General features: G+C 41.8%; 2 protein-coding genes and 2 non-coding genes across 4 annotated transcripts; 1 reads left to right on the plus strand and 3 right to left on the minus strand.

Annotated features, from left to right (window-relative positions):
* The first annotated feature begins 1,856 nt into the window (after nt 1-1,856).
* Nucleotides 1,857-1,928, plus strand: trnaa-cgc (transfer RNA alanine (anticodon CGC)). Its single transcript has one exon. It is a non-coding gene; the product is annotated as a tRNA-Ala (tRNA).
* Nucleotides 1,929-7,877: 5,949 nt separating this feature from the next.
* On the minus strand, nt 7,878-7,949 carry trnaa-cgc (transfer RNA alanine (anticodon CGC)). The gene has a single exon. It is a non-coding gene; the product is annotated as a tRNA-Ala (tRNA).
* Nucleotides 7,950-36,332: 28,383 nt separating this feature from the next.
* On the minus strand, nt 36,333-42,083 carry LOC117962779 (GTPase IMAP family member 4-like). Its single transcript, XM_034916525.2, has 2 exons — nt 41,998-42,083; nt 36,333-38,574 (listed from the first exon to the last, which is right to left on the minus strand). Exons 1-2 carry the CDS (start codon nt 42,035-42,037, stop codon nt 37,589-37,591), a joined length of 1,026 nt encoding a protein of 341 aa, XP_034772416.1. The 5' UTR covers nt 42,038-42,083; the 3' UTR covers nt 36,333-37,588.
* An 11,467-nt stretch (nt 42,084-53,550) lies between these two features.
* LOC117412818 (GTPase IMAP family member 4-like) lies at nt 53,551-58,534 on the minus strand. Its single transcript, XM_034916528.2, has 2 exons — nt 58,225-58,534; nt 53,551-54,628 (listed from the first exon to the last, which is right to left on the minus strand). Exons 1-2 carry the CDS (start codon nt 58,226-58,228, stop codon nt 53,943-53,945), a joined length of 690 nt encoding a protein of 229 aa, XP_034772419.1. The 5' UTR covers nt 58,229-58,534; the 3' UTR covers nt 53,551-53,942.
* Between the last annotated feature and the right edge of the window lie 13,555 nt (nt 58,535-72,089).

Raw genomic sequence — 72,089 nt, forward strand, 5'->3', positions numbered from 1 at the left:
GAGTCATGAATGCTTATACATGATTTTTTATTACTTAGTTGTGTTTTTTTTAGAAGAAGGTATGCATTTACCTTTGAAAGAAGAAATTAAAGAGGCACTGCGGGGATTCGAACCCAGTGTCACAGAGTGACCCTGAAACCCATCTTCCCTTGTACGAGGTGTGAGCACCTTTTTTGAGTGAAAGGGGTAAGCGGCAGAGATGTCTGGCTCTTTGACAGAAACAGTTTAATTAATTTGTGATTTTCCCAGCTAACAAGATTGAAGTTTTTGCAGGTATGAAGTAAAGGCCCTGCTTGCCGCACAGGGGAGCAGAGTGCAGCACAGGAGAGCAGGGTACAGCACAGGGGAGCTGGGTACAGCACAGGGGAGCAGGGTACAGCACATGGGAGCAGGGTACAGCACAGGGGAGCTGGGTACAGCACAGGGGAGCAGGGTACAGCACAGGAGAGCAGAGTGCAGCAGAGGAGAGCAGGGTACAGCGCTGAGTACAGCACAGGGGAGCAGGGTACCGCACTGGGGAGCAGAGTGCAGCACAGGAGAGCAGGGTACAGCACAGGGTACAGCACAGGGGACCAGGATACAACACAGGGGAGCAGGGTACAGCACAGGAAAGCAGGGTGCAGCGCAGAACCAAACTCCCTGCTGCCCTAGACCTCTACCGCTCTCTCCTCTCCTCCTTCTCCTTTACTCTTTCCTCTGCTAAATGTTCTTATTTCCAATCTATAATCCAAGCCTCCACTAACAACCCATGTAAACTATTCTCTACCTTCTCCTCCCTCCTAAACCCTCCCCCCTCCTCCTCCCTCTATCTCCTCTGATGACTTTGCCTCTTTCTTCTCTTTTAAAATCTCAGATATCCACCCAACTCTTTAACACATCTCCCTCCCCCGCATCCCCTCCCGCTCCAACCCCTACATCCACTGCATCCCCTACTAACTCACCCTCCTTCTCCACCTTCTCTCCCCTCTCAGACTGACCTCTCCTCCCTGCTCCAGGGTCACAAACCCACCACACGTGCCCTGGACCTCCTCCCGACTCACCTCTTTCAAGCTGCTGCTCCTGCTCTACTTCCCTTCATCTCCTCCCTTCTCAACACCTCTCTCCTTTCTGGACTCTTTCCCTCTGCCTTCAAACAGGCCTCTATCACTCCCCTTCTCAAAAAACCTACCCTCAACCCCACCTCCCTCCAGAGCTACCATCCTCCCTCCAGAGTCTCCCTCCTACCCTTCCTCTCCAAAACCCTCGAGTGGGCTGTACACCGCCAGCTCTCTGCTTTCCTGTCCAACCACTCTCAACAATCTGGCTTCTGCTCTGCTGACTCCACTGAAACCGCCCTTCTGTCTGTCACTGACTCACTAAACTGCCCGAGCTGCCTCTATCTCCTCTGTCCTAATTCTCCTCGACCTCTCTGCTGCCTTTGATTCTGTCGATCATTCTATTCTACTATCCTCTCTCGCTGACCTGGGAATCTCTGGCACTGCTCTGGCCTGGTTCTCCACCTACCTCTCCAACCGCACTTACCAGGTAACCTGGCGTGGAGTAACCTCCTCACCTCGCCTTCTCTCAACAGGAGTCCCCCAAGGGTCAGTCTTCGGTCCTCTTCTGTTCTCTCTCTACACCCGATCCCTGGGCCTCCTCCTCTCTAATTCCCAGCACATCTCCACTCTGGCACACACTTGCCGATTCTTCCTGAGCAACATACGAAGAATCTGACACCTTCCTCACCAACTACACCACCCAGCTCCTGGTCCAGACCCTGGTACTCTCCCGTCTAGACTACCGCTCACTCCACCGGCTCCCGATCGCTGCTCGCATCCAGTTCAAGACTTCAAGAGTTCATGTGCTCAATGACAACAGGGGATGTAGCTCAGTGGTAGAGCGCATGCTTCGCATGTATGAGGCCCCGGGTTCAATCCCCGGCATCTCCAGGTGGTATTTCTTTACCCCGCCCTTCCATGAAATCACACTTTGTTGTTTATTAAAAACACTCTTATAAAACCCAGCCCTTTCTGGTTTCATTCATTCAATCAATCTATCTATCTTTTGATTTATAAATGTAATTATTTATTTTATTAATCTCTATCTAACTTTTGATTCAGAATTTTAAATATATTTATATATGTTTTCTCTATCTATATTTTGATTTCAAAAAATAAATATAATTTTTTTTTACTCTCTCCTTCTCTCTATCCATCTAACTATTAGGCATACCATTACAAAAAAAGTCTTCTTATCTTCAACATTTCACACGATTAATGTTGTCATTGAAGCTAAATCAATCAGAATAACAGGACAAGAGGGAGACGCAAAAGAGATATGCTCCAGGAGCCGGTTTTTTAAAACTTGTAATCTGGATCGTTTTGATCCGTTTGTTCAGAAAATATCACTGCTGAAATATCCATATTACGAATTGCGATTAAAATGTCCAGCATTTTAAAAAGTAATCTCGGTCACAAAATATAGGATTACAAATCCAGATAATTTGTATCCAGATTACAAGTTTTGAAAAAGCAGCTCCTGGTGAGCCTCCAAATCACAACCGCAGTGTCCTGCCGTACAAGTACCACACAAAAGACAAGTGCACCACTTGGAGCACTGGGAGACGATGTCAGAAAAATTGAGGAAAGCTGTCAAAACAAAATAATCTTGCTGGCCACCAAGTCCTGGGACAGTTTTGTAGCCCTTCAGTTTAGCACACCGAGCAGCTGGCAAGTGTGAGGCATTGTGGCTTAGTTGGTTAAAGCACCTGCCTTGTAAACAGGAAATCCTTGGTTTGAATCCCAGCAGTGCCTCTTTTACTTCTTCTCCCAAAGTTAAATGCATACCTTCTTCTAAAAAGATTAATTCCTAAAATTAACGTAGTAGGGATTCACAGAAATACATGCACATGGATTAGGGAGCTTTTAACATGTAGAAAACAGAAAGTATTAATTAGACGAGAAACCTCAAAATGGAGCGAGGTAACCAGTGGTGTACCACAGGGATCAGTATTAGGTCCTCTGCTATTTGTAATCTACATTCATGATTTAGATTCTGGTATAGTAAGCAAACTTGTTAAATTTGCAGACGATACAAAAATAGGAGTAGCAAACACTGCTGCAGGAGCAAAGTTCATTCAAAATGATCTAGACAGCATTCAGACACATGGCAAATGACATTTAATAGAGAAAAGTGTAAAGTACTGCATGCAGGCAATAAAAATGTGCATTATAAATATCATGTAGAAGATACTGAAATTGAAGAAGGAATCTATGAAAAAGATCTAGGAGTTTATGTTGACTAAGAAATGTCTTCATCTAGACAATGTGGGGAAGCCAACAAGATGCTCGGATATATTATGAAAAATGTTGATTTTAAATCAAGGGAAGTAATGTTAAAACTTAAGAATGCATTAGTAAGACCTCAACTAGAATATTGTGTTCAGTTCTGGTCTCCTCGTTACAAAAAGGATATTGCTGCTCTAGAAAGAGTGCAAAGAAGAGCAACCAGAATTATCCCAGGTTTAAAAGGCATGTCGTATGCAGACAGGCTCAAAGAATTGAATCTGTTCAGTCTTGAACAAAGAAGACTACGCGGCGATCTGATTCAAGCATTCAAAATCCTAAAAGGTATTGACAATGTCGACCCAGGGGACTTTTTAGACCTGAAAAAAGAAACAAGGATCAGAGGTCACAAATGGAGATTAGATAAAGGGGCATTCAGAACAGAAAATAGGAGGCACTTTTTTTACACAGAGGATTCTAGAACCAATTCCCCAGTAATGTTGTTGAAGCTGACACCCTGGGATCCTTCAAGAAGCTGCTTGATGAGGTTCTAGGATCAATAAGCTACTAACAGCCAAACGCGCAATATGGGCCGAATGGCCTCCTCTCATTTGCAAACTTTGTTTTGTTCTTACATTGTGCTCATTCTGCTTTTAACCTCGTGTTAAGCCCTACACCGAGGGGAAAGGCCATCCAAAAATTGGAATGAACTTGTAAATGCTCCTCTCCATGGAACTCTCTAGTCACCCCTTTGCGGTCCTATGTCGGACCCTGTCCCACCTCATCAGAAAGACATGAAGCACATGAAGCAGAAAAAGCAGAGAAAACCTTTCAATGGCATAGTGAGACTGATAGGAGCTAAGAGAAGCCGAAAAAAAGGGGTGTATCTGAGCAATACACAAAGCTCCGGCACCACAGAGAGAACACGGACATAAACAAACAAGACAGCTGCTTCTGCATCCAGCGCTCAAAGAATATCACAGACATTATTTGCAGAGCTTTTTGTGATGTTATAGTAATAAAATAATGACTTGGATCGCATTATTGAAGAATTTGGTGATAAAACGAGTGATCAGGAGAGGATTTATCGGTATGCACGACTATGAAGAGGTATGTGAAAAATACAGCAAACAAGGGGTGGGGCGGGGCTGGAGGTGCAGTATTGAGTGTCCTGTTGATATGCAGTGCCTTTTAAACCTGTTTTACTGTGAAAAAAATACTTTTAAACAGCGTGTGTGAAAATAAATTGGACCTGACGCACCTGAGACGTGCTGAATAAATGGACTGCTAAGGTGTGACAGGACAGCAGATATATAATGTCCAAACTGTTTCTCCCAAAGAAATACTCTTTTATTTTTACAAACAAAAATACCCCAAATAATCCAAATGAAAAACAATAATCCACCCCGCTATCAACAATGATATCGGGGTAAAAACAGAAACAGGTTCAGTCTCAAAAAGTAAATAATAAGTCACTCCTCAACCACAATCCTCGGCAAAGTTGAGGTAGACGGAACCAAGGCCAGAAAACGACGGGGATGGGATTCAAACCTGCGCGTGCAGAGTACAGTGCAATACATCGCCTTTACCGCTCGGTCACCTCGTCCTCCATGCAGCAATCACATAAAAAAAACACACATTTCAGCTTTCACCCAGCCCTATATTAACTGATGACCCCCCCAAGCTTGTCCAAACCAATCACTGTACAGACAGTTGGTCACTGCAGAAACAAGACACGTCATCCATATATAAGGAGCATTTCACCTGTGTACCCTTGCTCCCTGGGATTACAATTCCTCGGATGGATCCTCGCTTATAAAATTGCCAGGCATCTCTAAATAACTGACAAAAAGTAACAGGGACAAAGGGCATCCCTGTCGGGCACCAGACTTGACTGAAAGACTGGGAGATTTCCACTTATTTACCAATACAGTAGATAGATAGATAGATTGAATGAAAGAAACCAGAAAGGGCCAGGTGGTGGGTTAGGGTTAAGAGTTTTTTAATAAACAACAAAGTGTGATTTCATTGTAATATTAAGTAAAGGAATTCCACCTGGAGAGTGAACCCAGGGCCTCATACATGTGAAGCATGCACTCTACCACTGAGCTACAGTGCCTATAGAAAGTATTCACCCCCCTTGGAAGTTTACAACCTGAAATCTTGATGTATTTAAATGGGATTTCTTCCTTTGATTTACACAACCTACTCAACACTTTGAAGAGGCAAGAGAATTTTTATTGTGAAACAACAGTTAATGAAAAATAAAAAAACTGAAATGTCTTGGTTAGATAAGTATTCACCCCTGAGTCAATACTTGGTAGAACTACCTTTGGCACCTGTAAGTCTTTTGGGGTAAGTTTCTACCAGGTTTGCACATCTGGATCGTGCAATATTCTTCTTGGCAAAATGATTCAAGCTCTATCAAGTTGGATGGGGATCGTTGGTGGACAGCAATCTTCAAGTCTTGCCACTGATTCTCAATCTGATTCAAGTCCGGGCTTTGACTGGGCCACACTAGGATGTTCGCTTTCTTGTTTTTAAGCCAATCCAGTGTCGCTTTGGCTGTGTGCTTGGGGTCATTGTCCATTCATTTTGCCCTCTACCCTGACAAGCTTCCCAGTCCCTGCCGATGAAAAGCATCCCCATAGCATGATCCTTTTTTGCAAATTCCAAGCGGGATTTTACATGGGCCTTTTTCAGAAATGGCTTCCTTCTTGCCACTTTTCCATACAGGCCAGATTTGTGGAGTACCTGAGCTATTGTTGACACATGGACAGTTTCTTTCGTCTCAGCCATGGAACGCTGTAGGTCTTCAGAGTTGTCACTGGCCTCTTGGTGACTTCTCTGACCAATGCCCTTCTTACCCGGCTGCTCAGTTTGGGAGGACGGCCTGCTCTAAGCAGATTCGGGGTGGTGCCGTATACCTTCCACTTCTTAATGGTAGACTTGACAGTGCTCCAAGGGATATTCAATGCCTTTGAAATCATTTTATACCCCTCCCCTGATCTGTGCCTTTCCACAACTTTATTCCAGAGTTGTCTTGGTCTTCATGGTAGTATCTTTGCTTTGAATGCACTATCTAACTGTGGGACAGGTGTATTTAATCCAAAATCATGTGAACCATTTTTATTGCACACAGATGGACTCCATTGAACTTATTGTGTGAATTCTGAAGGCAATTGGTTGCACCAGAGCTTATTTAGGAGTGTCATAGCAAAGGGGGTGAGTACTTATCTAATGAAGACTTCTCAGGTTTTTAATTTTCCCACATCGAAAGTGTTGAGTAGGTTGTGTAAATCCTATTTAAATGCATCAAGATTTCAGGTTGTAACACAACAAACTGTGAAAACGTCCAAGGGGGATGAATAGTGAATACTTACTATAGGCACTGTAAATCCCCTGTTGTCATCTTAGTCTCATTCTGTGCAACAAAACATAGATAGATTGAATGAATGAATGATTGAATGAATGAATGAATGAAAGGGCTGGCTGATGGAAGAACAGTGGTTCTCAACCCTGGACCTGGGGACTCAGTGTCCTGCTGGTTTTTGTTCCAACTGAGCTCTCAATTACTTAATTGAACCCTTAATGGAACTAATCAGAGCTTTTTACTTATTTTAAAGAGTTGGAGATTTCAAGTTAAATATAAAATGATATAAGGAACTTGTAAGCTAATCAATTTAAAAAGTCAAATTAAGCAAATTCTTAGTTCAATTAAGTAATTGAGAGTTCAGTTGGAACAAAAACCAAAACTGAAATGTGTTTTTTTTTTATGTGATTGCTGCGTGGAGGACGAGGTGACCGAGCTGTAAAGGCGATGTATTGCACTGTGCTCTGCACGCGCAGGTTTGAATCCCATCCCCGTCGTTTTTTGGCTCATTTTCCTCCGTGGCCTTGGCTCTGTCTACCTCACTTTTGCCGTGTAGCTTAAAACAGTGCAGGGCTCTGTGGCACAATGGACTTCTAGTCCATCTGTGTAGTATGATTCAAAGGGTATAGTTTTGAGTCATGAATGCTTATACATGATTTTTTATTACTTAGTTGTGTTTTTTTTAGAAGGTGGTATGCATTTACCTTTGGAAGAAGAAATTAAAGAGGCACTGCGGGGATTCGAACCCAGTGTCACAGAGTGACCCTGAAACCCATCTTCCCTTGTACGAGGTGTGAGCACCTTTTTTGAGTGAAAGGGGTATGCGGCAGAGATGTCTGGCTCTTTGACAGAAACAGTTTAATTAATTTGTGGTTTTCCCAGCTAACAAGATTGAAGTTTGTGCAGGTATGAAGTAAAGGCCCTGCTTGCCCACACCTCTGATGTAAAACGCTGGATCCGCAGGCCTGTCGTGCTGTTCACAGAGCCACTTCAAGCTGAGAGAAGGAGAGAGTTAAAAAAAATATTTATTTTTAGAAATCAAAATATAGAGATAGAAAAAAAATAATTAATATATATATATATAATTATGAAGAGATAGAAATAAATAAAATAAATAATGTTGACATTTATAAATCAAAAGATAGATCGAATGAAACCAGAAAGGGCTGGGTTTTGGAAGAGTGTTTTTAATAAACAACAAAGTGTGATTTCATGGAAGGGCGGGGTAAAGAAATACCACCTGGAGATGCCGGGGATTGAACCCGGGGCCTCATACATGCGAAGCATGCGCTCTACCACTGAGCTACATCCCCTGTTGCCGTTGAGGTGTGCTAAACTGAAGGGCTACAAAACTGTCCCAGGACACGGTGGCCAGCAAGATTATTTTGTTTTGACAGCTTTCCTCAATTTTTCTGACATCGTCTCCCAGTGCTCCCAGTGCTCCAAGTGGTGCACTTGTCTTTTGTGTGGTACTTGTAGGCAGGACACTGTGGTTGTGATTTGGAGGCTCACCAGGAGCTGCTTTTTCAAAACTTGTAATCTGGATACAAATTATCTGGATTTGTAATCCTATATTTTGTGACCGAGATTACTTTTTAAAATGCTGGACATTTTAATCGCAATTCGTAATATGGATAATTCAGCAGTGACATTTTCTGAACAAACGGATCAAAACGATCCAGATTACAAGTTTTAAAAAACGGCTCCTGGAGCATATCTCTTTTGCGTCTCCCTCTTGTCCTGTTATTCTGATTGATTTAGCTTCAATGACAACATTAATCGTGTGAAATGTTGAAGATAAGAAGACTTTTTTTGTAATGGTGTGCCTAATAGTTAGATGGATAGAGAGAAGGAGAGAGTTAAAAAAAATTATATTTATTTTTTGAAATCAAAATATAGATAGAGAGAGAAAACATATATAAATATATTTATAATTCTGAATCAAAAGTTAGATAGAGATTAATAAAATAAATAATTACATTTATAAATCAAAAGATAGCTAGATTGATTGAATGAATGAAACCAGAAAGGGCTGGGTTTTGGAAGAGTGTTTTTAATAAACAACAAAGTGTGATTTCATGGAAGGGCGGGGTAAAGAAATACCACCTGGAGATGCCGGGGATTGAACCCGGGGCCTCATACATGCGAAGCATGCGCTCTACCACTAGGCAACGGGCCCCTTTGATTTCCAGGGCAAGCTGTGGTGTGTGCCATCCTGAAATGTGCCGCCTATCCAGCCTTGTTAAGTTTCTGAGATCACAAAAGATCAGGCTTACTTAAGGTGATGTCTGTAGGCGATTGCTTCCTCTGCTTTTAGGCCCTTCATATTATGTGGACTGTGGTAAAATGTAATTTTAAAATTGTAAGGCCTACTGCACATAGAATTCCCAGATGGCCTCTCATCCAAGTACTAACCAAACCCAGCCTTAATAAAAGTGATTTGACCATAGTCAATTGCTAGTTCTGCTCTTAGGTCCTTTATGTTTCTTACACTGGGTGTGCTTTCTCTTTAAACTCTATTTTTTATATACTTTTTACAGTTTTCAATGGTAAAACTTTACCAAATTTTAATTTTGTAATGCCTACAGCACTTGGCATTCCCAGGTGGCCTCTCCTCTAAGTACTAAACAAACCCAGCCTTGCTTCGCTTCTCAGATCAGGCTTACTCAAGGTGGTGTGGCAGTAGTCAGTGGCGACGCGTGGTGGGGGCACGCTTGGTCACGTGCCCCCCCCCCCCCCCCCAGATTTCTGCCAGGCAGTGGCTTAGCCACTGCGTTAGGATCGTTCACACTGAAACCTGTGTAAGAAATAAAGAAATTGCAATATTGTTATGTTTTTCGCTTCCCGTTATAGTCTACCTGTGTGAACACAGGACGCGGGGCGGACGCAGCACGGGCGGCGCTGATTTTTCTTTTCGCTCACGGAGCGAACTTTTTATTTACCGCGTTGCTATCAACCAATGAGAATACATAAGCAAGCTGCACTCGCTCAACCCCAAACACAGATGCATGAAACATATAGGCTATGATTACTGTATATGCTATGTAGCCTAGCTACTACACACATAGATGTGGTAGAGGACATCTACTATGTAATGAGTAGCCTATGTATTTACATAGAATGCACTCGCCTCATGACATATCTTATTGCCAGCTGACCTCTCCAGCAGCCAGCCTACTAATAAGATTATCATTTTTCACGGATTGTGCAGCCAGCTTCATCAAGGGACGGTAACCAAGTCCATCCAGGTCTTGGAGATGGAGTGGTAAATGCACAACCTATTATTAATTGAATAACTAAAGAAATAAATTAGAATGAAAACAGTTCTGGACGCTGCTGAGAGAAAACCGGCAAAACTGTTTCAATTCCTGAGTTCGGTTACCTATTCGTTTTCATTCTGATTATTTGTTTAGGCTACAGCGTGTCCGTCAGCTCAACAAAGCCCGATAGGCTAGCGAATGTCAATGCAGTGTGATACCATAAAAACGAGTGGCTGGATTTGCTGTCAATCAACCAAAGTTTTTTGTTGGATCAGCTGTTCGTACATTTTATTTATTTATTTATTTTTTTAACTTTTTTGTTTTAAAGGCGCTGTAGTTATACAATGTATGCAACTGTGTGCACAAGTCCCTCCTCCCCCGAACCTCCAGAAAATTAGGTACGACGGCAGTCCTGCGTCAGTCAAACGGTAATTAAATTAGTCAGGATTTGTGAAATTAAATAAAATGGTTTGCTTTGCTTTGCTTTGAACACCAACTGTTAGTTAACAAAAATGAACAACCATAATTACAAATTAAGTTATATCTAGTTATTTGTATTTATTATCATAATGTGAAATTGAATTATGATGCGCATGTTAAAAGCTCAAGTCCTTTGCTTTGTATTTCCATTCTTGTTTTTAATCGGAAGTGTTCTAAACTGAATCTTTTTTTTTCTTCTTCTGTTAAAAAAAAAATTGTTCTTTATTTTTCGAAAATAAAATGTCAATGCACTAATAAATAAGAAATCAGGTTGCCAATTGCACCACTGTGACTCTGTTGCCAGAGTTTATTATTTAAAAATACGTAAGTGCGCAGTTTATTTCAAACTTTCAAAACTTAATAACATAACCAAAGCGTGTCTAAGACCCTTCACCGTTATATTTGTTCTCGTGTGAGACGTTCACTTTTTCAGTCAGCGAAAATATGTGCTAAAAACAGAGTGAATTTGAGCCCTGTTAAAATGGCAAAAAGACAGCTACGTTTGGAGTTTTTCTACAACAAAAAAGCTAAACCACCAACGCCAGAGACATCAACAGAAACCAAACCTGACTTCTGTATGTTATTAACAGCACGAGATTGTGACGATTCTTCCATTTCAAACGCTCAGGTTGCAGTGCAGGTGCAGCTGTCTGTCGATAAGAGACCCTTGCCTGTAAAGTGTTGTTTACAGATTGTGACAATCGTGTGTAAAACTGTTTGTGATGAAAGATCTGGTAATGTTAGAAAGCTATCTTAATGTTTACATAAAAATGGTTAAAATCGGGCATCGGGGTTTGAGCACAGTTTTTTTTGGGGGGGGGGGGGGGGCTGGGCTGTGCCCCACCAGTTTTTCAAGCCATGAATAGCCACTGGCAGTAGTCAATTGCTGGCTTTGCTTTTAGGACCTTTATGTTACGTAAAATGGAGGTGCTTTCCCTTCCAGCCATTACTTTTTTTTGCCTGGATTGCCTGGGACCAGGATACAACACAGGGGAGCAGCGTACAGCACAGGGGAGCAGGGTACAGCACAGGGGAGCAGGGTACAGCACAGGGGAGCAGGGTACAGCACAGGGGAGCAGGGTACATCATAGAGAAGCAGTGTACAGCACAGGGGAGCAGGGTACAGCACAGGGGAGCAGGGTACAGCACAGGGGAGCAGGGTACAGCACAGGGGAGCAGAGTACAGCACAGGGGAGCAGCGTACAGCACAGGGAAGCAGGGTACATCATAGAGAAGCAGTGTACAGCACAGGGGAGCAGGGTACAGCACAGGGGAGCAGGGTACAGCACAGGGGAGCAGGGTACAGCACAGGGGAGCAGAGTACAGCACAGGGGAGCAGGGTACAGCACAGGAGAGCAGGGTACAGCACAGGGGAGCAGGGTACAGCACAGGGGAGCTGGGTACAGCACATGCGAGCAGGATACAGCACAGGGGAGCAGGGTACAGCACAGGAGAGCAGTGTACAGCACAAGAGAGGTGGGTACAGCACAGGGGAGCAGGGTACAGCACAGGGGAGCAGGGTATTTATTGCATTTATATAGCGCTTTTTATACAAAAGCAAAGCACTGCACAGTCCATAGCAGAAAAAAGACCCAACCACAATATATTTGTATAGCATGTCACACATACAACTGCCACAATCAGACCATTTAAATAACAGATGTAAATAACAGTATACATACAATACAAAAGCAGAAATTTAAAAGTTACATTAAAACCCACTAAGATAAGAAAGCCATTTTATAAAAGTGTGTTTAAAACTGTAACGGTCCCAGCTTCCCTGCCAAACGAAGGCAGAGCATTCCATCATTTAGGAGCTCTACAATAAAAAGCCCTCCCTCCTCCTGCGTTGCTTTTGTTGACCCTCGGAATAACCAGCAGCTCTGCATCCTGTGATCTCAGAGTGCGGTTTGGAAGATGCAGGGTCTCTAACTCCTGCAAATAACTAGGTGCTAATCCATTCAGGGCCTTGTAAGTAAACAGCAAAATATAAAATCTATACTGCACAGGGAGCCAGTGTAAAGAGGCCAAAACAGGGGTAATATGTTCACTTTTCCTGGTTTTAGTCAGAATTCTAGCTGCGTTATTCTAAACAAGCTGCAAGCGGGACACCAGAAAAAAAGTGCATTACAATAACCAATTCTAGATGAAACAAAGGCATGAGATATGGAAATAATAGGTTTAAGTTTGGCTATATTTCTCAAATGGTATAAAGATACTTTAGTAACTTCCCTAATATGAGTCTCAGATTTCTAGTTTAAGTTTTGATGAGGGACTGCAAGGGTCAAGTTTATGTAACCCCACATTTCCTTTTAGTTAGTTCTGTGAGCCAACTAGCATAATTTATTTCTTAGCAGACGCCCTTATCCAGGGCGACTTACATTTGTTCCAAAATATCATATTATTTGTACATACAATTGCCCATTTACAATGTTGGGTTTTTACTGGAGCAATTGAGGTAAAGTACCTTGCTCAAGTGTACAGCAGCAGTGTCCCCTCCCACCTGGGATTGAACCCACGACCCTCCGGTCACTAGTCCAGAGCCCTAACCACTATGCCACACTGTGTTTAAGCATAACCCCTATTTTATCTGAATTCAAAATTTGAAAATTCTGTGACATGCAATGCTTGATGTCTGTAAGGCAAATAGCTAATAACACCCAGGCAGAAGAAATTCCTGGCTTTAGGGACAAATCTAGCTGGGTATCATCAGCATAGCAATGGAAGTTCAGTCCATGTCTGCAGATAATGTCACTTAGCGGTAGCATATATAATGAAAACAGCAAGGGACCTGGAATGGAGCCCTGTGGAACACCAGACTTTAATTCCTATGTCTATACCTAACTGTCTACATTACAAATCATTCAATAATTGTTCTTGACTCAAGTAAATCATCTAAGCTTTTTGAGAAAAGAAAGGGGGTTGACACATTTGCCTGTGAGGCAATGTTATTATTACAGTTTGTGGTCTAAGGCGTGTCTGGTTTGGGGTTTTGTATAAAATGGTCGCGAGGAGAAACAGTTTCTGTGACAGTTTCTCAAGACAAAAACAGGAAGAAAAGCTTACTTTAAGGTTTGGTATGTATCATTAATCATACACTCGTTATTACGTTGTTAGTTCTGGTGATTTATTTTTTTGTCAGAAAAGTTATTTCTGGTTCGGTATCTTTACTGTGTATTACACAAATGATTTGGAGTAAACATCTTTGAGAATCTAGCCCACAGTGAATATATATACAATGGCAAAAGGAGCAGGGTCTGGTTTTTCTGTACCTTATGTAGCTTTGGTAACAGCATTTATTTTAATACATTGTTACTTGATAGACATGTTATTACATTTTGCATTAACCAGTGTTATTACAGAATGAGATATTCTATAGTTATGTGTCTTTCGACAGATTATCTTGGCAATAGGGTAGCACTGCAGCCAAACAAGGGCATACACGTGTAAATAAATAAGCTGTATTTTCATCAGCATGCAGTTTAAGTGACTTGTGTGTCAGACGGTTGGTTCTGGTCACAGTTGTGTGCTGTAAAACATTTACTGTAGAGGGGAGCGTTGAGGTGTGTGTCTTACCATTACACAATCCCAGCATCTGAAAGCAAATACAGTTCTAGATATTCTAGATAATTCAATTCAAACCTTTATTTAACCAGGTAAAGACATTGAGAACAAGTTCTCATTTAAAATGCCGACCTGACCAAGAGGCAACATAAATACAACAAACAAAATTACACAGACAGTTAGAGACATTACAGCAACACGAAAAAAAAAAAAAAAAACTAATAAAATCAGTGTCTGCTCTGACAAGTATATGAAACAAGGCAAAGAGCTTCGAGCCTTGATTGTAACTCATTCCACTCGTGAGCAGCTGCATATTGGAATTGGAGTTATACCCAACAGCGGTAAAAACACTCAATCAAATTGCTGAATCGAAGGTTGTAATAGGAGACCGATATAGTCAACAATTCTCTTAAATCGAGGGGTGATTTCCCCATTAGGGTTTTATAAATTTGTCTGTACCAATGACATAGCTGCCGTGTTTGAAGTACTAATGAATGTACTAATGAAAGGTAGCACCCCTAAGGGATTTTTAGTGACTGTATAATAATGTAAAGCAACAAAGTATATATATATATATAATATGCCTTGCGAAAGTATTCGGCCCCCTTGAACTTTGCGACCTTTTGCCACATTTCAGGCTTCAAACATAAAGATATGAAACTGTAATTTTTTGTGAAGAATCAACAACAAGTGGGACACAATCATGAAGTGGAACGAAATTTATTGGATATTTCAAACTTTTTTAACAAATAAAAAACTGAAAAATTGGGCGTGCAAAATTATTCAGCCCCTTTACTTTCAGTGCAGCAAACTCTCTCCAGAAGTTCAGTGAGGATCTCTGAATGATCCAATGTTGACCTAAATGACTAATGATGATAAATAGAATCCACCTGTGTGTAATCAAGTCTCCGTATAAATGCACCTGCACTGTGATAGTCTCAGAGGTCCGTTTAAAGCGCAGAGAGCATCATGAAGAACAAGGAACACACCAGGCAGGTCCGAGATACTGTTGTGGAGAAGTTTAAAGCCGGATTTGGATACAAAAAGATTTCCCAAGCTTTAAACATCCCAAGGAGCACTGTGCAAGCGATAATATTGAAATGGAAGGAGTATCAGACCATTGCAAATCTACCAAGACCTGGCCGTCCCTCTAAACTTTCAGCTCATACAAGGAGAAGACTGATCAGAGATGCAGCCAAGAGGCCCATGATCACTCTGGATGAACTGCAGAGATCTACAGCTGAGGTGGGAGACTCTGTCCATAGGACAACAATCAGTCGTATACTGCACAAATCTGGCCTTTATGGAAGAGTGGCAAGAAGAAAGCCATTTCTTAAAGATATCCATAAAAAGTGTCGTTTACAGTTTGCCACAAGCCACCTGGGAGACACACCAAACATGTGGAAGAAGGTGCTCTGGTCAGATGAAACCAAAATCGAACTTTTTGGCAACAATGCAAAACGTTATGTTTGGCGTAAAAGCAACACAGCTCATCACCCTGAACACACCATCCCCACTGTCAAACATGGTGGTGGCAGCATCATGGTTTGTGCCTGCTTTTCTTCAGCAGGGACAGGGAAGATGGTTAAAATTGATGGGAAGATGGATGGAGCCAAATACAGGACCATTCTGGAAGAAAACCTGATGGAGTCTGCAAAAGACCTGAGACTGGGACAGAGATTTGTCTTCCAACAAGACAATGATCCAAAACATGAAGCAAAATCTACAATGGAATGGTTCACAAATAAACATATCCAGGTGTTAGAATGGCCAAGTCAAAGTCCAGACCTGAATCCAATCGAGAATCTGTGGAAAGAACTGAAAACTGCTGTTCACAAATGCTCTCCATCCAACCTCACTGAGCTCGAGCTGTTTTGCAAGGAGGAATGGGCAAAAATTTCAGTCTCTCGATGTGCAAAACTGATAGAGACATACCCCAAGCGACTTACAGCTGTAATCGCAGCAAAAGGTGGCGCTACAAAGTATTAACTTAAGGGGGCTGAATAATTTTGCACGCCTAATTTTTCAGTTTTTTATTTGTTAAAAAAGTTTGAAATATCCAATAAATTTCGTTCCACTTCATGATTGTGTCCCACTTGTTGTTGATTCTTCACAAAAAATTACAGTTTCATATCTTTATGTCTGAAGTCTGAAATGTGGCAAAAGGTCGCAAAGTTCAAGGGGGCCGAATACTTTCGCAAGGCACTGTATATATATATATATATATATATATATATATATATATATATATATATATATATATATATATATATATCTTCTAGTTCCCACCAGAAACCTGTAAAGTGAAGTATTTATATTTTGATTGCCAGGACCATGGCAAACACATACAGAGGATCCTCATAATCACAAAATAAAATATGTGTAGAAAATCACATCTGAACGGTCTACAGGATGTATGATTAACATTTGGATAAGACTGGTGCAAAATCAAGGCAGTTATTGTGTTCACCATGTGTGACCATTTCTTTAATGAAAACTCTAAAAAGAAATGAAAGAAAAGATGTTCCAATAATTGTTTTGTGATGGCTCTTCTTCAGGTTAAGCTGATATAGAGGATGGTCAAATTTCTCTTCTTGATGTTCTTGGTTGAGTCCAGCAACCAATTCAAGAGAAGTCAGACTCTCAGGTCCGGAACACCAAAGACCTGTGTTGTTCTTCACACTGAGAATGAGAAGCAGCTGGAGCTGCCATCCTTCAGAGACAAGACCCAGGTGGGATCTAGATGGAATGGAACCTTCGGGTTCTTCACAGTGATGGAGGGCTGCCTGCTCACTCTTTGGCGGGATCACAGAGGACAGGGTGATCCTCAGTCCTTCGTGAGTGGTGCTTACCCCAGTGTCACTGGTTCCTTTTCTGCCTTCCTGTGCAGCTGTGTGGGAGAGGAAAGTGAAATCATGGCCCTTACTTCCACCTTCGCTGATTTCCGAAAGAGGCACCTTGCACCCAGGAACGCAAAAGGCGACAATAATTTCTGCACAGCTCAAATAAGGAACAGAAACCTTACTGATCACGGGTCATGCAAACAACGGAACACATTTGTATTTTCTGACGAGGACGTGGTTATAAATGTATGTAGAACAGGAGGTAGCCACTATCCTGACAAACGGCATAACAATCTGTATAAGAGCAATGACTTGTTCAATCTGACAGAGTGCTCATGGACAAATGAGCCTGAAGAACCACCCAACTGTAGTTACACAGCAGATATGAAAACAAGGTTTATCATTCTAGCTTGTAGGAAGAGACTGCCCGTACATTTTCAAAAAAGCGTACCAAATTAATTTCATCGTTTCAGGATTACATTTAACCTGAACTACCCTACCAAACAGTTTATCTCTGCACTGAATAATTAAACCAAAAATTGTCCTTCTTAAAAGGTACCATATTGTTGTTTAATCGCCCCTGTATCTATTAAGATGGGTGTGTTGCACTTTCCGTTAGAATTGTATTGTGAATTGTATTGTGAACCTAGGTTTAAAGTGTTAGGCACATTCAGTAGTTCAACATTTTTGATAACTGGGGTTTGTGAAAGCCACAAAACGTAAACTCTTGAGACCAATTCCTCAAATGACAATGCTTGGCTGACTCTGTATTAAAGGGGAGGCTACTCATCAGAAAAGGGTGAGAAAGTTACAGAGCAGAAGTAAGCTTGTATATTACAGAGCAGAACTGAAAGCCTGCTGTCAGAAACATCCAGGCCACTGTGAGTAAAAATATTTTTTGTTTCTGAACAATAAAAGTGCCCATCCCTGTGCGGAAATATATTTATTTGAAAAGCCTGTTGTCTCTTTACAACTTAGGGCGTCCTGTAACACTGAGCTATAATTGCTTTGAGTCAGTTAGTGAAAAGAAGTACTAGACGGGTATTATTTTTATTTCCTATATTTACCAATGCCTAATAATAACCTGTGAAACTCTTCAGTTAATTGAAAGAGGAAGTTGCCTTTGCAGTTACACACAGCTAAGACTAAGTGCTCTCTGTGGATTTCAGCTTTCAATTTGCTGTACTGAGAAATTGAAACTGGCAGTTCAAAACCATTCTGGTGCAAGATTCAATGTTTGTGTGTCTTCCCTAAGGATTCACAAACCCCATTCAGCACTAATCCTGGATTACCCAATGTTACTTTACATAAAATAGTCCAAGATTAGTGTCAATTGGGGGTTGTAAAAGCACCCCTAGAATTGGTTTGGCCAGTTTTGTGAAAATCAGTACATTGTATTAAAATTGTTAGATAACTTTTGCTGTATCCTGTGTTGCTTATATTGCAGCAAATATTTTTCTTCATACTACATTGATCTTTTCAATGTGCCATACTCTGTACAATAGAGGCTTTGGTGGTGATTGGCTGCTCATGTAGACAAAAGTTTAGTCAATTAAATGACACCATTTAGATAAAGGGGGGATGGTGGAGCTGTGCTTGGCTGCCTAGGGCCAGTGCTTGTGTTTCCCCTCAGGATATCCAGACACTAGCCATTGCGGAGGGTAGCTTTTGTTTTCAGAATCACACTAATTTGGCTGATAAAACATTTTATAAAATACAAGTTGCTTCCTTGTTTAATTTGCATTCTTAAATATATCCATAAATACAAAGCAATCATAGTAGTTCTTATTTATTACCAAGAGGATCAGTTGCAAATGAAAATGCATGCATGCCTAAAACACACTGCTGCATAACAAACAAACAGAGAAAAAACTCATCATTAGGATGTTCCTCTGTGGACACATTGCCCACTTCATACATGTTCTGTGGAGTGAGTTGAAGATGCAGGTCTTTATTTTAATGTGTCATTTTCCTGGGGTTGTTACATCATACCGGCACCACCTTGTGGTGGATTATTGAATTTATTTTTCTTTGAAAATAGCATTGAAAATAGTGATGAATTAAATAATATATATATATATATATATATATATATATATATATATATATATATATATATATATATATATATATATATATGTTGCAGTTACAAATTACTTGAAAATGTGTTTTAACTAGTTACAGTTACAAATAGTTACTTTTCAGGGACAGTTTACAATTTACAGATGTTTTTTCCGGTTTGCTCAGGCTGCAGCTCGAAATATTATTATTATTATTATTATTATTATTATTATTATTATTATTATTATTATTATTATTAATTTCTTAGCAGATGCCCTTATCCAAGGCGACTTACAGTTCAATTGAGAGCAAGATACAAAATACAATGACTTCAGTCCTAGTAAGGGCAAATACAAAAGCACAGTACAGTTTGATATCAGGGCAGTTCAAGAGCTGATAAGTGTAGATAGTCATATAAAGGGCGAGGGTGGAGAAGGAGTGGGCTCTGTAGGCAGGGGAGTGTAGAGGAGGTACAGCCAGTCTTCTAGTGCAGGCGGAGCGGGGAGGTCGGGTCAGGGTGTAGGGAGAGATGAGGGTCTGGAGGTAGCTGGGTGCAGTCTGGTCAAGGCATCGGTAGGCAAGTACAAGAGTCTCGAACCGGATGCGAGCAGCGATCGGGAGCCAGTGGAGTGAGCGGAGCAGTGGAGTAGCTTTGTATCCTTTGAAGATCCAGCTGTGGAGCCTCCTCGTCCCCTTCTCTGACGTCATATGAAAGCGTGTTCACGTGACAGGGTTGACTTGCACTGTTAAAACACTTTCCACGTTATACATTCGCAGTTGTCCTTTTTTTAATAAAGTAAAAGCATCTATGTAAGTTTTTTTTTTCACATAAAATATAATCTGGTTCCACATTTAGTTACCAGTCTGAAAAAAGAACCATTCCAGTTACTGAAAACATACTCAGGTTACAGTGGAACAGTCACCCTGCACAGCTGATAAGCAACTGCACTGTCCTCCAAGAGGAGCGATTTGAATCTAGGCAATTGAAATGCATTTAGAACTGGGTGGATGCGCTCTTGTGTTTGAGTCTAGGGACGAGCTTTGATTAAGGGGGTGGAAAATGTAATGGATTTCCTCCTAGCAGCTGGTCAGTTAATAACACTGACATCAGCATAAGACCGCTTCTTAACTCTCAGCCACAGAGCTTGCTATTGACAGATTTGAGGCACTTTTTACAGAGTGGAAAGGAGATCAAATTCGTTACTAAGCTTCGTTATTGCCGTTGAGTCACTGGCTGCTAGAATCCAGGTGAGCACAGACGGGCCGAATGGCCTCTCTGCTCGCACATGTTCTAATGTTCTTAAATTCTTACATTGGGATGTTTATAGAAGCAACTAGATCAAGCAGCTACTACGATTCGAATGTGCACTGACTGGCCCAATGTCCTCCTTGTTTGTAATTTTGTAATGTTCTTATTAGTTTGTGTAGCAGCCTCCATGCTCTTCAGCACTCTCAGCTCAATATAAAGTTAACCCAGAGGTCACTTTACCTCTATTCAATGAACCTGTTGAGTTGGTTTTGTTAGTAAATTGAGTATTTTCAAATTGAGTTTAGTAGTGCCACTAGTGGCGGTGTTGGGACCCCTTGGTGGGTGCTCCTGTGTGGCTGCTACATACACAGCATTGTTTTAGATGTTTGAAGCTTTGTGAAAATGATCAGTAGTCAGTCGTATTTTTTTAGTAGTTGCTCAAGATATTGAGTTTAAAGAGGCCAGGTCTAGCATTGAACAAACACACAATAATGATAACGCTGCAAAAATGAAAGCAGTATGGAAGGGAAATGGGCCATTGCTGTCATTCAATGAGGTTTTCTGTCTGATTGCCTGTGTAAAAAGACACCTACAGCAAGAGAAACTCTTCTATCAAACCCTTGAAATGTGCTTTTCAGTGATTCTCCAGTAAAAGTTTTAGAACCGCTAGATTTGTCAAAATAAATCAACTGCCTTAAAACTCACTTGTGGGCGTGGCTTTGAAAGGACGATCATCTGTGAGACGAAACGCATAAAAATACACCCCTTAGACCTGTCCCAATTTAACAAGTTTACTTTCTATACCAGAATCGAAATCATTAATGTAGATTAGGAACAGCAGAGGACCTAATACTGATCCCTGTGGTACACCACTGGTTATCTCGCTCCATTTTGAGGTTTCTCCTCTAATCAGTACTTTCTGTTTTCTACATGTTAACCACTCCCTAATCCATGTGTATCCATTTCCTTGAATCCCTACTGCGTTCAGTTTGAGAATTAATCTTTTATGCGGGACTTTGTCAAAAGCTTTCTGGAAATCGAAATAAACCATGTCGTATGCTTTGCAATTATCCATTGTCAATGTTGCATCCTCAAAAAAGTCAAGCAGGTTAGTTAGACACGATCTCCCTTTCCTAAAACCATGCTGCCTGTCTCCCAGGATATTGTTACCATATAGGTAATTTTCCATTTTGGATCTTATTATAGTTTCCATAAGTTTACATATAATAGAAGTCAGGCTTATTGGTCTCGAGTTACCTGGTTCAGTTTTGTCTCCCTTTTTGTGGATCGGTATTACGTTTGCTATTTTCCAGTCTGTTGGTACAACCCCTGTGTCAAGAGACTGTTGCATGATCTTGGTTAGCGGTTTGTAAATAACTTCTTTCATTTCTTTGAGTACTATTGGGAGGATCTCATCCGGCCCAGGGGATTTGTTTATTTTAAAAGCTCCTAGTCCCTTTAACACTTCTGCCTCTGTTATGCTAAAGTTATTTAAAATGGGGGTCATGTTGTCCATGTCCTCCTTTGTAAAAACCTGTGAAAAGTAATCATTTAATATATTTGCTATTTTTTTTTCTTCATCTATGATTTTGCCATTTGTGTCTCTTAGACATTTAACCTCCTCTTTGAATGTTCTCTTGCTGTTATAATATTGGAAAAACGTTTTGGAATTGGTTTTAGCCCCCTTAGCAATATTGATTTCTATCTCTCTCTTGGCCTTTCTAACTTCCTTTTTGACTTGTGTTTGCAGTTCCAAGTACTCTTTCTGTGTGCTTTGTTTTTGGTCTCTTTTAAATGCTCTGTAAAGTGCCTTTTTTGCTGAATATTTTTTTAATTGATCTATTAAACCATTTTGGCCATTTTGTTTTAGATTTAGATTTGTCTACTTTTGGGATGTAATTGTTTTGCGCCTCTAGTACTACAATTTTAAAAAACAGCCATCCCTTTTCTGTGGATGTTCTCTCTATTTTACTCCAATCTACTTCTGTTAGTCTCTGTTTCATACCTTCATAGTTTGCTTTTCTAAAATTGTAAACCTTAGTTTTAGTCATTACTTTTGGAGTTTTAAAAAATATTTCAAATGAGACCACGTTGTGGTCTGAGTTTGCCAATGGCTCTCTGACCTCTGTTTTAGTTATTCTGTCTTCATTATTTGAAAAGACTAAGTCAAGGCATGCCTCCCCTCTAGTCGGTGCCTTGACAAATTGCGTTAGGAAGCAGTCATTTGTCATTTCCACCATTTCAATTTTGTCCGTCGTGCTCCCCACCGGGTTTTCCCATTTTATGTGGGGGAAGTTGAAATCCCCCATTAGTATGGCTTCTCCTTTTCTACACGCATTTCGAATGTCATTGTATAACAGATTATTTTGCTCAGCGTCTGAATTTGGCGGTCTATAGCATGCTCCTATTATTATGCCCTTTGAATTTTTGTCCATTATTCTGACCCATATTGATTCTGCATTGTTTTGGTTGTCCTGGTTTAACACCTGGGCTTCAAGGCTATTTCTTATGTATAGCGCTACCCCTCCGCCTCTTTTGTCCTGCCTGTCTTTCCTATACAGTGTATACCCACTGATATTATATTCGTCCCGAACGCTCTCAGACCACCATGTTTCTGTAACACCTATCACATCGTAGTTACTTGTTAGTGCAGTAGCTTCAAGTTCTAACATTTTGTTTCTGAGACTTCTAGCATTAAGATAAATACATTTAATAGTTGTCTTACCGGAGTTGTTGCCCTGGTTTTGATGTGGTCTCCCTTCTGTTTTTTTGTTTTCTCCCCCCTTCCTTTCTAGTTCTAAATAAAGACAATGCATCTGAAAATAACTTGTTTTACCACTGACAAGGAAAGTGTCAAACTTTGTATTCGTCCTCATAACATGTTAGAAAATGTAAACAGCAGTTGGAGAATGCCAAAGTCGATCATCCTAGCATGTTAAACGAGGGCATTTCTCCTGTAAGCCACTTCCAGTAATAGATCGTTTATACTGTTCTCAATGGTCCGCATCCCAGCCTGAGATCACGCTCCCCTGCCCCCAGAGCCTGCTCCTTCTCCACCCTCACCCCGCAGTGGTGGAACGACCTTCCTACAGATGTCAGGACTGCCCAGTCCTTGACCACCTTCCGGCGCCTCCTCAAGACTCACCTCTTCAGACAGTACCTGTAGAACTCCTCTTTTCCTTCTGGACACTTTAACAGTCTTCCTTAAATGCTATTTACTTGCTCTTATCTGCCCCCGATTTTACTGCATTTAATCCTGTACCTTAGAGTACTGTACTGTAATCTGTCACAAGTGTTATTCAATCTGTAGTATTTTGTATCTAATCGTATCCTGACGTAACTATCACTGACACTGATCTGCTCCGATATTGAATCGCATTCTGTCATACTTGTACCTACTAGAACCGAAGTGATTGTATTGTATTTTGCTCTTAATTGTATTAATAAGAGCAATTGAGAGCAAGATACAAAATACAATGACTAGGTCCTAGTAAGGGCAAATACAAAAGCACAGTACAGTTTGATATCAGGGCAGATCAAGAGCTGATAAGTGTAGATAGTTATATAAAGGCTAGATACAAGTGCAGGTAAAACAGTACTACAGATTGGGTTAAGTGCAGGGTTGAATACTGTGACATCAGCAGCAAATAGGTACAAGTATAAGGTGCATAAGAGAGCAGAGTGCTGTGCTGTCCAGAAGGGAGGCTTCAGTTTTCCAGGTGTTGTCTGAAGAGGTGTGTCTTGAGGAGGTGCCAGAAGGTGGACAGGGATTGGGCAGTCCTGACATCCGTAGGAAGGTCATTCTACCACTTTGGGGCGAGGGTGGAAAAGGATCAGGCTAGGATGCAGCGTAGAGGAGGTACAGCCATTCTTCCAGAGCAAGCGGAGCGGAGAGGTCGGGTGGGGGTGTAGGGAGAGATGAGGGTCTGGAGGTAGCTGGGTGCAGTCTGGTGAAGGCATGTGAGCGGCGATCGGGAGCCAGTGGAGCGAGCGGAGTAGTGGAGTTGCGTGGGAGAAGCGAGGCAGAGAGAACACCAGGCGAGCAGCGGAGTTCTGGATGAGCTGGAGCGGACGGGTGGCGGACGCAGGGAGGCCAGCTAGGAGGGAGTTGCAGTAGTCTAGGCGGGAGAGTACCAGGGCCTGGACCAGGAGCTGGGTAGCATAGTTGGTGAGGAAGGGTCGGATTCTTTGGATGTTGCTCAGGAAGAATCGGCAAGTGCGTGCCAGAGTGGAGATGTGCTGGGAATAAGAGAGGCAGGGGTCCAGGGTGACTCCAAGGTTCTTAGCGGAGGAAGAGGGAGAGAGTGTGGTAGATTCCAGAGGAACAGAGATAGAGAGATCAGAGGAGGGGGAGGAGGAAGGGGGAAAGAAGAGGAGGTCAGATTTAGAAAGGTTGAGTTTGAGGTGATGCGAGTGCATCTAGGAGGAGATAGCAGACAGACAGGTAGAGATACAGGGGGGGGGATGGTGGAGTCAGAGGTGGGGAAGGAGAGGAAAATCTGAGCATCATCAGCATAGAAATGGTATGAGAAACCAAAGGATGTGATGAGGGGACCCACCTCTATTCCTCCTTTTCCCCCCATCTTTCATCTTCTTCCAAAAAGTGGAAAAAACTGCAGTATCCTCCTCTGCCTGCATCCAGGAGGCGCTGGTGATCCCACGCTGCACACCACGTGTGGCAGGCTGGCTGGTGACGTCACGGCAGAAGCAGGAAGGTAAACACACACCAAGTACTGCAGTTTAAGGCGCTTGCGCCGTTTTATTTTTAAATAACAAAAATAAATCAAAAATTTAAACAAAAAGAAACTTGCTCACAGAGCGAAAATAAACAGAACAAAATCACAAACACAAACAACACGATCAGGCTGGGCAATAGCCTTCGCTCATCCTTTAATGTTTTCGTCTCCATCTCCGTCTCCGCTCGCTCTCTCCTCTACACCCAGCCCGAGTGTCGAGAGCTGCAGGCTTTTATATTAGTGACCGAGGGGTTAATCTATCTAGCAAATATTTAATAATCCCCTGGTCACATTCTACACAGGTTTTTTAAATTACTGTGGATGGGGCTACCCATCCACTCTACTAAACAAATATAATAACAAAACAAACACGGCTACGCCGTCACATTTATAAACAAAACAAGAAAACACGCAGCGCTTTGCCAACAAATATACAGACATGGGGCTACTAAACAAATATAATAACAAACTACACCGTCACATTTATAAAGAAAACAATAACAAAACACGCAGCACTTCACCGTCCGGTAAATATAATACATAAATCAAAACAAATACAAAGTAACACAGGGGCGGAGGGGAAACCTCACCCTGCTACAAAACCCTACCAAATGTGCCTGTTTCCCTCTTGTGGTGAGTGTTAGTAACTGCAGTCTTTGCTGTTCAGGATCAGTTCAATGAAAATGCAATCCCTTGATTTTAAACGTGTGCTCCACTTTCATCAGCCTCTCACAGGAAAAGTCATTGTAGCAGAAAGTGGAGTAACACATGGGACACGGGCATGAAGGGACAGACTGTGTGAGCTGATAAAAACTCAATTAGCTATCTGTATGATGATCTGTCTTTATTATTTTGTTATTTAACAACCGTGATGAGAAGATTTATTTAAAATGAAGTCAAAGCCAGGAACAGTGTTGTGTTAATGTGAGGGTGAGTTTATTCACTGCTAGTGAGAATACAATGTAAAGATACAATTAGCATAGTGTGGTGATGTGGCCCCCTTAGAAAACTTCCCTCCTTTCTGCTCCAATCTACTCTGAATACTCACGCTGTCCCTGTGTGGCCCTCGGCCCAGTTTGCTCTCTTTGCAATGAGGATAATGAGGCTACATTAGAAAACATTCCTCCACATTGCTCGATGTCTTCTCATACAGACTGTTTGACTTCTCAAGCTGTCACTGTGTATCTCTGTTACAAGCTGTCACTGTGTATCTCTGTTCCAAGCTGTCACTGTGTATCTCTGTTCCAAGCTGTCACTGTGTATCTCTGTTACAAGCTGTCACTGTGTATCTCTGTTACAAGCTGTCACTGTGTATCTCTGTTCCAAGCTGTCACTGTGTATCTGTTCCAAGCTGTCACTGTGTATCTCTGTTACAAGCTGTCACTGTGTATCTCTGTTCCAAGCTGTCACTGTGTATCTCTGTTACAAGCTGTCACTGTGTATCTCTGTTACAAGCTGTCACTGTGTATCTCTGTTCCAAGCTGTCACTGTGTATCTGTTCCAAGCTGTCACTGTGTATCTCTGTTCCAAGCTGTCACTGTGTATCTCTGTTCCAAGCTGTCACTGTGTATCTCTGTTCCAAGCTGTCACTGTGTATCTCTGTTACAAGCTGTCACTGTGTATCTCTGTTACAAGCTGTCACTGTGTATCTGTTACAAGCTGTCACTGTGTATCTCTGTTACAAGCTGTCACTGTGTATCTCTGTTACAAGCTGTCACTGTGTATCTGTTACAAGCTGTCACTGTGTATCTCTGTTACAAGCTGTCACTGTGGATCTCTGTTCCAAGCTGTCACTGTGTATCTCTGTTACAAGCTGTCACTGTGTATCTCTGTTCCAAGCTGTCACTGTGTATCTGTTCCAAGCTGTCACTGTGTATCTCTGTTACAAGCTGTCACTGTGTATCTCTGTTCCAAGCTGTCACTGTGTATCTCTGTTACAAGCTGTCACTGTGTATCTCTGTTACAAGCTGTCACTGTGTATCTCTGTTCCAAGCTGTCACTGTGTATCTCTGTTACAAGCTGTCACTGTGTATCTGTTACAAGCTGTCACTGTGTATCTCTGTTACAAGCTGTCACTGTGTATCTCTGTTACAAGCTGTCACTGTGTATCTCTGTTCCAAGCTGTCACTGTGTATCTCTGTTACAAGCTGTCACTGTGTATCTCTGTTCCAAGCTGTCACTGTGTATCTGTTCCAAGCTGTCACTGTGTATCTCTGTTACAAGCTGTCACTGTGTATCTCTGTTCCAAGCTGTCACTGTGTATCTCTGTTACAAGCTGTCACTGTGTATCTCTGTTACAAGCTGTCGCTGTGTATCTCTGTTACAAGCTGTCACTGTGTATCTCTGTTACAAGCTGTCACTGTGTATCTCTGTTACAAGCTGTCACTGTGTATCTCTGTTACAAGCTGTCACTGTGTATCTCTGTTCCAAGCTGTCACTGTGTATCTCTGTTACAAGCTGTCACTGTGGATCTCTGTTCCAAGCTGTCACTGTGTATCTCTGTTACAAGCTGTCACTGTGTATCTCTGTTCCAAGCTGTCACTGTGTATCTCTGTTACAAGCTGTCACTGTGTATCTCTGTTCCAAGCTGTCACTGTGTATCTCTGTTACAAGCTGTCACTGTGTATCTGTTACAAGCTGTCACTGTGTATCTCTGTTACAAGCTGTCACTGTGTATCTCTGTTACAAGCTGTCACTGTGTATCTCTGTTCCAAGCTGTCACTGTGTATCTCTGTTACAAGCTGTCACTGTGTATCTCTGTTCCAAGCTGTCACTGTGTATCTGTTCCAAGCTGTCACTGTGTATCTCTGTTACAAGCTGTCACTGTGTATCTCTGTTCCAAGCTGTCACTGTGTATCTCTGTTACAAGCTGTCACTGTGTATCTCTGTTACAAGCTGTCGCTGTGTATCTCTGTTACAAGCTGTCACTGTGTATCTCTGTTACAAGCTGTCACTGTGTATCTCTGTTACAAGCTGTCACTGTGTATCTCTGTTACAAGCTGTCACTGTGTATCTCTGTTCCAAGCTGTCACTGTGTATCTCTGTTACAAGCTGTCACTGTGGATCTCTGTTCCAAGCTGTCACTGTGTATCTCTGTTACAAGCTGTCACTGTGTATCTCTGTTCCAAGCTGTCACTGTGTATCTCTGTTCCAAGCTGTCACTGTGTATCTCTGTTCCAAGCTGTCACTGTGTATCTCTGTTCCAAGCTGTCACTGTGTATCTCTGTTACAAGCTGTCACTGTGTATCTGTTCCAAGCTGTCACTGTGTATCTCTGTTCCAAGCTGTCACTGTGTATCTCTGTTACAAGCTGTCACTGTGTATCTCTGTTACAAGCTGTCACTGTGTATCTGTTCCAAGCTGTCACTGTGTATCTCTGTTACAAGCTGTCACTGTGTATCTGTTCCAAGCTGTCACTGTGTATCTCTGTTACAAGCTGTCGCTGTGTATCTCTGTTCCAAGCTGTCACTGTGTATCTCTGTTACAAGCTGTCACTGTGTATCTCTGTTACAAGCTGTCACTGTGTATCTCTGTTACAAGCTGTCACTGTGTATCTGTTCCAAGCTGTCACTGTGTATCTCTGTTCCAAGCTGTCACTGTGTATCTCTGTTACAAGCTGTCACTGTGTATCTCTGTTACAAGCTGTCACTGTGTATCTGTTACAAGCTGTCACTGTGTATCTCTGTTACAAGCTGTCACTGTGGATCTCTGTTACAAGCTGTCACTGTGTATCTGTTACAAGCTGTCACTGTGTATCTCTGTTACAAGCTGTCACTGTGTATCTCTGTTCCAAGCTGTCACTGTGTATCTCTGTTCCAAGCTGTCACTGTGTATCTCTGTTACAAGCTGTCACTGTGTATCTCTGTTACAAGCTGTCACTGTGTATCTGTTACAAGCTGTCACTGTGGATCTCTGTTCCAAGCTGTCACTGTGTATCTCTGTTACAAGCTGTCACTGTGTATCTGTTCCAAGCTGTCACTGTGTATCTGTTCCAAGCTGTCACTGTGTATCTCTGTTACAAGCTGTCACTGTGTATCTCTGTTACAAGCTGTCACTGTGTATCTCTGTTACAAGCTGTCACTGTGGATCTCTGTTCCAAGCTGTCACTGTGTATCTCTGTTCCAAGCTGTCACTGTGTATCTGTTACAAGCTGTCACTGTGTATCTCTGTTCCAAGCTGTCACTGTGTATCTCTGTTACAAGCTGTCACTGTGTATCTATGTTACAAGCTGTCGCTGTGTATCTCTGTTACAAGCTGTCACTGTGTATCTCTGTTACAAGCTGTCACTGTGTAGCGTTGTTACAAGCTGTCACTGTGTATCTCTGTTGCAAGCTGTTTCCCAGCATGCATCAGTGTGAGCAGCTCCTTCCTCCAGACACAGACCACACTGTAGTGTTTAGATGACTGGGTGTGAGGAGCCTTGTGTTAACAATGGGAGAACTGGGCTGACTGGGGAGGTAACTGCTGCCTATTTCAATTATTGAAGTAGTTATTACATTATGGACAGCAGTGGTGCTCTGGCTCCCTCGTGTGGTCAGTGTTAATATCTGCACCGTGTCTCTCGCAGGTCACATTAATGAGTGCACTTCATTCACTTGAACACAGAGCAGCTCCATTCTAAATTACACTTTGTCATTAAATTACGCTTTTATCATCAAGCTCTTTGGGCTACACTTCAGAGTGTGAACACACCACTTCCATGTGCAGGTTTTTAAATGATGAAAACAAGACAAAAAGAAGTAAAACACAAACATTGGGGTTTGCTTCCTCCCATTTTTAAGGTAATAACAGCCCTAATGTCCCCACAGTGGCTCTAAGACTAGATCACTGACCTGGTCTGTCTTCAAGTGCCATCACTTTGCTTACTTAAAAAAATAATCTTGTAAAACTCATAAAATCCAGGGGCTCCTGAGAGGCGCATCCAGCCAAGGCACTGCGCCGGAGTGCAGGATGTGCCCTACACCCCGGAGATCGCTGCTTTGAATCCAGGCTGTGCCATCGCCGGCTGTGGCTGGGAGCCTACAGGGGGCAGCGGATGAATTTAAATGGAATATTATAACAGGAAGAAAAAGAAGAACAAGAGGAAACTATCAATGCCTCCAATATGACAATGAGGTGTAATACATACTGACTGACACAGCCCAATCAACACAGCTCTGTTTAGACCAACTGCAGCGGCTCTGCAGCTGTTGTCAGCCTCGGCCCCTGTGGTTACTGTCTATGAGCCAGAGCAGCTCCTGCTGAGCTGAGGGAGGTTTTTGTGCGGATGTGTGAGAGGGGAGCTATAGGACTGCTGACAGTAGTAATCTGCATCTTCAGCCTAGACTCCACTGATGGTCAGTGTAAACTGTGTCCCAGATCCACTGCCACTGAATGGAGCTGGAGTCCCAGAGTGAAGAGTGCTGGCATATCTAACCAGGAGCTGTGGAGCCTGGCCAGGTTTCTGCAGGTACCAGTGGAGGGAGCTGCTAATGGATTGACTGGCTGTACAGCTGATAGAGACAGTGTGTCCTGGGAGAGCAGACTGAGCTGGTGGAGACTGAGTAAGAACAACGTCTGCACTGGACTCTGGTGAAAAAATACAACAAAGAAAAGATAATTAAATAATTCTCTTTAATTCTCACCCTAAGCAAACGCCCCCAGCAGTAGAAGCAATGGCATCATTGTACTGTGTGTTTCAGTGACTCTGAAAGGGCTGAGCAGTGACTCATCAATACTGTGTGTCTTAAAGTGTTTGGAGCAGTGAGGCAGGCACAGGCATGCAAAGCACCTTCCTTTATACAAATCCTGTCCCAGGCAGTTACATGAGATCTGAGCCGTGAGCACCAGTGGGGCTTCATAGGGTTGGGCCACTTTTACTGTTTTCTTCTATTATTATTATTATTATTATTATTATTATTATTATTATTATTTATTGTACTGATTCTTGAAATGTATTTTTGTCTATGACTGTAAGTCACCCTGGATAAGGGCGTCTGCAAAGAAATAAATAATAATAATCATAATGATACTGCTAATAGTACTGCTAATACTAATAAAACTGCTAATAGTAATAATACTGCTAATATTATTATTATTTATTATTATTTATTTCTTAGCAGACGCCCTTATCCAGGACGACTTACAGTTGTGTACAAATAAAATACATCAGGAATTACAGTTCAATTAAGAGCAAGATACAATCACTTCAGTTATAATACAAGATACATCAATTACAGTTCAATTGAGAGCAAGATACAAAATACAATGACTTAGTCCTATTTTTCCCCCAGTCAAAGCTCAGTATATCACTGCTGTCTAATCTGTGTGTCTGTCTAAACTGACAATAATGTTTGTGTTTGTGTCATTATTTCAATCCTATTGAGAATTAAAGGGTATGTAGTGCCCTACCCCTAACCCTAGTGTTATACAAGTAATGGAACCCTAGTGCTGTACAAGTAATGGAACTGTCATGTTTCTTTTCTTTGTTCTCATTTTGACAGCTTCGTACACTTCTAAATTATGGTGGCCCTGAAGTGCAAAACAACGACAAATTGGAAAAGAAAATAGCAAATCAGAAAACAACGACATTAACTCTAAACCGCAAAGGGAGGGGCAATAGACAAAGGTATACTACGTCACTGATTGGAGGAACAAGATGTCAATCACTGCTGCAGAACTCTGGGTGGAAACACTTGGTAGCCACGTGGTGTGAACGTTTTCCTTCCTTATCACAGAAGGGCTTGATTGCAGTCGAGGGGTAAAGACACAGAGCTTCGCACTAGATGTAAATAGGATAATCACTGAGGACAACAGGAATGTCGCAGTCTTGTCGGCGGAGCCTTGAAAGTTTTAGCAGAGAGACAGTTTTTTTTTGTTGTTTTTTTGGAATGAAACACGGATACAGTTGAGAAATTGAGCTGTGTTTGAACACCGTTGTTCAGCCGTATCGTTAATGGAGCAGGAGAGACTGGCGTTGGAGTTCCTGCAGCCAAGGCTGAATGATGAGAAGAATCACTGGAGCAGGTAGGAAAAATAATTGATAATGTTGACAACGCTGAGCAGAGAAGTGGCCTGCAGTGTTTCGATATTTGAAGAGTTTCTGCTGAAGCACGAGTGACGGCATCTGAGCGTTTGCTACAAAGCGAAACACTAGGCAGAGGAAGTGTGTAAGATGGTGCCTTAAATAGGGAATTAGTACTGATAGACATTAATTAAGCAACCTTAACTCCCTCCCCCTGAATCTCGCGCCAATGCTAACATTTATGTTAGCCAACCAGGATATTTTGTGATCACATGAATTATGCTGCACACAATCTGCTCTCAACGTGTACTGGTGCATGCCCAATGAAGCATTGTATACATGCAAAGGAAACATGCACCATGTGAAAAATGCCTGCTACACAAAAGAAGGTAGAAGCACCTTCCTTGCGGAAAATTAGATGGACCATCTGTTTGTCACACAGACTACAGTGCTTCCACACGGACTGATAGAGCGCCAGCACAGGGGAGCTTTTCCTTTGCCTACATGTGGATGGCAACTTGTTTTGGCTCAAAAAGATGCTCCAGAACAGTGATTTTGGACATAGCAGTGTGGCTTGATGCAGACGTGAGCAGGTTATTATACAATGATCCAGTACATTCAGAACAGCAAGGTCAGGTCGTTTTATATTTTGTTTTTCGTGTACTGCTGATGTATTATTATTATTATTTATTTCTTAGCAGACGCCCTTATCCAGGGCAACTTACAGTTGTGTATAAATAAAATACATCAGGAATTACAGTTCAATTAAAAGCAAGATACAATCACTTCAGTTATAATACAAGATACATCAATTACAGTTCAATTAAGAGCAAGATACAAAATACAATGACTTCAGTCCTAGTAAGGGCAAATACAAAAGCACAGTATAGTTTGATATCAGGGCAATTCAAGAGCTGATAAATGTAGATAGTTTAAACAGTTGAAGGAACATGTGGGGACTGAAAAGTCCTTTTTTTAAATCTGAAGAGCACAGACTACATCATCGGGAGCCTAGATAGAAGATTCCTGGCTGTAACAGGGTGTCACAGAATGGCTTTGGTGGATGACGTCAGACCCCGGAAGAAACACAGACTAGAATAAAAGATTAAACAAAACAGAAACACAGACCAAACAAAACGGCACAATAACCAAACTAAAACAGACAGACAAAAACTGTGGACAAACCAAACAGATAAACAAGTATGTATCGTACTGGCTGTTCCAGCACATTTAGCAGTTGTTGCTTTAATTATATTGTTCTCTCCTTTCTCTCCCCCGTTCTCCACTCATGAACCCCCAGCCCCGAATGAGTGAAACTGTGCTCCTTTATGCAGCTCTACCGAGACTCGATTGCTAATCAATCATTCAATTGGAGTCTCGGTACATCGGCATGTGAATTAAGTGCATTCCCCCATGCTCACATATTCTTACATTTTACCTGCACGTGAAGTGATGTGCAATCCTCGCGCCTAAATACAAATATACATTTTATATCACATGTGCTACACAGACCCATTTATATCCAGTGTACCAATGACTATACACCAGCATTAACACACAAGACATAACAAACATCAATATACACACAAGGGCGGGCACATTGCCCCACAGGGCTTACAAGAACTTAAGGAAGAGACAGATCGCTTTTAGATATACAGACACAGAGGTATCCGTGCTGTGCTAATCAAATCAGGTAAGAGTTGTAAGAACGTAACTTCAGTCTCTGCTATGGAAGCTATTTTAGCAAATGGGCTCACACTTGTAGTATTGATAGGTATTTACATTGTTAGAATCCAGTTGTATGTGTTCTGCTCCTATTCTACCTTTAAGTAAATACTCACAGTTTCATTTTGAGTCATATGTTAATGACCTCTTGGGAATAACTCTGCAAACCCACGCTTACTGTAAACACAGATGCCACAACCCTGAGATTAGCTAAACAAAGGAAATGAATTGTGACACTTAGAGAGATGTACTCTATAGCATAAAATACTATACTGCAAGTTAATTACAACAAATCAAATACAAGCCAAAAAACATGTGACAATTGTAAAGCACAGAGGTGTGATAAAGCATAGGGAAGCATTGTAAAACACAGAGGTGTGGTAAAGCATAGGGAAGCATTGTAAAACACAGAGGTGTGGTAAAGCATAGGGAAGCATTGTAAAGCACAGAGAGGTCTGGTAAAGCATAGGGAAGCATTGTAAAGCACAGAGAGGTCTGGTAAAGCATAGGGAAGCATTGTAAAGCACAGAGGGGTGTGGTAAAGCATAGGGAAGCATTGTATTGCACAGAGAGGTGTGATAAAGCATAGGGAAGCATTGTAAAGCACAGAGAGGTGTGGTAAAGCATAGGGAAGCATTGTAAAGCACAGAGAGGTGTGATAAAGCATAGGGAAGCATTGTAAAGCACAGAGAGGTCTGGTAAAGCATAGGGAAGCATTGTAAAACACAGCGAGGTCTGGTAAAGCATAGGGAAGCATTGGAAAGCACAGAGAGATGTGGTAAAGCATAGGGAAGCATTGTAAAACACAGAGGTGTGGTAAAGCATAGAGAAGCATTGTAAAACACAGAGGTATGGTAAAGCACAGGGAAGCATTGTAAAGCACAGAGAGGTGTGGTAAAGCATAGGGCAGCATTGTAAAGCAGAGAGGTCTGGTAAAGCATAGGGAAGCATTGTATTGCACAGAGAGGTGTGATAAAGCATAGGGAAGCATTGTAAAGCACAGAGAGGTGTGGTAAAGCATAGGGAAGCATTGTAAAGCACAGAGAGGTGTGATAAAGCATAGGGAAGCATTGTAAAGCACAGAGAGGTCTGGTAAAGCATAGGGAAGCATTGTAAAACACAGCGAGGTCTGGTAAAGCATAGGGAAGCATTGGAAAGCACAGAGAGATGTGGTAAAGCATAGGGAAGCATTGTAAAACACAGGTGTGGTAAAGCATAGAGAAGCATTGTAAAACACAGAGGTATGGTAAAGCACAGGGAAGCATTGTAAAGCACAGAGAGGTGTGGTAAAGCATAGGGCAGCATTGTAAAGCAGAGAGGTGTGGTAAAGCATAGGGAAGCATTGTAAAGCACAGAGAGGTGTGGTAAAGCATAGGGAAGCATTGTAAAGCACAGAGAGGTGTGGTAAAGCACAGGGAAGCATTGTAAAGCACAGAGAGGTGTGGTAAAGCACAGGGAAGCATTGTAAAGCACAGAGAGGTCTGGTAAAGCATAGGGAAGCATTGTAAAGCAGAGAGGTATGGTAAAGCATAGGGAAGCATTGTAAAGCACAGAGAGGTGTGGTAAAGCATAGGGAAGCATTGTAAAACACAGAGAGGTCTGGTAAAGCATAGGGAAGCATTGTAAAACACAGAGGTCTGGTAAAGCATAGGGAAGCATTGTAAAGCACAGAGAGGTGTGGTAAAGCACAGGGAAGCATTGTAAAGCACAGAGAGGTATGGTAAAGCATAGGGAAGCATTGTAAATCACAGAGAGGTGTGGTAAAGCATAGGGAAGCATTGTAAAACACAGAGAGGTGTGGTAAAGCATAGGGAAGCATTGTAAAGCACAGAGAGGTATGGTAAAGCACAGGGAAGCATTGTAAAGCACAGAGATGTGTGGTAAAGCATAAGGCAGCATTGTAAAGCAGAGAGATGTGGTAAAGCATAGGGAAGCATTGTAAAACACAGAGAGGTGTGGTAAAGCATAGGGAAGCATTGTAAAGCACAGAGAGGTGTGGTAAAGCACAGGGAAGCATTGTAAAGCACAGAGAGGTGTGGTAAAGCACAGGGAAGCATTGTAAAGCACAGAGAGGTGTGGTAAAGCACAGGGAAGCATTGTAAAGCACAGAGAGGTCTGGTAAAGCATAGGGAAGCATTGTAAAGCACAGAGAGGTATGGTAAAGCATAGGGAAGCATTGTAAAGCACAGAGAGGTGTGGTAAAGCATAGGGAAGCATTGTAAAACACAGAGAGGTCTGGCAAAGCATAGGGAAGCATTGTAAAACACAGAGGTCTGGTAAAGCATAGGGAAGCATTGTAAAGCACAGAGAGGTGTGGTAAAGCATAGGGAAGCATTGTAAAGCACAGAGAGGTATGGTAAAGCATAGGGAAGCATTGTAAAGCACAGAGAGGTATGGTAAAGCATAGGGAAGCATTGTAAAACACAGAGAGGTGTGGTAAAGCATAGGGAAGCATTGTAAAGCACAGAGAGGTATGGTAAAGCATAGGGAAGCATTGTAAAGCACAGAGAGGTGTGGTAAAGCATAGGGAAGCATTGTAAAGCACAGAGAGGTATGGTAAAGCATAGGGAAGCATTGTAAAGCACAGAGAGGTGTGGTAAAGCATAGGGAAGCATTGTAAAACACAGAGAGGTCTGGTAAAGCATAGGGAAGCATTGAAAACACAGAGGTCTGGTAAAGCATAGGGAAGCATTGTAAAGCACAGAGATGTGTGGTAAGGGGGGCAGGTGTCTGTCTGTGCAGGGAACACAAGCAGCAAACACACCAATCAGACATGTTTATTTATTACATTTTAATAGAATTGGAAGAAAAGTGAAAACATTAACACTTCAATTGTACTATAAAGCACAATACAAAGTTAATTTAACAAAACTGTGCTAAGAAGAAGAAGAAGAAAAAAAGACACACAACACTTTGAACTCTTAACATGTTTACCCAGACAGCCCCGATGAAAATACATTTGATTCCATTTTATCTGATTAAACAAAATACACAAGCACATTGAAACAAAACAAGGTTACATTTTATCTTGTTGCTGAAAAGCTGAAATTAAAATGTAACCAGAAACAAAAACCAAGAGAGAGATGCAGTTGTATCATTGCTGTTTATAGTTCGGGTGAATTCACTGAATTGTCAAACTATTGAATGTTTTCAGATGAGAAATTAAAACTGAAAAATAACTCGTTACTTGGCTCTTAAAATTGTATTCCACCTATATATTCTAGATATTTTAACTGATTTGAAAATAGAAACACATGTAAATAAAAACATCCATCCAAAGACATGGAAGCCCAGTTTAACAAACCCATCATTACTAATGATCACCTCTCTTTCACTTCATGTCTGCCAGACACACTGATCTCCACCTGAGGAAGCGGTTCAAACTGGAATGTGGAATTCAATGAGAATTCACTGCACTGGTTCTCCATGTTGTACTCTGTCAAGGAAATTACTTAAGCTAGCTGTATCGCCGTGCTGAATTTCTTTGGTCAGCTCAGCCCAGAAACGAACATCTCCACTGATGCAGCTCAGAAACCAACATCTCTGCATCATGCCAACTCAGAAAGAAAACAACGTCTCTGATGCCATGAAAGCTCAGCTCAGAAGTAACTAACATCTCCACTGATGCAGCTCAGAAACCAACATCTCTGCATCATGCCGACTCAGAAAGAAAACAACGTCTCTGATGCCATGAAAGCACAGCTCAGAAGTAACTAACATCTCCACTGATGCAGCTCAGAACACCATCAGCTGACACGTGTGTGTGAGATCACTGGTGTGTCACCTTGGATTCTTTGTTCCTGTTTGCATTTTGATTCCTGAATAAACTATTTTGTTTACCTGAAGAAGATTAATTATTTTTCAGAAGAAATGGAACCTCTTACAATAGTTAACCATAGTAAACATTTCTTATGATGTCTCATTCCCATGGTACAGTATAGTACAGTAGTGAAAGTGTGTTTAAACCATGGGGTAAGCAGCAGTATGATAAATCCGCCATGGTAAGCTTGCATTAGGCTGCACATGTTGCTTCTATTGTTGCTTGCGGTGTTCAGGCACAGCTACTGTTTTCATTGTGTCGACTGCTTCCTGTTTTATGTCTGCTATTGCTTTGATCACTCTCTGTACTGCATCGCCTGGCCCTGATGCTTCTGATCCAATTGACGCTCCAACTACTCCCCCTAATACCCCTAACGTCACTGCCCCTGGTACCACTGCTGCCCCACCTGCAATACATGCTAGCCCCCCTCCCAATAAGATCCCCAGACCAGCTCCCACTGCCGCGCCTGTCAGTACGGTCGTCAATCTCCTAATGAAGCTGTTGGAATTTTCAGCCTCTTCTCTGCTTATTCCTTTACTAACCTGCTCTTGTTTGATCGCTGTTTCTGCCTGCTGGTACATCTCATCAGTGTAGTGGCTGCCTCCGTTCAGAGCCACCATGCTCTCTATTTTCTCCAGCAGCGCAGTGACCTGGGTGCGATCCTCCTTGTTTTTATTGTTGAAGGCGTGATACCCCCCGCACTTTCTAACCAGCTCTCGGAGCTCCTGGCTACCTCTCTGAATGTACTCCTCGATAGTCTTGTCCTTTTTTAGTTCATTCGCTCTAGTGAAGAGAATGATGGTGAACCTCATAACTTCCTCACTAAACATCTTCTGGATTTCCTGCACTGTTTTGCGCTTGTGCTCCGTGTATCGCCCCACCGGCATCACCAGGAGGAACACGTGGGGTCCCGGGGAGCACAGGGAGATGCATCGCGCAATCTCCTCTTTAACCTCGTCTTCAGAGAGATCTGTGTTGAAGATTCCTGGAGTGTCGATCACAGAAACCGTTCTCCCAGCAACGACAGAGGTTTTCTTCTCACACTTCCTTGTTGTTGAGGAGGAGCTGATTTTAGATTCAAACTCCTTACTGCCCAGGATGGTGTTTCCAGAGGCACTCTTCCCATCTCCTGTCTTCCCAAGCAGCACCACCCTCAGCTCAGAGGACCTGCCCTGGTCCTGCCCCTGCTTACTAGACGCTGCAAAACAAAAAAGAGCTGATTACTTCCTGTGGCAAGGATGGCTTTGGGTGGCCTAGGTGGTGACGTCAGCGTCCAGGAAGCAGCACAAAAACAAAGAGAGGTACGGGGCTTAAACTGCAGCAGCAATATATTGATTAAATCTTTAAATAAAACACTTTGACAAAAACACAAAAGAAAAGGGCACATTGGGCAAAACAAAACAAACACAAACACTAACTGTAGGTTACAAAAAATGAGTACATTTGAATCTCACAATCGTGGTAGCATTCTCTCTCGCTCTACCGTCGTTTTCCTAAGCTCTCCTCCTTTATGAGCCCGGGGTAGGTCCTTTTGTATTCTGTGGCTGGAGCCTTAATTACCCATTAATCAAACAATTACCTTTTCAAGGCTCCAGCCACATTCCCACAAGGTTCATAGGGATGGGGATTTACCCCATCCATGCCAACTAAACACTATAAGACCGGCTTTCTCACCGGTCTCAAATAATAAATAAGAATCACTTCCCCACAGAGATGAGAGGCCTGGGTTTGAAATAGTGGCGTAACGATTCACCGGCACAGAATAGGTAGGTCCGGTTCAAACAGTACATCATCAACCATACCAGTACAAAACAATACAAACACTCAGAGGGACTGGGTTGGGACACACCCTGCAGTAAAGAACAACAGCGACAGGGCAAAATCCAGACTTCACAGGTATAACTATTAATACCACCGCCTCTATTTCTTTCAGGTGTGTCTTTGAAAAGAGGAAGCTATTCATATTGCTGTGTGGTGCAGACAGTCAGTGTGGCTGCCTGATTAAACAGAAACAATCCTAATCAGTAGAATCTGTGATCTCGATTAGGATGCCTGATTCAAGGGACATTTCTTTGTTTAATCACACAATGACCTTTCACCTCTACTCTTTCCTTACTATAGACCAGTGGGATGTGACAGCAGGGTTGAATTTTGGATTCAGTTAGGATTCGGCAGGCACAGATAATGCCAGGTGGATTCTGATAGAGAGAAATAACTTATTATTACATTAGTATACTATATCAAAGTATGTTGTTTTTATTTTGTTTAAATAAGTAACACATCAGATTTGTAAACGATATGTGTGAAATGCACTGTACAGTTAAAACACGTTTTAATGTTGTGTAGCAGTAGTAGATGGCCGTTTTTAACTATATACTGTAGGGAAATCATTCAAAGGTATTCTGTTTTTTTTTTTGTTTTTTTTGACGGCAGGAGCACAGTACGTTTCATCCTAACTAAAAATCCACAACACATACTTTTGTTGTAACTGGAATGATTAACAAAAGTCAGCTTTGAAAAGTGAAAACTATTACAGGCGAGTGAGTCATGACAGTGACTTCAGAGATAACAACTGCTACGAAAGCAAACATCACAGCGTATTAACCCCAAGTCTTCACTTTGGCTCCACGCCTCCCACTTAAGTCAATGGTAATTGCGGCAGGTAGCTCATGTGTAGGACTTCATATACGTCACACGCCGATGATAGCCAAGTGTGTCCGAAAAATATGCAGATTTGACGTGCAGGTTTGCCCCATTTTTCGGGCTGTTTGAAACATTTTTTTGACATGATTTTATAATAGACCCTAAACTTTACATTTCTGAAAAAAAAAACGAAAACGTTTCACAAATCCTTTTAATCAACCTGTATTGACAGAATTATTAACTAATAAAACTTTGTTTGTCACAAAACGTATTATTGTTTTTTTTTTTTGTTTTGGTTTTTTTGTAGGTAAAAGTGGGCATTATATTGATTTCAAAAGTGGGTTCAACCCTATCGGCGGGAGATCCTAGTCAAGGGCGCGGGAAGCAGGGGTGCTTGCCGAGGGAGAAGGGCTGTGCCGGTGCGACCCGCCGTTGTCGTTAACTTTTCATTATTGTTATTAACATCACCAGGGAATTTCGTGAACTTTACTTTATGAATGACCATTTCCACAGACATGATTCAACTATCAACCAATTAGTATTGCCGTCTGGGTGCCGGAATTTAGTGTTTCAACCAATTAATGTTAGGCATTGAAATGCAAAGGCGGGCATTCATAGCTTATTCGAGTATCAGCACCATGCGCTGTCATGTAAGACAGCGTTTACTGTGCTAACAGCTGGTTTCGATATGATAACTGTGCTTAACAACGTCGGAGGGCATTCAAAGTAAATCTCAGTAACTTCCAGAAACACATTTAAAACAGTAGAGAATAAAGGATTCACTTTGAACCTATGTCAATACATTTCACAATAAACAAACCATTAAACTACCTGTGCGTTTCCTTTTACTATAGTAAGACCAAACGTTCTGTATGCCACTTTTAATGGAATTAAACCAAAGAAGAAATCTTCAAAGCTCTGTATTTTTAGTGCTTCTCTGTCATGTACTTTTTTTATTAGCTTTGTAACTATTACAGCCGAGGCAACGCGCCTCACTGCCATACAGAAGCGCACAATCATTTCCAGGTGCACTGTTTGGAATTCGTGTTAGTTTTTTTTCTTTTTTTTTAGTAGCTAATGGCTTTCTGTAAGTGATATTTGATGTTTTCGGTAAGAACTCAATAAGGGACATTCAGTCATTAAGGAATTTTAAATGTTTTGTTTATTTTATTTTTAAAATTGTAACCTACAGTATTCGTTGCCTTTTTTAATGGTGGGTGTCGTTGTTTTGAACCAAAAATATGAAGAAAACTTTATTAATTGTTGTTAATAGACCAAAGTTTGAGATACCTTAAAAATTGGTTACTCGGCACAATGAGTCTAAAAAGACTCACACATCGTGTCTATTGTCATATTGTTTCTACAGCTGTTGCAAATATTTAGGTGCTTCTCGTTTTTGAATAGGTTACAATGTACATATTGCAAACAATACAGCGCAATGGTATACAATTGTTCAGTTTGGGAAGTGACATAACGTGTCGAACAGAATTAAAGCGTTATAGTGCCGAAGATTAATATATTGTATTTGTATATCAGTATTTTAATAAGACATCTAAGCAGGTCGTTGCATTGTATTTATGTACATCTTTTTTGCAGAGTAGTTATTAATGCGTTGTCTTGTTGGTTTTTAATGTTAGGCTACAGAAAAATTGCATTTTTTACTCAAAAATTACATTTTTTACTATTTGTGCCACTGTGTTATTCCTTATAAAACTCACTTGTTTGGTCTGTGCATATGATTATGAAATGCACAAAAATGATTATTTTCTATACATTTAAAAATCATTAAAAAATACCCCCCACCCCCTCTTTTCAGTTTGAAATTCGTTCCCGTGCCTCTAATCCTTGTTTGATAAGGCTTTTTTTTTTAGGCAGAACTTATGCATGCAGTTAAGAATATTTATTTACAAGTGTTTTTTTAAAAAAAAATTATTCGTAAGACATGCATAGGAGAAATATATATATAAGATTTTCTTACCAGCGAGTCCAGTTGATGTTCCTTTACCTGTTGAAGCCATTGTCCCTGCTGTACCTTTGCTGGTGATGTCATAAACACTGATCGGGTGTTTGTACTGAGTATGTAGGAATCTGAAGCAAGTGTCCCGCCTACACGGGAATTGTACTTGGGCACTGCTGGCACTCGGTAATTTATTATCAAGTTTTAGTGGTTTCATGATCCTTAACCCTTTAAAAATAGGTTTTGATATCACTACAACGAAAACTTCATTGCATATATGTGAAAATGGACTAATATCAACAGCTCTGTGTCATGGGAAGTTGTTTGTTTGAAATTTTCTGTAGCAGCCGACACAGGAAACACAACGCAGTCCTGAAGGATTCAGAAATAATTTCTTTATTGGGAACAGAAAAAAAAGTTATCATAAAATAAAGTGTTTCATATAACATCAGTTTGAAATGTGATATATTTAATATTTTTTTGGCATATATGGGTGTACATGGATATCATTTTGAATGCATTCTAAGCTTTTTCAGAATGGTCTTATTTGCTTATTTGCCTACACTGATATATAAAAGCAAAAAAAAAATGAACCCTTCTTCATCTCTAAATCCTGACTGCCTACAGTCGTCCATTCTTCACATAAAGAACCCAGATAATCTCAACAATAGAGATGGAAAGATAGACAGGAAAGATATGTGCTCTCTGAAAGCTGTTAAAGAAGCACCTGTAAATGATGCTGTTTTAACAAAGACCAGGGCAATGAGGCAGTTTCTTCAAAGTGTTACCGGTGGAGTTTAATGTGATTGTAGCTTGTTTTTTTTTTTTTTTATCAGTCATGTATTTTCATTTTAAAACATGATCTCTGGTACTGCACTCGGTTAAAGACATCTTGTGCGTGACATACAGAACACAGAGAAAAAATAAATAAATAAATAGGCCCTGTGTGGGGAATTCTGAAGTCATGCGCAGCTCAGAAATGTCACGAGTTTCATAAAATGATACAGTGAAGTACTGTGATGGTACCAGGGACTCCATAAACACTGCGACTCTGAACATCTCACTCAGGTGTTCAGAGGGAGCTCCATGGGAGCCCCATGCAAAACTCAATTCCGAGGCCCCGAGCAGGCCTGCTGAACCAGTGTATTTAAATGTGCGTGATTTCAGATGTTTGAAGCTTTTTGAGTATTCTGACATCCGATCTAAACAATGCTGCTTTAGTGGTTATTTTTTTTCGCATTAACAGTATTGGATGAAAATCAGTTTTGCATTACAGATTCGTGTGTTGCTTGTTTATTTTTCTCTGTTTGTCCTTGTTTACTAAAGAATAAGTAAAAACCAAAACAGGTTTGCATTACAGTGGCGTTATACAATAAGTTTAAAGTGATTGTGACAACTGTTTCCATTATATTTGTTTTGATAACAGCGTTAGATGCTCTTTTGTTTTTGCTATACAAATGATTGCTGTGCTTGTTTATTTTACATTGTTAACTAATGTGCACGTTATAGAAACAAAAGAACCATTTTGTGTGAATATAAAACTGCTACATGCTTGTAACAGGGGAGACCTGGACTGACTCTCTGACACATGCGTATTACTGCCTGTATTGGTAAACACCGTGCTTCTGGTTACTGTTGTCAGTATCCAGTCCACGGACAACAGCGCCGTCTGCTGGACGAACTAAATCAGTGCATCTGAGCGGCATTACAAATAAAGTACTGTCTCCTTGTGTCGGTGAATTTCCCACCACCCTTCCACAATGCTATTTCCCTGCTAACACACAACGTTGCTGGAAGGTTGTTGTTTGATCACCACTGTATGTCGTTGTTACAATGGTGTTAGCTGGCTTGTTAATTATAGCTGCAGTATTTGAGAGTTTACATACGCTGGTCTCCAACAGACGCCGGGTCTGCTGGGAAATATTGCAACTAAACCCAACAGTTTAATATTGCATACATACTGGGTCTGTTTATTTTGAGTAGGTGGACAGACAACTGATTTTAAACTTCAAACTTAAAGCTATATTGCAGGTTTCAACTCGCATTTAAAAACATACCGTGCATGCAAATCTCTGCCTCTCCCCCTCTTGCGACACCTTGAATCGTAGCACTAATATTATTAAGCAAGATAATAACTCAACACTATCTGATAACTGCTAACCACAGGTAGGGCCTACTGTAAAACAAGAACATTTTACAAGCAATAATTTTTTGCACATTTTGCGTTAATTAATGTGCCATGAAATATATCTGAAACAAAAACACATTGGAAAAGTGAAAAAATGCCAAGTTATCAAAAGTGCCCAGCCATTTAAAATAGAGATATCAAAAATACAAGTTTCAAGAAACCATTGGGGCAACCTTACCCAGCACAAAGCAAACAGGCACAACTGTCAAAGCATTGGGGGACAAGGTTGTCCCAATTGTTTCTATTAACTTGGCTTGTGTTTTTTAAGCACAATAAAATAAAAAAACACAAGCCAAGTTAGAAGAAATTCCTCCTGATATTTATCTACCTATATAGTGAGAATACCTAACTACCTGTTTCTATTTCTGTCTCTCTATTTATCATTATTTTTTATTTATTGATTGGTTGATTATAATTAATGGTTTACATTTGGTACATGAACGATGTGAAGGAATTATACAAGGCACTTCAAATGAGACTCTTTTAAAATGAAACACAATAATTATAGTTCTTTTTAAATTGTGGTTCCTTGAAATTCCTCTCAATAAGTATTGACAATATCTGAAAAGACAGCAGGATATGTGTCTGAGAGTCAGAGAAATCCCAGTAACATGAAGCCGGTCAGAGATAGAAGGTAGAGGACTGGTGGGATGGGGGGCAGGTGTCTGTCTGTGCAGGGAACACAAGCAGCACACACATCAATCACAAATGTTTATTTGTTACGTTTTAATATAATTGAAAGAACAGTGAAGATATTAACACTCTTAAATTGTACTGTAAAGCAGAATACAAAGTTCATTTTTAACAAAACCATGCTAATAATAATAATAATAATAATAATCAGAAAAAAGACAGAAAACTGAACTCTGAACATGTTTACCCCAATAGCCCCCCATGAAAATGATGAAATGAAATACACGGCACATTGACACTAGGGATGAAACGATAGTAAATTTCCATGATAGTCGTGAGCCACTCTTTCACCATACACTGATTATCACGATAGTCGTGAGCCACTCTTTCACCATACACTGATTATCACGATAGTCGTGAGCCACTCTTTCACCATGCACTGATTATCACGATAGTCGTGAGACACTCTTTCACCATACACTGATTATCACGATAGTCGTGAGCCACTCTTTCACCATGCACTGATTATCACGATAGTCGTGAGACACTCTTTCACCATGCACTGATTATCACGATAGTCGTGAGCCACTCTTTCACCATACACTGATTATCACGATAGTCGTGAGCCACTCTTTCACCATACACTGATTATCACGATAGTCGTGAGACACTCTTTCACCATGCACTGATTATCACGATAGTCGTGAGACACTCTTTCACCATGCACTGATTATCACGATAGTCGTGAGCCACTCTTTCACCATACACTGATTATCACGATAGTCGTGAGCCACTCTTTCACCATACACTGATTATCACGATAGTCGTGAGACACTCTTTCACCATGCACTGATTATCACGATAGTCGTGAGACACTCTTTCACCATGCACTGATTATCACGATAGTCGTGAGCCACTCTTTCACCATACACTGATTATCACGATAGTCGTGAGACACTCTTTCACCATACACTGATTATCACGATAGTCGTGAGACACTCTTTCACCATACACTGATTATCACGATAGTCGTGAACCACTCTTTCACCATACACTGATTATCACGATAGTCGTGAGCCACTCTTTCACCATACACTGATTATCACGATAGTCGTGAGCCACTCTTTCACCATACACTGATTATCACGATAGTCGTGAGCCACTCTTTCACCATACACTGATTATCACGATAGTCGTGAGCCACTCTTTCACCATACACTGATTATCACGATAGTCGTGAGCCACTCTTTCACCATACACTGATTATCACGATAGTCGTGAGCCACTCTTTCACCATGCACTGATTATCACGATAGTCGTGAGACACTCTTTCACCATGCACTGATTATCACGATAGTCGTGAGCCACTCTTTCACCATACACTGATTATCACGATAGTCGTGAGACACTCTTTCACCATGCACTGATTATCACGATAGTCGTGAGCCACTCTTTCACCATACACTGATTATCACGATAGTCGTGAGCCACTCTTTCACCATACACTGATTATCACGATAGTCGTGAACCACTCTTTCACCATACACTGATTATCACGATAGTCGTGAGCCACTCTTTCACCATACACTGATTATCACGATAGTCGTGAGCCACTCTTTCACCATACACTGATTATCACGATAGTCGTGAGCCACTCTTTCACCATACACTGATTATCACGATAGTCGTGAGCCACTCTTTCACCATACACTGATTATCACGATAGTCGTGAGCCACTCTTTCACCATACACTGATTATCACGATAGTCGTGAGCCACTCTTTCACCATACACTGATTATCACGATAGTCGTGAGCCACTCTTTCACCATACACTGATTATCACGATAGTCGTGAGCCACTCTTTCACCATACACTGATTATCACGATAGTCGTGAGCCACTCTTTCACCATACACTGATTATCACGATAGTCGTGAGCCACTCTTTCACCATACACTGATTATCACGATAGTCGTGAGCCACTCTTTCACCATACACTGATTATCACGATAGTCGTGAGCCACTCTTTCACCATACACTGATTATCACGATAGTCGTGAGCCACTCTTTCACCATACACTGATTATCACGATAGTCGTGAGCCACTCTTTCACCATACACTGATTATCACGATAGTCGTGAGCCACTCTTTCACCATACACTGATTATCACGATAGTCGTGAGCCACTCTTTCACCATACACTGATTATCACGATAGTCGTGAGCCACTCTTTCACCATACACTGATTATCACGATAGTCGTGAGCCACTCTTTCACCATACACTGATTATCACGATAGTCGTGAGCCACTCTTTCACCATACACTGATTATCACGATAGTCGTGAGCCACTCTTTCACCATACACTGATTATCACGATAGTCGTGAGCCACTCTTTCACCATACACTGATTATCATGATAGTCGTGAGCCACTCTTTCACCATACACTGATTATCACGATAGTCGTGAGCCACTCTTTCACCATACACTGATTATCACGATAGTCGTGAGCCACTCTTTCACCATACACTGATTATCACGATAGTCGTGAGCCACTCTTTCACCATACACTGATTATCACGATAGTCGTGAGCCACTCTTTCACCATACACTGATTATCACGATAGTCGTGAGCCACTCTTTCACCATACACTGATTATCACGATAGTCGTGAGCCACTCTTTCACCATACACTGATTATCACGATAGTCGTGAGCCACTCTTTCACCATACACTGATTATCACGATAGTCGTGAGCCACTCTTTCACCATACACTGATTATCACGATAGTCGTGAGCCACTCTTTCACCATACACTGATTATCACGATAGTCGTGAGCCACTCTTTCACCATACACTGATTATCACGATAGTCGTGAGCCACTCTTTCACCATACACTGATTATCACGATAGTCGTGAGCCACTCTTTCACCATACACTGATTATCACGATAGTCGTGAGCCACTCTTTCACCATGCACTGATTATCACGATAGTCGTGAGCCACTCTTTCACCATGCACTGATTATCACGATAGTCGTGAGACACTCTTTCACCATGCACTGATTATCACGATAGTCGTGAGACACTCTTTCACCATGCACTGATTATCACGATAGTCGTGAGACACTCTTTCACCATGCACTGATTATCACGATAGTCGTGAGACACTCTTTCACCATGCACTGATTATCACGATAGTCGTGAGCCACTCTTTCACCATACACTGATTATCACGATAGTCGTGAGACACTCTTTCACCATACACTGATTATCACGATAGTCGTGAGCCACTCTTTCACCATGCACTGATTATCACGATAGTCGTGAGCCACTCTTTCACCATACACTGATTATCACGATAGTCGTGAGACACTCTTTCACCATGCACTGATTATCACGATAGTCGTGAGACACTCTTTCACCATGCACTGATTATCACGATAGTCGTGAGCCACTCTTTCACCATACACTGATTATCACGATAGTCGTGAGACACTCTTTCACCATACACTGATTATCACGATAGTCGTGAGACACTCTTTCACCATGCACTGATTATCACGATAGTCGTGAGACACTCTTTCACCATGCACTGATTATCACGATAGTCGTGAGCCACTCTTTCACCATACACTGATTATCACGATAGTCGTGAGCCACTCTTTCACCATACACTGATTATCACGATAGTCGTGAGACACTCTTTCACCATGCACTGATTATCACGATAGTCGTGAGCCACTCTTTCACCATACACTGATTATCACGATAGTCGTGAGACACTCTTTCACCATGCACTGATTATCACGATAGTCGTGAGCCACTCTTTCACCATACACTGATTATCACGATAGTCGTGAGCCACTCTTTCACCATACACTGATTATCACGATAGTCGTGTGCCACTCTTTCACCATACACTGATTATCACGATAGTCGTGAGCCACTCTTTCACCATACACTGATTATCACGATAGTCGTGAGCCACTCTTTCACCATACACTGATTATCACGATAGTCGTGAGCCACTCTTTCACCATACACTGATTATCACAATAGTCGTGAGACACTCTTTCACCATACACTGATTATCACGATAGTCGTGAGACACTCTTTCACCATACACTGATTATCACAATAGTCGTGAGACACTCTTTCACCATACACTGATTATCACGATAGTCGTGAGCCACTCTTTCACCATACACTGATTATCACGATAGTCGTGAGACACTCTTTCACCATACACTGATTATCACAATAGTCGTGAGACACTCTTTCACCATACACTGATTATCACGATAGTCGTGAGCCACTCTTTCACCATACACTGATTATCACGATAGTCGTGAGACACTCTTTCACCATACACTGATTACACTATGTAACACAATTTTTGTTCCTGGGTAGTAAGTGTTATTTCCTAATTGCTTATGCCTCAAAAGTATAGAAAATGGCAATTATTCCCCACAAACTTTGCTTTTGTGACCAGGACAGTGATATTTTGAAATTTACCTATTTCCAATGAGAAAACGGGCGAATTTGTGTCTTTTCCTTCACATAAAGTCAGAAAAAAACAACATATGAATCCAAATTAACATGTATTTATACTAAAGTAATACAAAAATGACTACAAAAGATTTAGAAGTGAGTAGTTTTTCGAGATTTACGATTATACTGTAAATCACTTTCACGAATCAGCCCCCAAATGTAGTCTCCCATCATGTTCTCGTTATACTGTCCTTGGTAGCGGCGTTCAAAGTCCAGTATATCCTGGTGGAAGCGCTCGCCTTGCTCCTCCGACTACGCTCCCATGTTCTCCTTGAATTTATCAAGATGAGCATCAAGGATATGGACTTTGAGGGACATCCTACAGTCCATTGTGCTGTAGTTCTTCGCCAGAGTCTCAACCAGCTCCACATAGTTTTCGGCCTTGTGATTTCCCAGGAAGCCCCGAACCACTGCGACAAAGCTGTGCCAAGCCGCTTTCTCCTTACTAGTGAGCTTCTTGGGGAATTCATTGCACTCCAGGATCTTCTTTATCTGTTGTCCGACGAAGACATCGGCTTTGACCTTTGCCTCAGACAGCTTAGGGAAGAAGTCTTGAAGGTACTTGAAGGCTGCCGACTCCTTATCTAGAGCTCTGACAAATTGTTTCATAAGGCCCAATTTGATGTGCAGTGGTGGCATCAGCACCTTCTGGGGGTCCACCAGTGGCTCCCACTTGATGTTGTTCCTCCCCACAGAGAACTCAGTCCGCTGTGGCCAGTCCCGCCTGTGGTGTCCCAAAGGCAAAGATAGCAGGGAAACTTGGTAAAACCGCCTTGGAGACCCATCAGGAATGCCACCATTTTGAAGTCTCCTATGACCTTGATGCCATCTCAGAAAAATGCAGATATGTATCCACTTAGGCAGCTGGAACTAAACTGAACTGGTGGGCTTAAGGCCCCTGTATTTATACTACTATTTATATTACTGGAAAGTTCTAGAAAGTTCTAGAAGTTACTCCAAGTTTACTCAGCACTGAATCTATCTGGAATGTTCTGGAAAATAGGTAAATTTCAAAATATCACTGTCCTGGTCACAAAAGCAAAGTTTGTGGGGAATAATAGCCATTTTCTATACTTTTGAGGCATAAGCAATTAGGAAATAACACTTACTACCCAGGAACAAAAAAAAAAAAAAAAAAATTGTTACACGGTGTTATCACGATAGTAGCAGACGTTTTTCAACTACTTTTTTAACTGAATGAAAAGAATAAAGTAACTGAAGTTGTGTTTTTTTTTCTCTGTGGGATATGGTCTGCAACACAAGGAAGCTACAGACCTTAAAAAAGAGCAAGACTAGCACACAGGCGGAAGAAAAATAATCTCAATTAAATGTTCCTTATATTACCATTATTAACAGTTACAAAACAATTACCTTCATTTAAGTCAAAATGGGACTGCAAGCTTTTTTTCTTCCTTATGCTTTATTTACACATTTTATTTATTTATTTAAATGTACTTTGGAACAATACATAATTCAGTAACAAAAAACCTGTTCAAATAACGTTAAGGTTGCAGATCAAAACCACAAAAGTCAGGAAATTGGATATTCAGGTTGCACTCAACCTTAACTCGCCCCTGTTATGCCTTGGTGGAGCATTTGCCATGTGACTAGGTATGTCAATAGTGACGTCATTACTGATGTCATGTATGATGTCATATCTGTCATATCATATTTGAGCTGCTCAAAATTGGGGCTTATAATGGAAAGAACATTGCAACCTTAACATAGAGGTGCGACCACGCCTCTAATACAAAATATGTTTCCTGTAAGGCTGTCACAAAGACAGCCGGAGTGGGTGGCGTCAGACCAGAAGAAGGAAATAAAACGACAAAGAGGTGTTTTTGGTGGAGCTGAGCGAATGGTTTCGCTCAGCATTTAATAAACAGAACAGAAAATAAAAAGGTTGTAACACAAAACACAGGGCACGGCACTTCACGCCAAAATAAAGAGACAAACAAAAACGAACACACTAACAAACAGGGACGAACACTAAACAAACACGTACTGTGCTGGTCCTCCAGCACCACGTAGCAATTGCTCACTTTCACGTTCTCGTTCTCGTTCTCCCGTTCTTTCGCCCTGAACACACAACCCAGAGTGAATGAAACGTGCATCTATTTATACTGTTGTGCTGGGATTCAATTACTAATTAATTATTCACTTGAATCCCAGCACGTGAATTAATTACGTGCAACCTCGTGCGCGCATATTACTTACTTTAAATGCACGTGCAGTGATGTGCAATCCCGTGCCTAAAAACAATTATACATTTTTAAATACACGAGAAACACAGACCCGTTTATATCCCGTGTACCAATGACTATACACCAACATTAACACACGCACCATACAACACATAACACACAAATGCACACAGGGGCGGGGCGCATTGCCACAAAGGCACACACCAATAATATATTGCTAACTATTCTCAATTATTTTTCAAATAGTCTGCGAAATAAAGACTGTACATTATTTTGTACTATACAGCCTGTCAATATGGAACAGAGCAGTATGGACATGACGTTCTTTATGCATATACAGTAGTTAGTTTCCTCCTTTAAAATATATATAATTTAAGAAAACACATTTCAATAGCGTTATTGACTTTATCCCATTTAGCCTGTTTTTCTGGTAGCATAATAGCCTATAACGTGTACATTTTAATTATTAACTTAATAGAATTAAATACTGTTTATAATAACTGAAAACTTTTTTACTGATCTCTTCCCGAATTTCAAAAGCAGTGCAATTGTATACTATGTTTAAATTTACATGAACTCAACACATTTTTATACTGTTTAGTTTGCATTTTTACTGCATCACAAATTAAGTCTGCTGCAGCCAGATTCAGGTGAAATGCAGGCGGGGGGGGGGGGGGGGGTAGATAAATTAGCCTTGCTTGTGCAGGCTAGTGCAGTTTCGGAATGATGGCAAAGAAATTAGTGGAAAACTGTATTTTTGTATAACATGGGACAAATTCAAGTATAAATAAAATGGTGGGCTCCCGAGTGGTGCATCTGGCAAAGGCGGTCCGCATGGAGTGCAGGATGTGCCCTATAGCCTGGTTGTCGCTGCTTTGAGTCCAGGCTATTCCACTGCGGCGCACAATTGGCAGAGAGTTGCCCAGGTGAGGAGGGCTTAGGTTGGCCAGGGTGTTCTCGGCTCACTGCACACCAGCAACCCCTGTAGTCTGGCCAGGCGCCTGCGGGCTTGCCTGTAAGCTACCCAGAGCTGCATTGTCCTCCGACGCTGTACCTGTGAGGTGGCTACATAAATAAAATGGGAATCTGTTCCAGGAACAATTGTGGCGACAATTGAGGGTGGAATGTTGGACAGTATAGGGAGGGCGCTGCACTAATGATAAAAAATAAATTATAAGAAACAATGTTATTGAAGTTACCTTGATTGTTGACCACTGATGTCTTTTATTTCCACCGGGTGGTAAGTACGTAAAGGCATGTTTGAAGTTGTTCCTGCTTTCTTTGTCATATTCTGCGGATTGGATGTACATCCTATGGTATTTCCCTGCTATATATATTTTTTGTAGTCAAAGTACACACCGATGATTTTACCCTTATTTGGAGAGAAAAGCATCTGTTCTGCTTCCAGCCATGTTAAGTGAGTATATGACTATTCTACGATTTTCGAATATTTTAAAAATGTTCACGATTATTGTGAATGTTCGTAATTACGATATATTGTACTATCCAAAAATCGTTTCACCCCTAATTATCCATTTTGGCATCCAACCCCGGGTCGAGTGGCCAATGGGCGGCGGGGTGGCTCGCCCCTGAGTTCAGCCCTGCCTGCATTCACCTTTGCCTTGCTGTACAGTCTACGGGGTGAGATTCGTCCCAGGGCTGGACCCGATCGTTTCACACTACATATTTTCATGCCAGGGTGAACACAGAAGCGGAAGTAATGTTTTGTGCTGCTGCCATGCGCGTTTTCAACCCGAGGCGAGTGGAAGCCTGTTGCATTCACATTTCATTTTTCAACCAGAGACAAATGTTTCACCCTAGGTTGAAAATTCTTCACCCTAGTTCGGTCAGGGGTGATTTCTCACCGGGTTGACAGTTTCGCCCCGGGTTGAAACTGGCAGTGTGAATGTGCTTGCCTGTTTGACCCAGGGTCACCCCAGGTCAAACAGGCAGGTGTGAAAAGCCCTAATGACACAAAACAATGTTACATTTTATCATTATTATTATTATTATTATTTATTTCTTAGCAGACACCCTTATCCAGGGCGACTTACAATCATAAGCAAATACATTAAGTGTTACAATACAAGTAATACAATAAGAGCAAGAAATCATGTTGCTGAAATGCAATTGTGTTAAACTTTAAACTGAGCAATGCACCAAATTCAATGTAAACCAGAAGCAAAGATCAATACGCAGATGAAGCTGTATCATTTCTGTTTATAGTTCAGGTGAAATCATTAAATAGTCAAATTACTGAAAGTTTTAAGCTGCTAATAATTCACTACCTAGGTCCTGGCTCGCAAAAGTGGACAACTGTATTCAAATTCTAGCTGTTTTAACTATTGACTGAATGAGCCTTACAAAAATATTAGAAAAATTGTATTTAAAAACACAGCCACATCGGGGCACAACCACATATCTCCTCCTTCTCTTGTCTGATCGCTGTTTGTGCCTGCTGGTACATCTCATCAGTGTAGTGGCTGCCTCCGTTCTCAGCCACCATGCTCTCTATTTTCTCCAGGAGCTCAGTGACCTGGGTGGGATTCGCCTCCTTGTTATTGAAGGCGTGACACCCCCCACACTTTGTCACCAGCTCCTGGAGCTCCTGGCTGCTCTTAAGGTACTTCTTGATAGTCATGCCCTTTTCGAGATCATCCGCTCTGGTGAACAGAATCAGGGTGAACCTCATAACTTTCTCACTAAACATCTTCTGGATTTCCTGCACTATTTCCTTCTCTTGCTTTGTGTATGGACCCAACGGCATCACCAGGAGGAAAGCGTGGGGTCCCGGGGAGGACAGGGAGACACATCTCCCAATCTCCAGTTTAACCTCGTCTTCATAGAGATCTGTGCGAAAAAATCCTGGAGTGTCGACCACAGAAACGTGTCTCCCAGCAACTACAGCTGTTTTCTTCATGCACTCCTTTGTTAATGAGGAGGAGCTGGCATCAGATTGAAACTCTTCACTGCCCAGGATGGTGTTTCCAGAGGCACTCATCCCGTCCCCTGCCCTCCCAAGCAGCACCACCCTCAGCTCAGAGGACCTGCCCTGGACTTGCTTACTGGATGCTGCAAAACAAAAAAAGAGTTGATTACTTCCCTCCAGAGATGAGAGGCCTGGGTTTGAAATAGTGCTGTTGCGATTCACCGGTACAGAATAGGTAGGTTCAGTTCCAACGATGCATCATCAACCATACCGGTACAAAACGATACAAATACATGGTAACTCAATAAACACAGTAATGTAGACCACACTTTGTATCAAAAATGAAAGTGCATTCTTCATAGCATTCGAGTTTAAAAAAAAACAAACAAACAACTTTTGTGAAAACATGAATAAGGGCTTGAAGAAAACAAATATAAACCTCTAAAAGCTCCCTAAAGCTTAACATCGACAGTGTGCAGCAGTGGTGAGGGAGCAGTGTGCAGTAGTGGCGAGGGAGCAGTGGTGAGGGAGCAGTGTGCAGTAGTGGCGAGGGAGCAGTGTGGAGCAGTGGTGAGGGAGCAGTGTGGAGTAGTTATGAGGAATCCTGACCTGAGGGTTGTGGGTTGAAATCACAGGTGGGAGTGGGACACTGCTGTTGCTGTATCCTTGAGCAAGGTACTTTACACAGATTGCTCCAGTAAAACTCAACTGTATAAATGACCTCTTTTACACCTGCTCGGGTGGTTTTACACTAGCAAGATATCCGACCCGTACTGTGAAACTCCAGCCTTGCAACATATCTGAATATGGCTCGGGGCCGAAGCAGGCCATGGGCGGGGTTATTACATTTTGTTATTACGTCAGTCAGCATTCATGACTGAAAACAAGTGGTGCTAGAGGGTTTAAGTTCAAATCACTACTTTATATATTTTGTGATGACAGGATATGTAGAACAGTCCATTAGACAGTGTGTCACTTTAACCATGCCATGTAATACCTAATTTATTTAAAAAACATAAAGTTTGCAAGTCTGTTAATGGATTTAAAAAAATAATAATTAGAAGAGACATGTTTGTGTTACAGAAACAGCACTTTTAATCGCAGAAATCGAGTTCACCTAGAATCTCACACTGCAGCTGTGTAAAATGCAACTACATACAATTGTATGATAAAATGAATGTTACATAGGGTCAGATCTTTTCATAAAGACTGCAATAAGCCAGTTGATGTATTTCAGCAACTGATCTCACCTTTTAATTTTATACACTTCTTTTCATGACTACATTTTAATAAAAACAAAGAGAAATACATTCTTGAGAAGTTTTCTTTGTTGCAAATTGACAATATCAAAGAGAAGCAACTTCTTGTGTTTTTTGTTGTATTGTGATACGTATTTGTAGCAGGGTGAGGTCTGTGCTGGCTATCTGACGCATGCATGATCCTGCACGGGGGGTCGGGAGCCCCTTGGGATCCACCTGTCAATCATGGCAATGACAGAGAGATTGGGTGAGGGTGTATCATCTCCCTCTTGCTCGAGATGTGGGTATTGGGTCTTACCCTTTCTAGGAGAAACAACAGTGGGAGCTCTGTTTGGAAACCTGGATTACAAATCATAACAGAATGTCAGTGTCTGGAAAAAGAGAGGTGCAAGCTAGCCCGGCAGAAGAAGACAGCCGCTGCACAGTATCAGTGTCTTTGTTTCTACCGACCCCTAGTGGGACGTTATTAGTTTAGCTGGGGAAAGTCTGGGCAACCCCGTGAGTGTTAGTGAGGGACCAGCAAAGTGTCTCTGAAACCCGAGCCGTACCTGATAGTGGTGGCTGCGGGACGCTGCAAGAAGCAGCACCTTTTGTTTGTAGTTTTATAAACAGTGTTTATTTTCTCTTTTGCTTTCACATTTTGTTTGAATTATATTTTTAGCACCTGTGAGTGCAACGGACTGTGTCGATCCCTACCATTGTTGGTAACCTTGGGACTGTGTATAATAAAGTCTTACCGTTGCCGGTATTGAAGCCACGGCACAAGAGTGCCACCTTGTGGAATAAAGAAAAGTGCACCCCATTGGTGATTCAAATAAACTTTCTGACTCCTGTGTTCAGTGAATTCCCCACACCCTCCCACAGTATCGTTTTGCTACCTGAATATCAAGGCACATATCTAATCACTGTGAACCTGAAGATACTCACCATTAGTTTGAAACAAGTACATCCGTTAGATAGGAATTCTTTTTTTTTAATGTTTCATGCAAGTTCTGTAACAAACCCGGATAGTGGTGAAACTAGTTCTACCAAAGCTAAACCCGGAGGGAGGTTTATTATGCATGAAAACATGCTGGTAATTAAAATGCAGGCAAATTCTTAATAATGCAATTTTAATATTTCATATTTGTTTCCCTTTCTCCCCCTGTATCTCTTAACAGGCAAGTAGGTTAGGACAGTGGTTCTCAACCCTGGTCCTCGGGACCCCAGTGTCTGCTGGTTTTCATTCCAACCGAGCTCTCAGTTAATTGAACTAATAATCTACCTAATTAGTCCTTTTTAATTCTATTCTGCTCCTAAAAAGTTTGAGAATTCAAGTTACTTATAGCATTTTATAGGTAACTTGAAACCTCTAACTGTTTAAGAGCAGAAAACAATTATAAAGGTCTAATTAAGCAAATTATTAGTTCAGTTAAGGGTTCTGTTAAGTAATTGAGAGCTCAGTTGGAACGAAAATCAGCAGATGCAATGGGTCCCGGGGAACAGGGTTGAGAACCACTGGGTTAGGAGAATATTATTGCATTTTACTTGGCTGGTGCTTTTATCCAAAGCGACTTACAGGGGTTACAGTTTTTTGTTTTTTTTGTTGTTTTTTTACATACAGATTCTGGTACCCATTATACCAGTGCTTTTCAACCTTTTCATCTCAAGTACCAGTGATTCAGTAGGGACCATCTGCTGTGCCAGTAACTGTGTGCAATCTTAAATGGCTGTTGTAAAACGCAGTTCTTAATGTAGACCTTACAAAAATTGCTGAAGTTGCTATGACTTTCTGTAATTATTTGAAGAATTTGCCATAAACTTCTTAGGTTCACCATTAGTAACTTGAAAAGTTCATAACGAATACCCTCTCGTCATGATTTCTCAGACTTGCTAGGTCATTTTTCTTTGTGTGTTGTTCAGTGGTACAAACAGATTGATACATTGTGGTTGGGAAAACACATGGTCATAAATACAACTGCTGCATACCAGTTGCAAGCCTGCATTATAGAATTAGGTTTTACTGGAGCAATCTAGGTAAAGTACCTTGCTCAAGGGTACATTAGCAGGGTCCCACCTGGGATTTGAACACACGACCCTCTGGTTAGGAGTCCAGATCCCTAACCACTACTCCACACTGCCACCCCACAATTTATAAATAAGGAATTTAAACATAAAAAAGTTCAGTAAAGCACTGAGAAAAACGTCAGTTTAAGGGCACCTCCCAATTAAGGACACTATTTGAGGTTCCTTGATGGACTGTTCTAAATCAAATGGAAACTAACATTGTACACTCTAAAGCAGGGTTAACATTTTGTATAATATACAAAGTAAAATAAAATGAATTTGTCTGTAAATAGTCAAATGTACTGTGGCTGTTTATTAAGTAATAATAATAATAATAATAATAATAATAATAATAATAATAATAATAATAATAATAATAATTTTGATCTATTCTTTCTTACACAACAGTTATAATTACAAATTAAGTAACTCACCCATTTTCAGGAAAATTGTCGTCTTTTTTGCAATTTCTTCAGCTATGAACTGGAATAGGTCTGCTTTTTGCTTTAGAAAAAAACAACCTTAATGCACCCGGGCTTTATACTTCGAAAACTTCTGTCAGTTTGTTTTATAATCCTGCAAGACTAGTTCACAATTCCATCACTAACAGCAGAATACATATTTGATTTGCTCTGAACACAAACACTGGCTGTAACTGCCTGGAGGGCGAGGCAGCATCCCTATGTGCCTGAGCTCTGACCAATTTGCATGTATGTCACTAAGCACTTTTAATATTTTATTTTGCAGCTGTTATTTTTGTTTCTCCACATTGTAGTCATTGCAATCGTTCATTAAATTATGGGTGCCATAGTTGCATTGTATTGTGTACATTAAAGAGCAACTATTGTTTTTTTTAAAAAATTGAGTTATCGTTCCCACGTGCTGCAACAGCTGTTTAAGTACCATACCTGCAATTGTAACCTTCATAGTTAACATTATGACATTCTGAACCATTTGTGTGGAATATTGTAGGTTTTTTTGCATTTCCAGGAGAAATCACACTATGGGAACTCCCATCCATTACCAACAGTGGAATAGTCTGGACTTGAACTGGTGATCTCCAGGCTATAGGGCACATCCTGCACTCCACATGGAGTGCCTTTTACTAGATGCGCCACTCGGAGCCCCGTAAATTCTATGACTATTTAACTATTAACTGAATGAGCCTTAGGAAAATATTAGATATGTAGAAAATAAAATGATTCTTAGATTGTTTAATGGATTAAATACTCATGTGTTGGTCACTCTGTTTATTGCAGCAGAGAGGAGCAGCAACTGGCTGTGGTTGAGAGGGAGAGATTCTGGTTGGGGATCTCAAGCACAATAGAAAGAAAGAAACGCTGATGTACAGGTAAGTAAGCTGGGCTGAGTTGAGTGGGGGACGGAGGGGGGTGATGCTGGGACGCCAGAATCACCGTTGAGCCCTCTTGAGGTGTCATGGGCTAATTGACGAAACACTGAGGATGGAAGGTGCCCACTTGAAGACCCCAGAGATGTACCCTACTTAGCTCAATCCAGACAGTTGTCATGCTGATGCGCTGGGGAGACCGCACTGTGGTTGATCCCGGAGCCAGCATCGCAGCCATTGTGTGTGCTGATGCGCTAGGGAGGCAAAATAAGCTGATCCCTGGAGCCAGCATTACACTTCAGCCATCAACACCAGACAGAAGGATATCTACATCATCAGATGGAAAGAAATGGGTGCAGAGCCAGACTGCACCCAGCTACCTCCAGACCCTCATCCCCCCACTCGACCTCTCCGCTCCACCTGCACTAGAAGACTGGCTCTACCTCCGCTACGCTCCCCTGCCTCCAGAGCCCGCTCCTTCTCCACCCTTGCTCCGCAGTGGTGGAATGACCTTCCTACAGATGTCAGGACTGCCCAGTCCCTGACCACATTCCAGCGCCTCCTTAAGACTAAGCCTCTTCAAACAACACCTGTAGAACTCCTCTGTTTGTATCCTGGGACACTATCACCCTTCATTTAAATGTGCTTTATTTTGCTCTTATCTGCCCCCTATTTTACTGCATTTAATCCTGTACTTCAGAATACTGTAATCTGCCAAGTGTTTAACCTGTAGTACTTTGTATTTAATCACATCCTGATGTAACTATCACTATTTAATCATATCCTGATGTAACTATCACTATTATCTGCTGTATTATTGAATTGTGGTTTGTCACACTTGAACAAAAGTTATTGTATTTCCTGCTCTTATTGTATTACTTGTATTGTAACACTTGAAATGTATTTGCTTACGATTGTAAGTCGCCCTGGATAAGGGCGTCTGCTAAGAAATAAATACTAATAATAATATTAAATTATTACTTTTCACAGGTTTTTACAAAGGAGGATACGGACAACATGCCCCACATGTCGACCTGCCCTATCCAGTTTTAAATAACTTTAACATAACAGAGGCAGAAGTGTTAATACTTGACCCTGTCTTAATACTGTATTACATTCTGAATATGAATACAGCTGAATTGTAGATAATACTTAGAATACCAGATACATATTTAGCATTAAAAAGCAATATATATGAGCCTGTGTGGTCCAGTGGTTAAAGAAAGGGGCTTGTAACCAGGAGGTCCCCGGTTCAAATCCCACCTCAGCCACTGACTCACTGTGTGACCCTGAGCAAGTCACTTCACCTCCTTGTGCTCTGTCTTTTGGGTGAGACGTAATTGTAAGTGACTCTGCAGCAGATGCATAGTTCACACACCCTAGTCTCTGTAAGTTCCCTTAGATAAAGGCGTCTGCTAAATAAACAAATAATAAATAATAATAATGCTGCTTGATGAGATTCTGGGATCAATAAGCTACTAACATCCAAACGAGCAAGATTGGCCAAATGGCCTCCTCTCGTTTGTAAACTTTCTTATGTTCTTATACACCTTTTTCTCAAAAAAGGTGATCGCACCTTATACAAGGGAAGACAGGTTTTAGGGTCACTCTGTGACAGCGTTCCCCAGTATATTTCCATGTTGACAAAATATATTAATTGTCATTAAACTCGGATGTCCTGTAATAATCATATGCGTGGATAAAAGTGCCTGGGGTCTGCAAAAAAATACGTCTGGAGAAAAAGAAGGCGATGGACATTTTTACCGTCTTTTGGCGATTTATTTATCTTACTGTATGACAGGTTGTGACAGGGTTGGCAGAGTGGTGACATCAGGCCAGAAGTAATGGCACTTGCACCATTTTATTTTCAAAAATAACAAAAATAAAGGAGATATATTACATTATACGGCCACACAGAAAACAATTGTATTTTGATTATACAGAACGGTATTCTACTTTATTATTTTTATTTAGCAGTAATTAGATTAGTCTCTACTCTCTGCCTGAGTGAATGACTGACAGTCTATTGTTTTTCAATCAGCCTTTTGAAAGGCTGGCTCCTGCTTGCCAGCTGCGCTGCTTTGGTCAGTCAATTAGCATCGGGACGAGTGAAAATAAATACCAGAGACTGTGGAGTTTTACAACGCAACAAAATATGGAGTTGATGTTTTGGATCAGATGACATGGAAGTATTCCGTGAAAGCTGGCTCCCGACGGTGGCCTGTTCAGGTGTTTTACAATGTATTGGACCTAGCAGCCATAAACTCCTGGGTACTTTACAAAGAATGCACAGAGAAGAATTTACCAAGGAGAGAATATATTTTACATTTAGCACAGAAACTTCGCAAGAAGCATTTGGAACAGAGGGAAACTGCCAAGCGTGTACCCACAGCTGAAGCTGACAACAACAGACGCCAACGCCAGGTTGGCAAGTGCAATAAAAATAAAACTTCGGGCAGCTGTGCAGAAAGGTGGCGTGGAGAAAAAAAATTATCTGTGTTGATTGTGAACAGCCTTACACTCAAGGTAAAGGAATACCATTTTGTCGAAAAAAAAGAAAAAGAAATTAGACTTTTTTATAACTACTTGTGCTGTACGCTTCTGTAATATGTTTTCTACTAAGTTTATTTCTCTAAGTTGTTCATTTGTTTTGCACATCTGATAATAAATTGCTGTTGAAAAGTTTAAAATGTATTGCTATCATTTCAGTTTTATAAATATGTATGTTGTAAACCGGTGTCTGTTCAGATGTATGTATATGTATATATATATATATATATATATATATATATATATATATATATATATATATATATATATATATATATATAATATGCTTCGGTTTTTCAGATGTTTATGTAACGTACTCAATAAGGGGACGCCAGAATCACCATCGAGCCCTCTTGAGGTGTCGTGGGCTAGTCGACGAAACACTGAGGATGGAAGGTGCCCACTTGAAAACCCCAGAGATGTACCCTACTTAGCTCAATCCAGACGGTTGTCATGCTGATGCGCTGGGGAGGCCGCACTTTGGTTGATCCCCGGAGCCAGCATCGCAGCCGTTGTGTGTGCTGATGCGCCAGGGAGGCAAAATAAGCTGATCCCTGGAGCCAGCATTACACTTCAGCCATTAACACCAGACAGAAGGATATCTACATCATCATATGGAAGGAAACGTAAATGGATGGAGACGCATATGGATCACATTAGTTTACTGTAAAGCTACGTCTTAGTTGGTGCTTATCTTGGCGAGAGCCGAGTTCAAATCAGCATGAAGTTTTAACATCTACTCTCGTGTAATGGAAATAATTTTATATATATATATATATATATATATATATATATATATTACATCCGACTGTTTCTCCGTTCATTATACTATTTAGAGTGTTTTGAATGCAGCCGTCAGAAAGACTGCTGTGGGGCTTCTAGGTATATCTCTGGTCCTTCTAGTGTTAACAAACAGTCCTTAAAAGTTTGCTAGAAAGGAATTCTGAAAAAACCTTGGGGTATGTATAATATGTACATTATTCTAATACAATAATATCATATTAGAAAAGGATTTATTACCATCAGCCAATCAGTTTTCATCTCTATTAGGCTGAATTTTAAATTTGATTCATAGGTGGTGCTGTGACGTTCCAGTGGGCATCTAGATTTAGATTTTTATTAATCAAAACTGTCTGTGAAAAAAATGTCCTTAATAAAACATTCCTTAAAGCATGACCTTGAATAAGGCTTGTGGCAGGGCAGGAGCCTGCAAAGGGTTGATTTTAGTTGAGTTAACTATTTCCCTGCCAACTCCACGTGGGGAATGTGGCCATTCCTTAATTAGATCTTTTTTGCGCTTCCCCCACAGTTCTCTGTGTTTGAATCTCTCTCCACCCACATAACATCTTGGGCCAGGACGCTATTCTTTCACACGTGGTGTCAGGGTGGGATAGCGCACCTTGGAGACTCAGACCCGAATTGCAGGGAGTTTAAAAAAACAATAATAAGAAATGGAGAACAGTCCAGAATTGGTTGCAGGGAGAAGGTGGTGGAAGCCCAGCAGCGATGCACCCTGGGATTGGTAGGCAGAGCAGGACCAGTGGGCAGCAGAGGGAGTTCCCATCTGCGGTGTTCCTGAGAGGGATGCATACACCTCCCTTGATCTGTGGGTTGACGATTTGGATATGGTTCTCACCGAACTTGAGGGTGGGTGGGTGGTGAACTGTGGGGAACTGCTGTCCCAATTGCCAGAGAAGGAGGGGCTGTCATCTCCAGCTGCTGCCAACTTTGGCATGTTTAATAGGTTTGGATAGGTTTGTAGCCCAAGAACTTGCCAACAGCAACAAAAACAAGTTGATCCATGCAAATCTCCACCTGTTTCTGGTCTTCATCAATTATGTGATTCAAATGAAGCAACTGCAGCTATAAGGCAACAGACAAGTGTCAACAAAGATAAAGTTATAACTTGCTCATGCATAGTTTATTTTCTTATGCTCTGCCAGTTTTTTTCAGGATAATAATTGTGTTTCTTTCAAATTTCTTGCCATTTTAACTGTGTTGTAATACCCTTTGTTTTAATATTTCTTTCACAGGTTGTAGCCATAAATGCTCTGCGTTTACTGTAGTTTTTTCTTATCAAGACCAACCCCATGATTGTTGCATTGGTAACGTGACCGATTGTCACAAAGACGGCCAGAGTGGGTTGCGTCAGACCAGAAGCAGGAAGGAATACAGAGACTTGGGGTTTTGGTATAGCTGAGCGCGTGATCGCGCTCAGCATTTAATAAACAGAACAGAAAATAAAAAGGTTGTAACAAAAACACAGGACACGGCACTTGCGCCAAAATAAACAGACATACAAACGACTAAACACTAAACAGACGGTGCAGGACAGACGAACAAACACGGTGAGTACAAAACAACTATGAATTTACTTTACTTTATTTTACTTTACTTTCTCCTCTCTCTCACCCGTTCTCCACTCACGAACACCCAACCACGAGTGACTAAAAATGTGCCCATTTATACTGTTGTGCTGGGATTCAATTACTAATTAATTATTCACTTGAATCCCAGCACGTGAATTAATTATGTGCAACCCCGTGCTCACATATTACATTTAACCAGCACGTGAAGTGATTTGTGCTCTCCTTGTGCCTAAACACAAATCTACACTTTTTAAATACACGTGAAACACAGACCCGTTTATATCCCGTGTACCAATCTATACACCAACATTAACACACGCAACATACAACACATAACACACAAAATACACACAGGGGCGGGCACTTTGCCACATATACCCCCCCCTGTGCAAAGCACACATGGCCTCAACGGCCACCTCCCCCCTTAAATACCCAGCAGTCCAGGCCAAAGTCTCGGGCTGGGAAGGGAGGCTTCAGTGGGCCCATGGCTGGCAATGCTGTCAGCACCCCTGCCGGTAGTGGCACGGCTGACAGCATGCTGGTCCCGTCCTGCAGCGAAAAAGCTGCGGGGGCAGGTGGTCCCCCGACCTCCCCCTTCTTCGTAGCCGGCAGCTCCCTCCTGTGGGGCTCCGGCCACAAGAACTCCTGCAGCGAAACTGCTGCTGGGGAAAGTGGTCTCCCGACCTCGTCCCCCTTCTTCGTGGCCGGCAGCTCCCCTTTCTGGGGCTCCGGCCACCGTACTCCCTGTGGAGGTACGGGCAGCAGAGGCAGCTCCTGCTCCTCTGCTCCTGGCGGTGGTGGAGGCAGAGGCAGCTCCAGCTCCTCTGCTCCTGGCGGTGGTGGAGGCAGAGGCAGCTCCAGCTCCTCTGCTCCTGGCGGTGGTGGAGGCAGAGGCAGCTCCAGCTCCTCTGCTCCTGGCGGTGGTGGAGGCAGAGGCAGCTCCAGCTCCTCTGCAACTGGCGGTGGTGGAGGCAGAGGCAGCTCCAGCTCCTCTGCTCCTGGCGGTTGGGCTGGTGCGCGCTGCGCTGCCCTCAGCAGCATGAATAGAGGCTGCTGGGGGACACCAGCCTCCTGCCCCTCTCCCCCCCAAAAATTTTCAGGGGGTTGAACCGGTAACTCCTCCCCTTCCGGCTCTTGGGGCTGAACCAGCAGGCATTTTCCCTCTGCTGGTGGCTTGGGTCCCAGGGCTGTGGAAGCCCCGACTTGCCTCCCTTTGGGCTGTGGACGCACCGACTCCTCCCTTCTGGGCTGTGGACGCACCGACTCCTCCCTTTTGGGCTGTGGACGCACCGACTCCTCCCTTTTGGGCTGTGGACGCACCGACTCCTCCCTTTTGGGCTGTGGACGCACCGACTCCTCCCTCTTGGGCTGTGGACGCACCGACTCCTCCCTCTTGGGCGTAGGACGTTCGGGCTCCCCCCACTCAGGCGTAGGACGTTCGGGCTCCTCCCACTCAGGCGTAGGACGTTCGGGCTCCTCCCACTCAGGCGTAGGACGTTCGGGCTCCTCCCACTCAGGCGTAGGACGTTCGGGCTCCTCCCACTCAGGCGTAGGACGTTCGGGCTCCTCCCACTCAGGCGTAGGACGTTCGGGCTCCTCCCACTCAGGCGTAGGACGTTCGGGCTCCTCCCACTCAGGCTGTGGAGGCAAAACCAGCAGGCATTCACCCTCTGCTGGTGGAGATGGGGACAGCAGGTACTCACCCTCTGCTGGTGGAGATGGGGACAGCAGGTACTCCTCTGCTGGTGGTCCTGCTACCTGGGCGGCTGTTCCGTTTATGGTTGCCTCCAGGTAGCTGAGGACAAACTCCACACCTTCCTCCAAGGTGTTTGGGGTGTGTTCCTGCTGATATGCCTCCCATCTCTCACTGTCCATCATCCACAGGGCCCGGACGACTATGGGCAGAGCCTGGGCCTCCAGCCCAGCATTCTCCAGGACCCAGTCCCGCAGTTTGATGGCGTCTTCTGCCATAATATTTTTTTTTTTTTTTTTTTTTTTAAACAAAACCCCTCCTGGTCTGACGCTTGGAGGCGCGGCTATCCCACGAAGACACCACGTGTCACAAAGACGGCCAGAGTGGGTTGCGTCAGACCAGAAGCAGGAAGGAATACAGAGACTTGGGGTTTTGGTATAGCTGAGCGCGTGATCGCGCTCAGCATTTAATAAACAGAACAGAAAATAAAAAGGTTGTAACAAAAACACAGGACACGGCACTTGCGCCAAAATAAACAGACATACAAACGACTAAACACTAAACAGACGGTGCAGGACAGACGAACAAACACGGTGAGTACAAAACAACTATGAATTTACTTTACTTTATTTTACTTTACTTTCTCCTCTCTCTCACCCGTTCTCCACTCACGAACACCCAACCACGAGTGACTAAAAATGTGCCCATTTATACTGTTGTGCTGGGATTCAATTACTAATTAATTATTCACTTGAATCCCAGCACGTGAATTAATTATGTGCAACCCCGTGCTCACATATTACATTTAACCAGCACGTGAAGTGATTTGTGCTCTCCTCGTGCCTAAACACAAATCTACACTTTTTAAATACACGTGAAACACAGACCCGTTTATATCCCGTGTACCAATCTATACACCAACATTAACACACGCAACATACAACACATAACACACAAAATACACACAGGGGCGGGCACTTTGCCACACCGATCCACATGAATAGGGGCAGAGTTTATGTTAGGAAACTCAAGGTTATGGGTAGCCCAGGAGGAGAGTAAGAGAATCGCTATGAAGAGAATGATGTAATGTGTTTGTAGATGAAAGTAATACACTGATCCGAGCCATAATATCCCCCATTTCCATATCGCATTCTATTCATCCGGAGATCAAAACTAGGCATTTCCAACACTGGAAAGGGGCGGAGACGGATTCCACTTGATTTGGAAGAAAAAGTAGGAAGGCACAAGACAGCAGCTGTCCACCAATCACAGCTTAAGTTTCTGACCTTTCAAAAAAAGTCGAAACAGGCTAACTGTCTCCCTGAAACAGCATGGCAGAAGATGAGAGGACTGACTGTCAACAATAACTAATACACGCGCAAAACCCTGATGCGCATATATAATTAAATATTAGTAGTAGTAGTATTTTTCTTGCAGGCATTTAAGGTTGTGTGAGTTTTATTTGTGTGCATTTCCTACACAGCTGCTTTCTGGAGGTACATTTTGTTTTGTTTGTTAATGAGTTTGTCTGTGTTCGAAAGGTGTTTACTAGATTGTGTTTAGTGCAATTGAATGGGTTGTTTTGTAGATGTTTATTGTTGTATAGGTTATATCTACATGTACAAGATGCTAAGGAGAACAAAACCAACACATGAATAAACATTATTAGCCAAGCTGAATCAAGTGATGATATTGTAAAGCAATCATAACCTACACAATGTTGTAACAAACTCAACCCTAACTGAAATCAAATAGTTTTAATTATTTAACTAAGGAAAATTACCACCCACAGAAAAAACATATTTTTGTAGGTAGGTGAGCTGAGTGCCAGATCCAAGAAAATAAACGCTGGGCAAGTCAGGATTCTTTACAATAATTATGTACTGTGGTAGTACAAAAAAACACAGAGCAAGACAATAAATAAATACTGCTAGTTTGGTTGGGTTGTACATGTTTAAAAAACAATTTAATATAGGTAACATGTCGAATTCAGAGGAAAGCACACAGTCTGATGCTGTGGATTTCACTAATATTTAATATAGGTAACATGTTGAATTCAGAGGAAAGCACACAGTCTGATGCTGTGGATTTCACTAATATTTTTATAAGACATCATGAGAACCTGTTGCAGAGATATCGTTCTTTCTTGATGACTTATATATTACCAGGCCCCATGACAATGATTTAGAGGAAGAGGCTGAGGAGGCTCCTGCGGTCTTACCAGAGATTGAAACACTAAAAGACTTCATGTTGGAATGAATTACTCATTTAGATACCATGGAGAATGAGAGTTAACTCACTCAAGAAAGTGCAGTAAATAGGGAGGAGTCTCCCAGGCATTGTATAGACCAAAGATTTGAACATATGCAAATAGCCATTGATACAGCAGAGCGGAACAGAAACAGAAAGTGGTTCATTGTTTGTTGAGAAGGTGAACAGTGGCAGTGCAAGCTCATGAAACACATTTGATCTGCTAGCACACCAAGAATATCTACGATTCCCGCTCCTAAGACTTCTCATAGAACCATTCCGGATAACGACACCATGGTACATTTTTCACTTCGCTCAGGTGTTTCCACTAAACCGCCTGTTTCTCTGCTGTTTCCTGAGTTTGGTAACACAGAAGATGATAGTGACATGTTGGGGTTTTTAGAACAGTGTGAACATTTTCTAGCTCTTCATCCTATGGGGGATCCTGAGAGAATGGCTATCCTGTCATCTGTTTTAAAAGGTTCCGCTAGAAGCTGGTGGATAGCTGGGAGGGGGGGATATACATAGCTGGGATGATTTTCATGAAGCCTTTCTTGCTGCATTTCTACCCACTGATTATTTGACAGAAATAGCAGACAGGCTCAGGAATATGGTGCAGACCCCATGGCAGTGCAGAAGGGATTTTGTTTATGGTTATAGGGCTTTATGTATTAAATGGAAACCTGACATTGCTGAAGAGGAAGTCGATTGATTGATATTGAATAAATGTAATCCAAAGCTTGCTAGTTGTGTCAGAGGTTCTGTCAAGACTGTGGACGAGCTAGTGAGAATTGGCACCATGGTGGAAAAGGATTGGGCAGCACAGGAAGAGTACTGGTCAAAAGTTAACCAGGCTGGTTCTGAAAAAGGAACCAAGAAGGGGCCTGTGGCAAAGTGGTAACAGTGTGCAGGTGCAGGAATGCAGCAGTGATCAATGAACAGACAGACAACGGTAATCCAGGTGTTGTTTATTTTTATAATCCAAAGTCTGATGACAAAACGGCAGTAAACAATAACAATGAGAAACAGGCAATACATTGGCATGTATTGCCCTGTTTTAATACATGGGTTGGTCCTGAAATAATAGTCCTGATCTTATACACCCACACGAAACACAAAACACAGACACAAGTTCACAGTGAGTGCTAAAATGCTCGTGGTGTAAATACAATTATTCGTGAAACAAAGTGCAGTGTAGTCCGGGTTTTGTGCTGGCCTCTGGCGACAGCTTCGGATCGTGTTAGCCATCTAAATAACAACAGTATATTTAATAACTACAAAACAAACAAAACACGCACGATAATAACACACGTCTTTCCTTCTGGTTCAGCTTAACCATAACAAGGAACAGATCATTTCACTACGCCCCCTTTTGTACCGTCAATCATGACCCCTTGGTTAACTAGTGCAACCGCTCCTCCAATGTTGTTTCCCTTCCGGGTAGATGATTTAATGTATCGTAGCTCAGCCCCCTTTCTAGATGACCGACTTCCTTCTAACCCTAGAAATGAAGGTTGGGAGAGAGATTTATCACCAAGAATCATTCTGTCTCTGTCACAGGGACCTTAAAAGTAAATCAGTCTAAGACCTTGTTAAGTCTGCTCATAAATGTTGCTTGTTTTTGCATTTTCTTTTGTCGTTGTTGCCCCCCGGAATGATGCTAGCCAGTAAAATGTTTGTGTGGCTGGTGGATCTTTACATCCACAGGTAATCTCAATGCTGGGGATAAAAATTCCAAGTTTTTTTCTTTCTCTTTTTAATAATACTGTTTAGGAGTCCTGTGTACTGCAGCCCATTGCTGCTTGCAGTAGATTGTTCAACATCCACAAAGTTTCAGTTTCCCTAGGCATGAGTCTTTTCGCTTCTCTAAAAGTGAAGTTGTCAGGTAAGATGTTTGGAGAGTTAGGGTGTAGTGAGCACAGATAATATTGTTTATCTATTAATAAAAACAAATATTAAGCATCCTTAAGTCAGAGTCATAGAAACTGCCTACTGTGTTAAAATGAAAAGAAAAACAAACGGATAGTATTTCATAGTCGTAAGTATAGTTAACATTTTTAGATTAAGGATGTTAAAATAAAGCACCCTTTGAACCTTTGAACAGTTGCTTTGTGAATATGACCTTCTATTGAAGGCATTGTAGGCAGAAAATAAACAACCATAGGTAACATGAATGAATGAATGAAACCACATGAGCAAAACCAGTGAGCGTCTCCTCTGTTATTTGATGCTGTTTGTATTTCTGGTAGTTCTTGTAAAAACAGAGGGGGAGGAGGTTCTTAATTCTAACTTGACTGGTTTTGTACATGTGAAATGTTTTTGGTTAGATTTAAATTTACCCCACTTAGAATAATCCATATTACTAAATTACCCAAACAAACAAACCAAAACCTCCCTCAAATACACTCACTGTCAAAAAAAATAAATACAGCACTTAGTAGGCGTTGGTGGATTCTAGGTGTTGCAAGTTTTTAGACAGTGAGTATATAAAAAGATACGAATTAACAGTTAGGATATAAAACAATTCATGCGGACAATGACAACAGCAGTACCAAAGTGAAGGCCAGTGCCTCAGTCTAGATAGATAGATAGATACATAGATAGATAGATAGATAGATAGATATCACAACTAACTTGTGACTGCTTGTTTCTGAAGATTGTGTTCAGTGCTGGCAGGATTGTTAGCAGGCAGGTAGTAACAGGAAAAGTTAGTTTAATGTTGCTTCTGTTAATGGCTTTGGAACGGGTACAGGGACACTCCCTAAGCTGTCTGCCAGCAGTCCCGCCGGTGCCAAACACAAGTCACTGCTGGAAGGAAAGAGGGGGTGCTTAGTTTTTACATTTATGAATAGCTAGAATAGTTTTTTAGATTTGAGGGAGGTTTTTAGGGCTACTAGAGAGACAGACACCAAGTCTCACGCCTGCTAAAGAGCAGCTATCAGATTTAAAAAAAAAATAAAAAAAATGAACCTTTGGTTCCCACATGCTGCTACAGCTGTTTAAGTACCACACCTGCAATTGTAACCTTCATTGTTAACAGTCTGACAAGTTTTTACACTCTAAACATTCTCAAAATGGCTGCTCATGGAGAGCAGATTTTGTGCAGCATAAGTCATGTGATTGTCACAGGTAGGGTGACCTGAGATAACCCAGCTAGTGTACCTATGTAGCTGATGACTACGCCACGTTGTTTTTGGGAAGGCAAGGACCTTAGTGACCGAATAGTTATTTCGTTCCCCCGTGTAGGTTCTTTGTTCCCCGGGTTCTCACACACACAATGGAGTGGCGTCTGGTAAAACTAATTTTATTTTTCTCAACAGGGTAAAAATTGTTAACCAAACCACAATACAAAAAATAAGTTAATTTCAAAAGGGAGTGCCCCAAAAAAAACAAAAGAACACACACTAGGCAGTCCCCTCCAGTTGGTCACAGTCTCCGAAAAAAGAAAAAAAGATCAGGCACATGGACAATTACTGTACGACAAAACAAACAAGGAAAAATGAATAGTCCAGGGGGGGTAGACCCCACACTCCCGGGGCTTCCCCCCCGACTCGCTTGGTCCGCTGCTGTTTCCTCCCACCGATGCAGGAACCACCACCTCCTGCTGGATCTCTTCACTGACAATCAGCACCGCCTTTGAAGGACCTGAGACAGGAGAGCGGGGCAAAGAAAAGGGGCCGTCAGGAACTGACACACAGGTAAGTAAACTACACCTTCCACCACAAAGTTCTGGTCACTTCTCTTCGACAGGTCTCTAGCCTCGCGTTTCTCTCCTCTCACTCATCACGCTCCCTGGATCTCATCCCAATTCCATCTGCCGCCACCGGGTCCAACCTGGAAGCTGGACTCCAGACCTAAAAGGCAAGGTAGGTAAACCACTGGAGGCCTCAAGCACACTCTGACAGGGGTGCAGGGGGCCAGCCAGTACAGCTAAACAGTATAGACGAAACAGTTAACACAGAACTTGACGATTGATTGTCCTTTCCCCTCTTCCAGAGATCAAGGAAAACAATTCGCCCCTTAAAGATCCGTGGGGGGGCCCCAAATGTCTTGGACTACACACTGGGACCCCAAGCAATTGCACCTGTC

This window comes from Acipenser ruthenus, chromosome 48 (assembly GCF_902713425.1).
Source record: "Acipenser ruthenus chromosome 48, fAciRut3.2 maternal haplotype, whole genome shotgun sequence".
Classification (NCBI taxonomy): Eukaryota; Metazoa; Chordata; class Actinopteri; order Acipenseriformes; family Acipenseridae; genus Acipenser; species Acipenser ruthenus.

Excerpts from the sequence above, each read along its gene's own strand:
- LOC117962779 (XM_034916525.2), bottom strand. The coding sequence starts at position 42,037 with ATGGCTTCAACAGGTAAAGGAACATCAACTGGACTCGCTG. Across the intron at positions 38,575-41,997 it reads AACATCAACTGGACTCGCTG|CGTCTAGTAAGCAGGGGCAG; the intron begins GTAAGAAAATCT and ends TTTGTTTTGCAG.